The sequence below is a fragment of the Diospyros lotus genome, chromosome 9 (genome assembly GCF_014633365.1).
Source record: "Diospyros lotus cultivar Yz01 chromosome 9, ASM1463336v1, whole genome shotgun sequence".
NCBI classification, from domain to species: domain Eukaryota; kingdom Viridiplantae; phylum Streptophyta; class Magnoliopsida; order Ericales; family Ebenaceae; genus Diospyros; species Diospyros lotus.
Window position 1 is genome coordinate 32,142,966 of NC_068346.1, and position 72,089 is coordinate 32,215,054.

Below are 72,089 nucleotides of genomic sequence, written 5' to 3' on the forward strand. Positions count from 1 at the left end.
AATTAATTAATTATTTTAATTTCTTATTTCCTTAAAATCACATAAGTAAATTTTATTAAATCACAATAAATTATTTTAATATTTCTTTTAATTTAAATTACCCCAAAATTAAATTAAATTGGCATTTACGGGGCGTTACACTTACACCCCCAACCTGAATTGCAGTAATAAAATAGGGTTGTTAGAAATACCTGTAACTCCACAAGTCCATAAATTTACTGTGAACTGCTAAAACTCAAACAAACAAATGAGCATACCATATATATATATTTATATTTTCATACCAAAATAAAAATTGTATGCAAGTCATAAGATAAACAAAATGCGTCTCAAGAGTACAAAAAATACTCCTTACTTAGCCATCTTACCATAGATTTGCCTAACAACATTCCATAGTTTTTTTTTTCTTTTCTTTTTTCGGACCCCTTTAGTGCTTGTTATTGTTTGCCTTAGACCAGTGTATTCGAGACTCATAAGGATCGTGTTGCGGAACATAAGTGTATAATTTCTCTAGTAGCTCCTCAATGGTGGATGCTGAAATGAGAATCTTTCTTACTGAAAGAGAAATGAACTTCTGATCCACAGCGTGATCAAGAAAAGAGAGCAACCTATCGAAAAAATGGTTAACATTTAAAAGTTCAATGGGTTTGGTATGGAGATTACTCTTGGCCCAAGAGATTATACAAAATATTTTTTCAAGTGTTCCAAAACCTCCTGGTAAAGCAATGAAGGCGTCTGATTGATAAATCTTACAAGCCATGCGCTCAGACATAGAAGTCGTTTCTATAAGTTGACCGCGTGTAATCCCGAAAATATGTGGTTCAACCAAAGGGATTGGCATTACACCTACCACACATGATTTTCCAAGATGTGCAGCTTGTGACACACAATCATTCAATCCACGACTTCCCCCTCCATTTACCAAATTAATTTTTCGCTCTCCCAATTTTTGGCCAAGTTCGCTTGCTACAAGTGTAACACCCCGCCCAACACGGGCGCATCACTATAAGGGAATCCTAGAGAATCTTTTTTTTTTCAAGCCTGTCACACGCGGCGCCATGAGAACAATCTTCACTTGCAGATGAAACACTCATTGCATACAATGGCCGGCGCCCGCGGTGATTTCAAGAGCAATCTTCACGTGCAGGTAAAAATCCCAAGAACCCCAGTCTTACCCGTTTACTCAAGATCAATAGACTTAAGATTAAACGAAACATAATATAACACAGCGGAATAATTAACACCAAAATGTTGTGGCCTACCACAAGTTCCATTCGAGGTATTCCCAAACCGATATATGTATTACAAACTATCAAATGATACAGCGTTGCCATACAACCGTTCATACATATACCAAAATAAATACTTAACACTTCCAAAACGGTACAACGACTATCAACTAAACACCGTTGGCCCCACCGGCCATGTCCTCGATCTCGCAACTATCCCTGGCTGGAACGTTGAATGTTCCAGGGGCATAACCAAGGTTAGATGATAAAACATCTAAGTGATGGCATGAAACAGTTTACACAATGCATGAACAACATACGAGCATGACATATACAGACAAACAACAATATGCAACGTGTCTAACTTGAGAAATCTCCCTAACATACTCAACCTCCCATGGGAAACCATTTCACACACCGTTGGGGTTTACCTTACCGCGACATACATAATCCCTCGAGTGCCCTACCTTGTCACTCGTTCACCAGGATTAAACTTGTCCCATTCTCAAGAAGGCCCTATCTCATCCCATACGGACCCAACAACGACACAAAAATTGACACCCCGATGATATGAAAATACACGCCATGCACCGACTCGTTTTAAAAGTAAAAACAGTTGATGCAATATATCACATATTCAATAACGCCTTTGTAAACAACCCAAGTTCAGGGGGGTATAACCGCTCACTAGAACTGGTCCGATAATGTGTATCCTAAGCTCGGGAGGGTAAAATTGCTCACCAGAACCCACTACACACACTCCAAAACATAATCAAGACAAGATAAAGCTAGAATCAAACCATTCACCTTAATTCGAAAAAGTCTAGTTTTCGCTCCAAAAGCGTGCCACACCTCAAAAATCGTGTAATCCTTCTTCCAACAACTCAATTGACTCCTATTTCATCATTAAGACCTTAGGAATCAATATTTCTAATTTTTCTCAATTTTTCTTTATTTTTAAACCTTTCCTACCTTCGGAAATTCATAAAAAATAGCTAACATTAAGTTTCACAAAATATTTTTTATGATAATTCCTAAAATAATTTTACCAAAATAACAAAATTAAAATCAAGCAAAAATACTACCTCACGCGCCACCTAAGGGCTCGGCGAGTGAAGCCCACGCGCGGCCGGCCTGGTCGTCTTCTCCGACTCCGGCGAGCTCCGATGCTCCAAACAACTATGGGGCCTGAAAGGTATTGTCGAGGCAACCATCGTGGTGCCTTCAAACCATGAAAAAAGTGGCCAGAAAAGGCTTTAAAAGCCAGTTGCAGGTCGCGGTTCGGCCGAGCCCGATTTTCCGGCGAGCTTCGCAAAACCCCTCAAAACCTACACTAAACGACCCCAAATGCTCCAGAAACAATTCTCAACACCCAAGGAACAAAAACCCCTTATCTATGAGCCTTGATTCAAGCCAAACCAAAATGCCCTTAATTTCACTCGACTGCTTTGAAAAACCCTCGGCCTCGAGTGTCTATTTATACCCCATCTCGACCCAAATTTCCACCACCAATCGGTTGCTCTTATCCCCTTAACCCTAGATCTTGCCTCCAAACCAATTAAACAAGTCCAAATCACGAGCTACAACCCTCAAAAAATTCGTCCAAATCGAAAATCCCATCCACCATTAAACCCGATCACATCTCACCATTTTTTGGCCAATGGCAGCCCCTATCGTCCTCATCATCGCCTAGAGACTACCCTAGAGTCTCTGGGCGACCATCCCGATGCCTCAGAGGCGGTCGCCAGTGGCCCACAACGGCCGATCGGTTCCCCACTTTGCAAATTTTCAGAATTTGCAATTTTGCCCCTTTGTAAATTTTAATTTCATTTTCTCTCTATCCAAGGTACCCTTAGACTGCCCATAAGTTCTATATTTTCCATTTCCCCTAGATATTTCTAAACAATTCGTCGTTTTGACCTTCCTCAGGTATTTTTCGACATCTGCACTTTTGCCCGAATGCCCCTAATTGCGTGTTTTTTACTTCAAACCTTCAAAAATCTCCTGATTTTGTTGAATATCACTTATTTGGACAGTTTTACCTTCATTGGCTTGCTTAACATAGTCCCTCACCTTTCGTTTAAGTTTTGAGTATTGCACTTTGGCCCGAAACTATTGTAAATTCCATTTTGACCCCGTAATTTTTGAAAATGCTCTTAATATCAAATACTGGGTATTGCAGCAAGTGCGTAACAAATATCGCTCCCAAGTTGGGAGCCACAAAGTACACATATGGTTTTGATTCGACGAACTAATTGGCATTCCATTTTTATTCCTTTTGTATGCCCTGGAAAGAAGTTTGGTGATCAAAAGTAGCTATATAAGAATTCAATAAGAAATAAATACAAACAAAAATCATGCGTATGTACAAGTAGTTGTGATTGTGGCTCACATCTTCCTCTAGTTTTACGTCCAGAAACGGCTTAAACACTTTCTATGAAGTGGGGATAAGCTTCCCATCCAATTTTCTTATAGATTGGCAAACATGGTCGTTTTTAGTAAGATTCCCAAGACTATAGCGTTGGTGGTCACTTATGAACTGGATCCATAAAGCAAGAAGTTCTCTTTGCACTATTCCACATGGATGCGTCTCAAGAGTCAATCGGATATCATCTAAAAACTCCTTACTCCGTCCATCCTTTATGAAACTAATTTTATCTTCTCGATTTATGGACGTCAACCCCACAGATTTGCATCGTGTGTTACAAGTCCAACGAGCACACTTGTGACAACCATTCACTCTTTTCGCTCTTCGTTTCTTCGCAAAACTACTCTTTCCCAAACATGGAAAGTGCTTAAAACTAGGTGAAGTTTCGCTAACTAATCCAATTTTTGCTTCGATCAGTCAATGAATATCTTCAGGGATGTTATTACGCATCAACAGCTTAAGTCTTTCACACTTAGCAGCATAAATTTTTTTCAAATCATTCTATGGGAGAGATGGATAATACTTGTGAATTTTTGAGAGATAAAGATCCATTTTTTAAAAAAAAAAAAAAACTATAATAAGAATAAAGTAAAGAATTATAAACTTTACAAAAGTGATGAGAGTACTTGATCGGAGAATATCACAAAGGAGAGAAAACTGATCTTAAAGAAGTGTGGCTTGCCTCACACAAATATGGAGTCTCTTATAGAGCAATGACATCACTATTCTACACTCGACTCGAGGCATGCCATAATTGCACCGTCAGGTTTGGCATCGTTTAGCGTTTCATTTTTCAACATTTGGCAGTGTGCCTCTTTCTTTATAGGGCAGTATGATTACACTGCCCAAGAAAAATGGCTTCCACCAGCGTCAATTCTGTCTTCCTTTTTTCTCTATCTTTTTTTTTTATATATATTTATTTATTTAAAAAAACAATTATTTTATTTTATTATATATTTTAATTTTAATTTTTTTGAGTTTTTTTTTCTTTTCTTCCAGTTAAGGATCAAATGAGTGGTTGCCCACCTAATCATATAATAACTCCTATTCATTACACCGTTTTTAAAGTTATTTTCAAAATTATGTAAATTGATTTTTCTCATCAATACACATACATATTTTGAAAATATATCATCTGAAGGTGTTAGTTTTATTACATCAGAGTATGGCATATTAATTCGCACAAACACCTCACACATGTTTGGTTTAATTTGATCCCCAATAATATAGACTAGCCTAAAAGATAGAAATTTAGGTTTAAATGTGGATAGACCTGTGACATCTTCACATTTTGGCTCTCGAATTTTATCCTCTTCTTCCTCCCATGCTTCTTTTTTTCTCACATCATTTTGGTCCAATTTTTCTTCTATGATTACTTGTACCATCCTAGGTTCATCAAGTCTCTCAATTGGCTCATCATTTCTAGGGATGGATGTAAATTGGACCAACTCTTGACCTATGGACACATTGAATGACGATTTCCCTCATTCGGAATTTTGATTAGGTTGGTTTGGAAACTTGCTAGGCTCACTCACGCTCGAGGTTTGTGTAAGCTCAATCAACTGTTCTAAAATGTCACCTATGGCCCGAGTAGTTTGGTCTTGAAATTCAGCCACTTGTGTATTAAAACTCATTTGACCTTTCATAAACTCCTGAAGGGTGTCCTCTAAAAAATTTTCATCCTAAAATTGATAAGTATCAGATCTAACCCCTTGTTCTAACTCTAATTGGTGAGATATTGGAGAGAAAGGTTCATGAGATTGGAACAAAGAGTCATTGTTCCAAGGATAATTCCAATGGTCATAGGAACTGGGGTAATCAGTGTAAAGATCCGGGTCGTAACCCGATAGATAAGAATTCTCCCTCTGACTCTGGTTAAAAGAAGACCTCCCCTCACTGGGATTAGGATGGCCAAATGCATTAGAAGACACATAAATGCTAAAATACTGAGACATAAAGAATATGAAAATGATAATTCAACGATAGATAATGATGCTAATGAATCAATTAATGTTTCAATAATCATACCTGACCGTAGTCTCTTGCACTGTTTAGTAACTAATAGTTATCTAAATATATATATTTTTATTTTATTTTTTTTATTTTTTTGAAATTTTTTTTCTTTTTGTTTTTTGCCTCAATCTCCCCGGCAACGGCGCCAAAATTTGGCTGCACTCTCACCCTGCAATTAAAACACAAAACAAAACACAATAAAAAATTTATATTTTTTTTATTGAGGTGAGAGGTTTATACTCGTCAGTGTACGAATGTAGTTGTAGTCCAATTTTAAATTTATATTTTCTGGAAGAGTTCAGGTCGTCCACTAAGAAATTTATTTATGGCAAAAGAAAAAGAATGTCACACACACGCACACGCATTTGGATGAATTGGTAACAAGATTTTTTATGGGTTTTTAGATAACAGATACTAGGAAAATAAAGCATGGCAGAAGTTGAAATAAACGCTAAAGGTGTGAATATGAAATTGGATAGCACTTGAGTTAAGACAATTTCAGCGCCAACCCGTTGATTCCCAAATTTTAGCAGATAAGGTTAGTAACATTAATTTAATTTCAGATATGAAGGTTTATTATTAAATGCAATTAAAGATGATGATATTCTAGTTTAAGCAATCCCCATACATAATATGCGGGATTCTAATTTAAGAAACTACCATAAATTCAATTACAATTAATACACAAAATAACTAAATTAATCATCCGAATTTGGGTATGATAGCGTTTCCAGTTCTAGTAACTCCCATACATGGCATGAAAGCTCTAAATTAGGCTTACGCTCCAATGTAAACCTAGTAATTTTTTAATAATTAATACACACTCATACTGAAATTTAAATTAATGTAACTCATTTTAAGCGCAACTTTCTTTGAGAATCATTGGCGTTGGACACTGTCCTTGCCTTAACCCAAGATTGGATTTAGCTACTCATCTCAATTTAAAAGTTAATTAACAGGAATTTAAATGACGTAATTTAAATAACAGAATTTAAATGACAAGAATTAAAATAGCAGAAACTAACCGGCCATTTAGACGGTGAATAATAAAATGACAGGAATTAAAATTACAGAAATTAAAAGGTAGAAATTAATCGGCCATGTAGGCGGTGGATAATAAAGTAACAATAAAGGATATAAGAATTCAAGAGTAGAAAGAAAGAAAGTAAGATCACAAGAGAAAATAAAATAGAACAAAAGCAATTCTCAAAGAGAGAATTTTAAGAAAACAAATAAGTTTTGATTCAAGAATAATAATCACCCTTACAAATGTAATCAAGTGAACTTTAGAGCCCACAAGATGCAATACAAACCACACAATTTCAATTATTCAACTAGACATAATTATATCTAATGAGCACTCACACACTTAAAGTTAAATGGGTTTTAACTATAATACACACCTAATATTAAATGAATTTTAGCTAAAATACACACCTAATAAAGTACTCATAAAGTTAAATGAATTTTAGCTATAATACACACCTAATAGTTAAATAGAATTTAGATAAAAAAAACACACCTAATAAAGCACTCATAAAATAAATATTTAAAAATAAAAAATAAATAAATTTCTACAATTGGATTTTTGATCTTCATTAAGATTAAAAATAATGCTTGAGCCTTCTCCAAATGATATCTTCCATGGGTTGCTCAAGTTGGGGCTTAATTCTTCATGGGCTTTAATTCTTTGTAAGTTTTAATTCTTCATGGGTTTTAATTCTTCAATCTAATTTGAGTCTCCAAGTCCACCTTCTTCATGCCTACAAACAAGCAGTTGAGTGTTATTAAATTATATATTATGTATATATTTATATGATATATTATATAGTATATTGTATACTTATACATTATATAGATGCTTCATGCATGCACTCCATTGAGTATATGTATTATATTATAATATATATTATATTTACATGTTTATTATAATATATTATATTATATATATATTACACATAATTATTCAATTAAACCAATTTAAAATCAAAACGGGGGTTATAATTATAACAAAATTTTACAAAATTAACCACTAATCATGATGGTGGTTTTTTTTTTTCAAGCAAATATTAAATTCTAGGTAATGCAATTATACACACCCTAAATTTTGGTGTGTTTTTCATTTTAGTCACTAAATTTTAATTCTTTACAATGTGATCGTAATAAAAAATTTTGCAATGTGAACATATAAGATTTTTCGATCACTCTATAGCTGGAGTGGGTGATGTGACAAACAATAAAAATATTCTTTGACACTTGGCACATTCTGATTGGTTGTCATCGCACAATAATTTTTATTGTTTGTCACATCAGCGCCACGTCACTCACTCTGGTTATAGAGTGACCAAAAAATCTTATATGTAATTACATTGCAAAATTTTTTAAACGTCTATGATCACATTGTAAAGAATATACCAAAGTTTAAACATCTACTCATTTGGGTATATTTTTTAAGACTCGTAAACAAATTCAATTAGTATCTCGTAAATAGATTCATTTATTTATAATTTTGTAAATACACTATTTGTTGACGTTTGAAATTGGTTAACTGTGATCTGTTGGCCCGCACTAGTGTAATGAATCCGAGAGGGAGAGAGTGGATTATCTGGTTCGATTTGTTGACCCGTCGGCCGGTCCCTACAAAGTACTCCGACGCTCAAATGAGTAAATGAGTAAGTAAATGCAGAGTATCAGCAAGTTGGCAGAAAAAAAACATACCAGGGCTCTCGAAAGTGCTAGTTGATATATGGGAGGAGGAGATGTCCTCCTGCATGTACCGTACGTCTGCAGATGATGGGACAGAGTATCTAGAGCCGACGGGAACGCCCATACACTAGCAAGGTGCCGACGGGACCTTCATTAATGTGGATGAGATCCGTCATTAATGAAGATGAGGTCTATGGTGGATGCGAGAAAATTCAGACGCAGCTGTAATGATGTTGTTGCAAAGGGCCAGAATGGGACTGACATGGGCCGATCAAATGGGCCGAGAATCAAACACTTGCAGTATTATAAACAGAAGCAAAAACACAAGAGTATAAGATTATTTCAAGAATGAACAAAAGCAACAAATACAACACTTTAGCTTCTCAATACAAACCTCACACGCCTCAGGCGATTTCCAGAGATTCAAACACAATGCCTCACCTTGTTCTTCTTCGGTTTCTTGCTCCTCCTTAGTCCAATCTCTCTCACTATGTGCGCGTTCTTCTTACCCGATTAGGGCTTCTTAATTTGTGAATGTTACTATCTGATTTTCCCAAATCATTGCTTTATATACATGGGCCAAGGGATACGGCTGGAATTAACATAAAAGAGCAACAGACTCAGGCTTGGGCTTGTTGGGTTGCAGACACCAACAGTCCAACCCAACTTCTATAAACTTCTCACAATAAAATTGGCCCATTTTACATAATATAAAATGACATGCAAATGCCCATGAAATTCAAATGTATATGACATAAAAATATAAATGACAATATTAATACATTTTGATTCACAAATTCTAAAAAAATCCACCTTGATTGAAGAATGGATAGATAGTGGACTTGACAAGAGACCCTTGTAACTCTCCCAGCTACAACGGGAGCACATTGAGCAATGACAAAGCTTGCTCAAACTTTTTACTCAATACAGACTCATCTAATACATACCTCACTATGGGCAATAGAATCTTCTATCAAGACTCCTATGAACAAGGCACCAGGGCTAACACTGGGACTTTCATTAGACACAGAAATTTGCCAAGGTTCCAACTTAAGATTGACACATTTTCACCTCAAACTCTACATTATCAACTTCTAGACCTACATCAGTTCTTCAAACTTAATTCTCTTTTCTATTTGATATTCAACTAAGATTTTTCAACCCTTAAACTTCTCAAAAGATTCACTTTTGTGCCTAAGGAAGAATACCCAAATCTTTTCCAAAATATCCACCAGCAAAGGAAAGACACACATAAGGCCCTATAAAGAAAACAGAGACTTGGGGAAACCCCTACAACCAGAGAAAGAAACATACCAACAATGGGATCCACCCATACCACAGGCATCCATTGGATCCACCCATAACACAAAGCATCTATTGGGATTTACCCAACCCATTCACAAAAACTAGGTTACTTAACCTATTTGAATCCAACATGCCTAACTTGCTTAACTCTTACAAAACAATTACAATGATTTAAACACGAAGAACTAAAACAGAGTACACAATGCTCCAACCTGAGCAATCTCTTGTAACACCCCGTTCCAGCCCAGGGGCTTTATAAATGCAGAACAAATAAACCTCATCATGGATTTTGGGGATATATTTTTTTTCACAAATATACTAGAATAGCATATGTACGTGAATAATACACTAGGTAAGTTCCCAAGAAAGAGAGGTGGGTCACAAAGGGACGCACTTAAATACCAAGTCTTTCCTTAGCCAGAACTTTTCTAGACATGCACTTCCACTACACAACACTTAAATCCATCACTTCCCCGACAATCCCGATTACCTTCTCAGCACATCAAACTTAAAAACACCAAGCTAAGACAGGTAATATCATCATAAAACAAATGCGGAAGTTAGATCGAAACCTGAAATGATACATAACTGAAATCATCTTATACATAACATTAAAACTGTATCATCATCTAACATGACGTCATCAAAAGGAAATACATATAATCCAAAACATATACTACAATCCACCTACAAGTTGCCATCAGTCCTCGGCAATTCATTTCCCTTTGGAACTGCTGTTTCCACCTGGAACGTTAGAATATTCCAGGGACAAAAGTCCAACATAAGATGATAAATCATCTAAGTGAGAGTTTCAAAGCATTTTCATGATTGTATGCAAAACATGAAACAACAAAATATCATGACAGAACGTGGCCCAAGAGAAATCCACCCAGCACTTAACCTTAACCAGGGAAAAGACAATCTCTTTAAAGGCAACACAACTACATCGACACATTGGCACAACACAATCCTAGCTTAAGAGGGAGCAACGTCAATGCATGAACCCGGGAACCACCCCGCCGTCATTACGTTCCCACTTAGAAGCTTTTAGAGCATGTCAACATCAATTCTGGCCAAATGATGACCAACACTATCCACGTCCATATCAGAAACAATACTACAGTGCAAGACATCTGGGGTGGTGTCCACTCGCAGCCCCCATGTTGCCTGTCCAGGGTAGTGTACACTCTCAGCCCCCCCATGTTGCCTGTCCAGGGTGGTGTCCACTCTCAGACCTTGTCACAAGCGGGCATTTTCCCTTGGCACACTTCCCTAGTACTATCACTTTAAGTGCCACATCATAAGTTGACATCCCATCTCATCCCATAAAAATACGCCAATGCCACATACCATGATTTAATGCATCATATGAAACAACATTTCATGTACACAATTTTATCGTATAAAATTCAATGTACACGCATAAAACATTTCAGGAGATACTCGTATGAAACCAACAATCACAGGTAAAAATCATTCACATGCAATAAAACATTTGCATGGATCAAATCAAGTTTATAAAAGGAGAACAACTTTGAATAAACAAGTTTGGGGTTAGAACTTCTCACATTTGACAAAATCTAAAACTACCTCGAAAAACGCGTACTGCCTCAATTTGCGTGCTTGACCTCGATTTTTGTGCCAACCTCAAAAGTTGCACCCACACTCAATCCTAGGCCCCAAAGCACCCTAATTATCATTTAAACAACAAAAAATATGCTTTTTCTCCCAATTTCTTTATTTTCTCCCATTTTCTCTCTAAAAATTCTAAATAAATATCTATCAAACTATTTTCTCCAATATTTCTTCACAACAAGTCATATTAAGCTATGAATATCAAGAGAAAATTATTGGACTTACCCGAATGTTTTATTTTTACGTAAAACGAGACTCTTTAATGCTAAAACCAAGACAACAGAAAGCCCAACTTCAAAACTTTTTGCATAAACACTTAGAACACAATTTTCTAGGATTTTTAGAAAAAAATTCAAAATTTTCTGACCTCTCACGCACCCCACGCGCCTCGAGTGGGAAAGCAAGTGAAGTTTGGCACGTGTACCTCACGCGCTGTTCGTCTTTTTCGACGTTGGTTAGCCGACGATTCTGGATTTTGATGCCTCCTTCTTCCTTTTCTTCAGTCGATCTGAATGGTACCAAGTATGGCTTGAAAGGAGCTCCAAAAGGGGTCCAACTGAGGCTCAAAGCCTCGATCGACTCATCCGCCTAGGGCTCCGGCGACCTTCGAGATCTCACTCAATTCCACTCCTTTACTCACCAAAATCTCTAGATTTGCTCTACTACCTCTAAGGACCAAAACCCCCTTAATCACAGCTCTTGATTTAACCTCTAACCACCTCGATCTAAAGCTTTAATTTCTAAAAATTATCAGCCACTTCGTGCTCTATTTATAGGCACAACCGAGCTTTGAAACGACCTTGGCCTCTCAATCTAATGCCTTAAGCACCTCTATCTTCCTTTGATTGCCCTGGATGAAAACTTATCTGACCAAAAATGCAAGTTGCAGGTGTTCGACCATGCGACTAAACTTCCAGTCGCTTCTTCTTGAAATTCGGCCACCTTCGTGGCTTTTGTCGACTCATCCCTTTATCAAAAATGTTCCTCAACCACCCCTCATGCCATCCCCGTGGTCCAAATCACCGGTTGGCGACGACCAGTGGCCTGGTTGGTTTCCCATTGCCACAATTTTTAGATTTTACGCTTTTGCCCCTATTGACTTTTGTTTTCTCCTTTTAGCCTTCTTTCACCAAGCCCATCAACTTTTGATAATTGCCTATAAGTCCCTTAAGTCCTAAAAACTTCCATTCCTTCTTGGAAGATTCTGAAAACTCGCCATCTCGGCCTCTCTCCGACCAATTCAAAAAATTATACTTTGACCTGAATCTTTGTTTTGGCCTCAAACCCTTTTGTTTCTTCTAAAAACCACTAAAGGTTTGCTCTACACATCAAATATGAATACCCTCAGGGTTTCGTTGACTTTTCGGAAGCCCCCTACAATTATTCAGTTTTACAGCCTATCCCGTAGTTGTATTTTAGCTATACCAAAACTATTTCTGATCCATTTTCTTTCGATACCATAAATCATTCCTTGAAATACTCGACACTACCATATCATTTTCTTTAGACATCTCGACTCCAAGGTACTCCTTGTAACCGATTCGGTCAATTTTTCAGACTATTCTGATACTTATTTTCCTTAAATCTTATTTTTCTAATAAAATTCTTATTTCTAAATTACCCAAAGTTCTCGAGTATTACACTACCAGCACTCATAGTCTCTCCTTAAACAATCTCTCACGACCAAGTGAATTTACCTATAGATTAACGATACAAAGTTAAGGTTCTTACCGATCAAAACAAAGAGACAATCGCTTAGTCATGCTCTCCACATCAAATGATAGCACTCGATCATCTCTCCTCCTCAACTCACAGTGATTCACACAAACAGAGGGAAAAACACATAAAAACAACATGCATTCAAGGGGTTTCTATCAATCAGCCAAATTGCTTTAGTTTTCTCTCTTACAACCTTATTAACCCTATGTGCCATAATCTCTCATGCCTAGATTTCGAAAATGAATAGCCCTACTAATAAACAGAGACTCATCAAATACTCTAATTTATTCCATACCTTTTCCTCGTTGCTTACCTACCTTTTTTTGCTTTTGTTTTGTCAAGGCCTTCATCATTTCTCTACCACATGCTGTAGTCCCCTCTGGCCATTGAACTCTTCAAGTTCCACCTTCATAGGTGCCATGTTTGGTTCTGTTCTTGCAAGGAAAACAAAAAATCCAATAGCAACAAAGAATCCAAAACAAAAGACCAGCAACACAGAAAACATACAGCAAACGAAAAAAAAAACAACAAAAATTTTGGATAGGTAATGAGTAAAATGTTTACTGAAATCCTTATAACCCTAACTAGGTTTCACATAAAAAATTTCAAGAACATTACAAGTAGATTACTATTCTCTAAATACACCGAGCAATAACAAGCAATCTATCTTACGAATCTTTCCGACAGAATCAAGTAATATATACTTACAACAGGAAGTAAACAGTTTTCTATCCCCAATGAATCTTGCAATTAAAATAAGAGACGATAACAGTAAGGGAAGACCAACAGAGAATATACAACTGAAATGGATTGGGAAAAAATTCCAGCCATAACAGTAACAATAAACAGATGAGAGAGTGAGAGATAAACCAAAACTAGACACTAAGGAATAATGGCTATCTCTCCAAGCTTATCTTGATTTCGATTTTAAACAACTTAAGAACAATGAGGATTAGGGAAAAACAAATATACTCACTATAACCCTAACTTGAATTCAAGAATAACAAGAAATCGTATTTGGCCAATAGGGAAAAAAATCCAAAAAATGTATAGAACGTCCGATACACATATACCAAATCAACCTTACCTCTCGGATACAAATCAGTCCTCAAAACAACTCAAGTCACAACACTCTTCACAAAGATCATAAAAGAGTAAACAGGGGTTCGCAAGAGGCGAGCCTTTTGCACAAATCAGAGAAACGAACAGAAACGAATATATGCATCACTGAACATAAACGAATTAGGGCAAAAGAAAACAAAGAGAATACAATCAATCCTACTGAGTCGGAAGCCTATTGCGGCTTCCAATCTTCCATCTTTCTGTTCAATGAAGATCAATCAAACTTCGCCCTTCCGTTATTCCGATCACTTCCGTCCTCGAGTTCTTGGATCTGATCACCAGTGGACCCGGTTGGCCCTCGAATGGCTTTGATACCACTTGTTGATATTACATGTGAACCAATTACACAGCCACACGACCAAAACCAAGAGAAGTACCAAGATCCACAAGTCGAAACATAAAATAAAGAACATCCAACATCACAACACACACACAACGTACACTGCGTATACGTGTTCAGTTCAAAAGATCCTACTCACGGTAGAGGCTTCACCTCTAGTCAATCCACTATAGATTTTGGTGATTACAACAACAAGATTACAACTAAACCCACAAGAATCAAACACTTGCAGTATTATAAACAAAAGCAAAAACACAAGAGTGCAAGATTATTCCAAGAACGAACAAAAGCAATAAATACAGTATTCTAGCTTCTCAATATAAACCTCACACGCCTCAAGCGATTTCTAGAGATTCAAACACAATACCTCGCCTTGTTCTTCTTCGATTTCTTGCTCATTCTCAGTCCAATCTCTCTCGCTCTGTGTGCATTCTTCTTGCCCGATTAGGGCTTCTTAATTTGTGAATGTTGCTCTATGATTTTCCCAAACCATTACTTTATATACATGGGCTAAGAGATATGGTTGGAATTAACATAAAAAAGCAACAGACTCGGGCTTGGGCTTGTTGGCCTACATACACCAATAACCCAATTGTTGGGTTTCTTGGATCCAAACGCAACGGAAATTTTAAAATTATTTGGATCAACCAAACTCTTTGGCTAATCTTGAAACCCAAAATGAAAGGATCTAGTTTGTAAATATATAATTACTTCAAGAATATAAACATATAACGAAAATCGAACCTTTTGATTGTCTGATGAAGGATGGATGAATCTTTGTGCCACAAGGTGTTACCCACCCTCTATAAGTAATCCACACCAAAGAGAAGCTTCAATTGATGTCTATGAGCATACCCCTTCGATCTCCTTGCATCAAGTATGCAAGATCTAATCCAACACTTATAGATATTGTTGGTTTTTCTCAAAAACCAACTTTCTCTCTCTAGAATACCAAAGGGGTTATGAGACAAAATGGAGAGCCATTTTCAAACCCTAGTCAAACTAGGTATTTATAGTTGGTCCAACATATTATAAACATGTTGGGCCAAGGCCCAACCCAAAACCTAGTCAAACTAGGAATTTAAAGAAAACCCAAACATGTTATAAACATGTTGGACCAAGGCCCAAACCCAATTGTGGGTTTTTACCTTATTTTACTTTTTTCTCATTTTGTCGACATCTCATGGACTTTTCTGTGAGTGCTAGCTTGCCCCAAAAATCCACGAATTCTTATGGGCCCCAAAAACATTTTTCGGTCCCACTAAAATTTTTATGAAACTCCTATTTGTTTGTGTGTGACCTTATAGGTTCACTATGAAAATGGTAAAGGGCAATTTATAGAATCCTACCCCTAATAAAACTCTTTCATTTTGATCCTTAATTTATTTCATCACATGAGTAAAATTATTATCTTGCCCTTAAACCAAGATTGATATCTAGTAACGTATCATGGCCCCCATATCATAATGAAATGCAAATGACACTTCTAATGAACCTTTCCGTGACAAGTTTCAGTGCTATTCGATCCTTCTATCATAATGCCCTGGTATAGTCTAGAAGTATAGTAAAATGTCAAACTTCTAATAACCAGCACTATGTATACGAATGTTAAGTCCACAACTGATATAGTCAAATTAGTAACTCTTATTAATTCTCAACCATCTGCGTTGGCTAACGACTCTTCGAGTTGTGACTTCAACATTCACATAGGGCATATACCTTTTAAATCTTACTAAGGTCGATAGATTCCATCTTGCGTACTCACTTACCTTTGTATGATTCAGATCATATTCAATAACCACCCTATTAGGGACCCATCTTACTGGACCCCATACAGTGGCATCAAAATTTGACACTCCTCATACAAGATAACTGTGGTACCTCAGGAAAAGAGATTACTAGCACATGTCGCCACATAGAACTCCCAATTGACATTTAGTAAGAGTTACCATTTGGGTGTTGTCAAGTTAGGTCATTCAGTAAACTCATTCACTAATGAGCACCTACACACTTGCATTAGTGTCACCACACAAATAGTCAATGAGATCAACTACCCTCCTCACAAGCATGCATAGTGTGTACTGGTCTTGACGATACTATAGAGGCCCCACTCTATAGTCCTATGACCAGAAATAGTTAAAGAATGAAGTATCAGTCATTCGATCTCATTAGTATGATCTCATCATAACTCGATTGACATTGCTACACTCTTTGGAACTCATTTAAATAGTAAAATATAAAGATGAACATATTGCCACATATTATAAGAGAAATACAAATATTAATCAAAATATGTCCAAAATTAATTAGAAATGCAACCAGCTCACAACTCTTATGATTGGCTTCTAGGTTACAACTCTATCACCAACCCAGCTTCTTTATACTTTTCATAATAAAACTAGCCCATTTTACATAATATGAAATGATATGCAAATGCCCATGCAATTCAAATGTATTTGACACGGAAATATAAATGACAATATTAATACATCTTGAATCACAAATCCTAACATATATATATATGTGTGTGTGTGTGTGTTAAAGTATTAAACTCTAATTCTAATTTCTAAGGAAACACACATCCCTTTTACAATTAGCTCTCCTAGTTTCTTCAATTTTTTAACAATCAACCTTTGCCCTATATTTTTTTTTTTTTTTTGTGAGATTGCAACTTGCCAATCACCATATATCGACTTAAACTCTATCTTTTTTCTCTTCTCTTGTCTCTTTGACCATTCATCATCTTCGAATCTTTGTCCATTCTCATGAGCTTGACTCAACAAAAGTTTTTCATGAGTTCAAGTTTGTTCATTCATATAAAAAGGTTCCTTGTGAGTTGAACTCGAGCCCAAGTAAAACTAAGTCCAAGCTCAATAAAGTTGACTTACTCATCTCGACTCAATTACATCAATACTAGTAACACATTATTTATATTTGTGCAGTCATTTTTAAAAAAAGTTGACATGAATAATTCAATTAAAAAGTTATTTTAAATTAATAAAAATGATAAAAGGTTAATTTTTTACGAGAGAATTTAATTACTAAATGAGGAAATTTATTTATTTTATAAATTAAATGTAATAATAAAAGGTGGATAAAATAATTAAATAAAGATAAAATTTTATTTATTTATTTTATTTTATTTTCATTTAGTATAGTGAAAATAGTCAAACAGAAAAGAAGAGTAGAGATGGAGAGCCGGATCCACTAACCCGGATCTGACTTTGATGGGTAACCCAGCGGGTCAGCTATAAAATGGAAGAAAACCCTGGGGTTTCCTCTCTTTCGGCCGCATATATATATCTCTCTTTTTCAACCCGAAGAACCCCTACCCTCTGCCGTCTCCTCCCATCTCGGCAAGCAGACAGCGACCGGCATTTTTCCGGCTACGGACGGGGACTCTATTTCAACCCCACCGGTAAGTCCTTCCAACGACCCTCTCCGTTTTCTGATACATACGTATGTATATATATCCATTTCAACCCCACCGGTAAGTCCTTCCAAAGACTCTCTCCGTTTTCTGATATAAAGTATATATATACATGCGTTTGCGGGCTTTTTCGAAAAATGACGGCTGGATCTATAACAAAGGAACCGTTGGATCGTCTTGCTTTTCGGGTGTGCGAGTCACCGTGACCGGGGTTGGCCGATGATCGGATCTGATGACCGGAAACCACTGGCCACGGCGGCCGGCGGTGTTTTTTTAGCGAAGTTGTACATGTTTTGGCCGAAAATTAAAACCTAAACCTACTAAAATCCAACCGTTAGATTCTTTCGATTTCCCGCACTAAGACAAGGCGAGTTAAACGGTCAGCTCCGATCGTGGGAATCCGCCATGTCATATGAGCTCGAGCTCAGCAAAGCTCGGTCGGGTCGGGTCGATTACATTACTAACCCTAGGTCTCCTTAAAGCTCACTAGAAACCCCAGCTCTTCCCTTCTTTCGCTCGCCACAGCTTCGGAGCTGTTTCTCAAGTAAGCCTCAAGCCATTCGGTTTCTCGCTCTTCTGTCCAACTATCTCTAGGGTTTTCTCTCTGCTTGGTTTGCTCTATTTGAATTGAATCTGTTTTCGGTGTTATCTGTGCCGAAAGGACCATGACTTGTACATACTCGCAGAGTGTACCTAAAAAGTGCAAAGGATCTATGCGCCGATATGTTTTGTGTCTGAATTTTACTCAGCGTTGCGATTTTATAGTTTGATATCCATATGCGGTTTCCACTTTTATTTATTTATTTTTTTCTGTAAATTTTTCCAGTTTTATTTATGTTTGTGATTTGATGTTTCATTTGAGATTGTTGTGTTTTGTTGTTCTCCATGGTTGATTGTTAGTTGATGTTTAAGATTGTTTATGTGATGAACTCTCGAAGATTTTAACTGGCCTGAGACAATAGAGGGAGAGGGGGGGGGGGGGGGCTTTTGTGCTCAATTTTTATGTTTATGCTAGTTCACTGTTTCAATTAGGTGTCAATAATTGGAGAGGTGGGAAAGAAATATCACTTTACAACATTTTAGTGAATTCTAATTGGTTCAAGTTAGACCCTGAGGTGCTGTTGCATTTCATCTTTCCTGTTGTTTTTGTGTTAGTTGTATCAAACTACTCTATATTTCATTGATATTATGACAATTAGATTTGTTATTAGGTTGGTGGTTGTTGGGTGTTCAAAAGCCACTGCTAAGGTAGCTGAATTGACTGCAAATAGGCAGTTTCAGCTAGTCATAAACAGTTGGCACTGGGCGGGGTCAGCTACATGAGTTCTATACTTCCACGTATCTCTTTCCATGATTATATCCTACTAAGTTTATAGAATATTGTGGGGTAAAAAACTCATACATGTGAGTGTGAGCTTCGTAGAGAAAAAAGTGTTGTTCATATTGCATACAGAGTAAACATCAGCTTTTATTTTGTTGGATCTAGTAAAGTGGTGACATTTTTCAACAAGCATGGACAACAATGAATCGTGGTTTCTAGCTTAGGTTGTTTGTTCTAGCTATTTTCTTGTCTTGGGTTGTAAGTTGGTAATTCTAGTGGCCATAATTTTTTAGTGCTTATTTTATCTGAGGTGGAGGTCATCTATGGATGTTCTCTTCATGGTCGGGTTTTAGCATAAATCTGACTGCTTAATCATTTCCAGTTTGTTGGTGGCATGCACATTAGGTTAATTATTTCCAGTTTCATAACCAAGCATTGATTGCCAACACCCATCAACATCTAGATTCAGTTTAATCATCAATAAAAAATGATACAATGGTTTGCACTTATTTGTTGATTGCACTCCTAACTTAAATTTATCATCCTTATGAAAATGGTATGCCAAAAAGGAGTGGATGGAATATAATAAGTACATTTTTTGACATGAAGAGGTTTATTTTAAATTAAACTAACCTGCTTAATTATGATGATGGGTATACCTTGATGTCTGACAAGGTGTATATTTTCCTTTTTTCTTTTTTCATGCTAGTTTTGCATGATAATATAATCCAGTTTTACTTTTGTTGGCTTATGCTGCAGTTCTTTTAATCAGAGATGGTGAGAATTAGTGTTCTGAATGATGCTCTCAAGTGCATGTATAATGCGGAGAAGCGGGGAAAGCGCCAAGTGATGATCAGGCCATCCTCAAAGGTCATCATTAAGTTCCTACTTGTGATGCAGAAGCATGGTATACTGTGGCTAACGTGCATACAAATTCCTCTTGCTATTTCCAGTTTGTTGTTAAGTCTCATGTATTTTACTTGTCTGGAAACTCATGGTTGTCTTGTAATAGGATACATTGGGGAGTTCGAGTATGTTGATGATCACAGGTCTGGTAAAATTGTGGTGGAACTGAATGGCAGGCTAAACAAGTGTGGGGTCATCAGTCCTAGGTTCGATGTGGGTGTGAAAGAGATTGAAGGGTGGACAGCTAGGTTGCTTCCTTCAAGACAGGTTAGCACGGGAATTCTTCAAACTTACTACACTTCAGGAAACTTACTAACTTAGTTACTAATAATAATAATAACTGAAACCTCTTCTAACGAGATGTGTATGGGCTAATAATGTTCAGTTTGGGTACATTGTGCTGACCACATCTGCGGGTATCATGGACCATGAGGAGGCACGGAGAAAGAACGTTGGTGGCAAGGTGCTTGGCTTTTTCTACTAGGATATGTTGTAATGCAGCGATATTTGCTTGTGATGAGGTTTTAGGGGATACTCCTCAGGAAGAGGTTTACAAACTGGGCTAGAATAGTTTGATGTTGGGTTATTTTCTTGTGTTTTGCTCCAAATGCGAGTATAATGTCATTTACCCGCAATTGATAAACTTCATTGTTTTGAATTTTGATTTTGTTCGACTTTTGATTAAAGAGATTGATGATGTTCGGAAAACTTGACATCGTTGTTCATTCTCTCTCGTGTCCTCTTAAATTCGAAAAATAGATATTAAAACTAGCCAGCCATTCCCACGTTAGCAAAATAGTCAAACTTGTGTTTAGGAATCAAACTTGGTTCTAGAGCTATGCTTAACAACAAAATTATCTTTATCTTTCGAGTCATCTTCATCAGAGGAACTCCCTAGATTATCACTTCCAAGATAGTTGGAGTGATTGCTGTCTGAATCTTTTTCAGAATCTTTTACAACTTCAAATGATGGATCTACATCATTCAGGCCATTTGCTTCTTGTTGTGCATTGTCCTCAGCTGCTTGTTCTTTTATTGTCTCAACATTTGCATTTAGATTAGCGGTATCATGTTGTCCTTCATTATCTCCCTCTCTTCTTACTTTTCGCTTACTTCTTTCTTTACTCTTCTTAATATGTTGCCTTGTAACTTGCAACTCTTCTTCCTCATCATTTGATAGATTAGTAGTAGGCCAAACATATATTTTTATTCTTGTACTTTTATATATTTTTTGTGTGTGGTCATTTGAACTTTTTGTTATTCCGATTTCACTCATAGACTATACATTTTCAAGCTAATTACACACTTTAGTGAAAGCCACACACACTCAAATGCCTAAATTACCCTTCATGCACATGTAAGAGGTAGGTTGACAAAAGAAGACCAATAGTCGGTCGATGGTGCCTCTGACCGTCTGCCTTTGCCATGGCCTTTCTTTTCAAATAGCGAGTAGAAGAAGCCTTCGGCTTGTAGCTAGCATGGAGGTATGACTTGCGACGGGCAAGTTGAGTAACCGATAGAGGCAAAGCTTCTTATCATGTGTAACCGATAGATAACTAGCAACCAAGGCCGTCTACAACCATGAAGTTGTAAAGATGGAAATGATGTGAAAGGACAGTGGCGGCACTTGGTGTTTCAAAAAACCTAGGCTTATTTTAAAGAAATCAAACGATCGAAGGCACCATTGACTGGGAAGATGAAGTAAGAGGTCGGTCGACAAAAGAAGACCAACAGTCGATTGACAATTCCTCCAACTGTCAGTCTTCTTCTTTAGTTGCGACAACCAATCGTTTGTTCAATCAGTTCGTCTTTTCTAATCGAGGACCCATTTGCCTCTTTGCCTTCCACCTCCATCGATGCTTTTTTACCTTGATTATTTTCAATCATAGTCGATAATCATCTTCATCTTTTGCCATAACTGTCGACTTGCGCCTTCTTCTCCATCCTCTGTACTTGTTACTAGGCACCTCCATTGCCTCATTATCGGCCATTGAAGGAAGAAGTTGTGGCAGGGATAATGGCCAAGTATTGGGGGGTAATTCGAGCACTTCAACGCTCGTGTGTTGTACGCTCTAATTGAAGTGTGCAAATGATTTGAAAATGTATACTCTAGGGATGTAATCAAAATAATAAAAAGTTTGGATTGATACAGAAAAAAAAATGTGAAAGTACAGGGCAAAAATATGTATTTGGCCCTTCCACCAGTTCATCAAAATCTATTCCAAGCCTTCTAAATCTTCAGTTTTTTCTACCCCATCAACATTAGGTAAAGAATTAATATCTTCACATTCTCTTTACCAAATAGTCATTGCCCAAACCACCTTCATTTATTGAAACAAGATATATGAGAACACGTGGTTGATTAGAGTTGTCAAGAGAAATTTTATCTACTTTGCCCTCATTCTCTTAGTAATTATTAATTGTGTCCCCATCTACCAACCCTTCGCACAATGTAAAAACACTCTCATCGCAAAATATTTCACCAAACACATCATTTCATTTCAAATAAATTGCACTAACCTTATTAAGATTTAACACATTAGCAATAATCCAATGAATAAAATTTCTTCCAAGTCAATAAACTTAGGGTGCTCAGTGATTTTTCCATCCAAATATTGACATTCTTTTTTTACCACAGTTCCACTAAGAAAAAATCTCGAAATTAATGTCACGTCACTCATCCTATAATTAAAAAATATACATAAAATTAAATAAAGTGTTGATTGCATTAAAACCCTAACAAAAACAAACACATAAACCCAAATGGCCTCCATTTAACTAGATTCTTTGCATCGATTTAGTTAAAATGAATAAGCAAAATCAATATTCTACGCGAGATCGTTGAACATATGTTGTCATGCATTCAAACAAGAGTGTGGTATGTGACATGCCCTCGAAGATTTAAGACAATGAAAAAGGAGGCCATGGGTCATCAAAAGATTACATCATACAAGGGTCCACACAAGTGTTTGATTACGATAATAAGAAGTCATCGTTAGTTGGATATTAGTTACCTTGATCATGTAGTAGAAGATTTGGTGTTCGAGCAAATAGAGGCTTGTTAAGAAATCTGTGTAAATCAACACAACCAAAGCCTTTACAGTACCAACGATCCAAGAATATCCAAACAAATTAAAAAAAAAATGAAATACGAACGCATACATACAGATTCAGCAGAAAAATAGAAAATGGACAAGGCATGTACGTGTTTGTATTTGAAAGAATTCTACTTGTAGCAGGGGTTTCGTCTCTAGTCAATCCACTAGAAATATGTACACAAGAGATTTACAACGATTATACAAGCCAATACGAAATCAACAACAGGATCAAGAAGATAATACAAATCGAGAATACAACGCTAAACCAAATCGACGATTACAACACTCTCACAACCAATCTTCTAAACCTATCTCTCACACTCAAATCCCATGAGTTAACAGCAAAAGATATATACCAAATTTCAAATTGCTTCCGCTCTTCCTCTTGTGCGTGATTCTTCTGTGTGCACTATTCTTCTTCTTTCTTTCAAGATTAAGGCAACTGTTTATGCCTTCTCTTGTGCAATTTTAATCTGCTCATATGTAGCAGATGCTCCCAATTCCTCTCTATATGTGTGTGTGGACCAAGGGACACGGCTGGGATTAAAACAAAAGAACAATAAAGCAGATTTAGGCTTGGGCTTTTAACACCAATTGCCCAACCCAATATATTTATTTATTTATTTAACTAGCCAAATACATTTTGAGTCACATATCAACAAATTTCACCTTGATTCAAGAATGGATTGGTAATGGATTTGACTAAATATCCCTGCAACTCTCCCAGCTACAACGGGAGCACATTGAGCAATGACAAAGCTTGCTCAAACTTTTGACTCGAGACAGACTCGACTAATACATGCCTTATTATGGGCAACAAAAACCTCTATCAAGACTTTTATAAACAGCACATCAGGGCTAACTCTAGGACTTTCATTAGATACGAAAATTTTCTAAAGTTCCACCTCAAGACTGACAAATTTTCACCTCAAACTCTACATTATCAATTTGTTCAGATTCTTATAATTCTACAATACTAGGCACACATCTACTTCTAGACCTACATCAGTTCATCAAACTTAATTTTTTTTCCTGTTCAATATTCAAAGACTTTCCATTCTTTAAACTTCTCAAAAGCTTCATTTTTATGACTAAGAAAGAATACCTAAAATCTTTTACAAAATATTTATCAACAAAAGAAAGAAAAATATCAGGCCCTAGTCAGAAAACAGGGACACGAGAACAAATCCCAAAAGACAGATAAAGCAACCTATAACCCATTGAAATCAACTATAACACAAGCATCTATGAGAACCTACACCCCATAACACAAGATTCATAAAACTCTCTAGGTTACTAACCTAATCGAATCCAATCATGCCTAACATGCTTAACTCTAACAAACCTCTTATGACCAATGTGTCCTAGCCATTTCATGCCTAGACTCCAAAGATAAACAGCCCTTCCACACTCTCATATCCCTCTGATAGATTTGTATTTTCTTTCTTATACTTTTTTTGCCTCGAATGACAGTTTCTCCTAAGATGACCTTCTTGTGAGATTAAGATAATTTTTGATTTTCAGCATATCAAGCATATCAAGGGCATCTAAAGTGGTTTCTAAAAGCATTTAAATATAAAGCATTTAATGTATTAAGAAAGGCTTTATAGTAGAGTCTTTCTGTTTTCCAATATAGTATTTATAGCATTAATTCTCTAGGAATCTTCTTGTATTCCTAAACTTCTGTAAATGCCTTGATTAGCCTTTATGGTTGTTTGGCTCTATATAAAGAGAAAATAAATGAGAAGCCTATGGGAGATTTTGATAAAAAAAAAAAAAGACTATAGCTCTCCAATATCATCCAACGTTTGTGACTCTCTCAAAAGTTTTATTTTCTAAAACCACTATACTTCTACATGCACCAACACTTCTTTCTTACAAAACCAACAAGTCACCGGTTTTGAATTCTTTTTACCCTTAGATTTAGACTCACCCTTACCTCTAGAATAAGATTTCTTATTCGACTTATTTTTAACATATAGACCTTCAACAAAACTAGAATTTTGTTTTTTCTTAGTTTCAAGGTCTCTTGATCTTATGGTTGATAAAACATCTTCTAGGGTTAGAAAAGTTCTACCATATTCTATTGCAGTTCTTAAATCTCTATAGGATTCTGGAAAAGAATTCAACAGAATAATTGCTTGATTTTCATATGATATTACCTCATTATGTTAGCCAGACCTATGGTAATTACATTGAAGTCGTCTAAATTTTCTTCTAAAGACTTTAAGTAGTCCATTTTAAAACTAAACAATTTTCTTTTCAGGTGAATTTTGTTAGTCAAAGATTTTACCATGTAAAGGGACTCAAGTTTTGACCATACCTTTGCAGCAATGTTCAAACCATTTACCTGTCGTAATACATTTTTAGCTAGGCTTAGGATATGATAAGGCTATACGCCAACTCATCCATTTCCTAGCTTTCCACGGAGGACGTAGCCTCTTTCTTATCATTTTCATCCTTTGGCACAACTAGTGCCTTTGAGCACTGGTTTTGTACCAAGATGGCCTTCATTTTCTACTACCACATCCCAAAATCACTGTGACCATTGAACCAAACTTTTCAAGTTTCATCTTCATAGGTGCCATCTTTGATTCTATTCTTGCATGGAAAACAAAAGACCAACAGCAACACAGAAACCAAAGCCAAAAATAGCAACACAGAATTTAAAATAGAATAAGAATGGAACAAGAATAACACAGAATGAACAATGTACACATAACACAGATAACAAGGAGAAAATTACAACCACAAGAACAATACAAGGATCAGATTGCAAAGTTCCAAGAACACTAAGCAATACAATCAACTTAACTAATTTCTTAGAAAGAATCAAGTGATATACACTTGTAACATGAAGTAAAACACACTCCTATCAGCAATAAATCTTGCAATAAAAAAACGATAACAGTAAGAAATCAACATCAACAATGAACAAATGAGAGACATAATCCAATCCAGTAAACTATAAATCAATGACTATCTCTTCAAACCTATCTTGATTTCGATTTAAAATACTCAAGAACACGGTGAGAATTAGGGCAAAATAAATATGTTCTCTATAACCCTAACTTAGGTTTAAGAACAACACGAAATCAAAAACAAGAAACTACATCCATCGCAAATACCATAAACAAAAAGAACAAGAACCACAAGCAGAACAGGATATCAAAAATCAATCCAATATGTCTCACCGGACATAAAAGACTTAGGGCAAAGAAAAAGGATATTTACTTACTGAATCAAAAAATCGATCGCAGCCTCCGATCTTCCTCGAACGTCGCGGCCTTCTATTCTTTCGATAGACTTCGATCCGTTTTCACGCGTTCTTGACCCTCCGATCCCGGCTCTTTTGATCTTGAAGCCAACTCCGACTCTGATACCACTTGTTAAGAAATCTGTGTAAACCAACACACAACCAAAGCCTCGGCAGTACCAACGATCGAAGAATATCTGAACAAATTAAAAGAAAATGAAGTACGAACGCGCGCACGCAGATTCAGTAGAAAAACAGAAAATGGACAAGGCATGTACGTGTTCGGATTCGAAAGAATCCTACTCACAGCAAGGGTTTCGCTCCTAGTCAATCCACTAAAAATGTATACACAAGAGATTTACAATGATTATACAAGCCAATCTGAAATCAACAATAGGATCAAGAAGATAATACAAACCGAGAATACAACGCTAAACAAAATCAGCGATTACAACACTCTCACAACCAATCTTCTAAACCTATCTTTCACACTCAAATCCCATGAGTTAACAGCAAAAGATACATACCAAATTTCATATTGCTTCGGCTCTTCCTCTCATGCGTGATTCTTTTGCGTGTGCATTGTTTTTCTTTCTTTCAAGATTAGGGCAATTGTCCATGCCTTCTCTTGTGCAATTTTAATTTGCTCGTATGTAGCAGATGCTCCCAATTCCTCTATATATATGTGTGTGGACCAAGGGACACGACTGAGATTAAAACAAAAGAACAATAATGTAGACTTAGGCTTGAGCTTTTAACACCAATGGCCCAACCTAATATATTTATTTATTTATTTAACTGGCCGAATACATATTGAGTCACATATCAACAAGGTTTTTATCAATGACACATTATTGAAAGATTTAGTACCAAGTGAGCTACCAAAAGGCATGATGGGATGCAAAATAAAGGATAATTGCATTGATATTTGATAATTTGGAGAAATCTTACAACAATCTGCATCCAATAATGAATTGATTTTTGGATCTCCAATCATTTTCAAATGAATAAGTTATGTTCAAGATATTTCTCATTTATTTTTTTTTTCTAAAAAGGCAAGTTTTTTAAAGAAATAAATAATTAAGTTTTATTTTATTTTTAAAAATAGGCTCAATTTTTAATTTTATCAATTAAAATACTCTACTTTCAGTTTGCTTTTAATTATGGATCATTATTTAACACGAGTCGTTCTACAGGGCCTGACGGGCCTACCGAGCGGCTCATAGAAAGGGGGCAAAAAGACGATTTTGCCCCCGCCCACTTTGCAAATTTGCAAAGCGGGCCACTGCCCCCTCGCTCTACGCGTCTCCCATGCTTGCCATGGCCGCCACTCACCTCTCTGTCGCGCCTCCCTGCAGTCGCCCGGCCTCACCTCCGTCACCTCACCGCCTCACCTCGCCAATAGTCGATGCAGCGACTGTCGACGAGGCGACAAAGACGAGGTCGGGCGATTGTAGCGAGGCGCGGCGGCCATGGCAGGCAAGGGAGACGTGCAAAGTAGGGGGGAATCCATTGGAGGGAGAGAGAGAGAGAGTTGGGCATGGGGGCAAAATGGTCTTTTTACCCCTTTTCAATAAACTCATCGGACTCTCTAGCATTTTCCATTTAACACTATTAATACCTGTTATTACCTAATGATGAGGCCACTGCATCCCATCTCTCACTCTCTCTCTCAAGGACGTCGTGGAATATTAGGGGGAAGTGTCCGTGACATGGCTAGAAACCATTGATTTGCTGGGTAAAAATTGGTAGGACTCTTAGTGCTTGACATGTTTGAGTTTGATTGATGGTATTCATATTTTTAATATTGAAATTAAACATTTGAAATGATATGTAAAACCCAACTCAATTGAGGTTCAATGTCTTCATGCCATAAAAAATTGAGCCTACTTTTAAAAATAAAGTAAAACTTTTAAGTATTTTTTCAAAAAAAAATTAGAATCTGTTCTCTTTATTGTTTTCAGGACGTTTTTTCAATTTTTTAAAATAGCAAAAACGTGTTTACTTTCATATTTTTAAAAATACATTTTCAAAGATAATTTTTTTTTTTTATAAAGAAAACTTAAAATAACAAGTGTTTTTAGTCTAAACACTCTCAAAAATCCAAAACACAAAAAATGCTGATTGCTGAGTGTCATTTTCTCTTTCTTCTTTCTTTTTTTACTTTTCTTCCCGTGCTCGCCATCTCTATCACTGCTGCGAGCCGTTGTCGATCACCCCCTATTGTCTGACCACCCACGCCTTCCGTTGTTGACGTCATTCGCTCCCCTTGCGTCGCAACCAACAACTCAGATTTGTCGCCTCTAATCGCCGAACAACAATCGTCAATTTCCAATCATCGCCATCGTTTGAATCGCAGTGTTGCCTCACCTTCGCCGTCTGCCTACACCTTCCATCCCTTCCTCTTGTGACTCTTCATTTCTCGCCTTCTATCCATCTCTTCTTTTTGAAACTAGGGGTACCGTCTCAACTTGTGGAATCAAAACATAACTTTTGGGTTCAATATCATGTATTTCGAACATAATTTTGAAAAATAATTATTTAGGAAAATGGATTTGAAGCCTGGTTATGGAATACATTTCTTTTGTAGTTAATTTGAGAGCACTCTAAATTTGCTTGTTGATGTCATATTGGATCTGTATACACTAATCCATTTTCTCCTAGATAAGATTTATGATTTTGAAAGTGCAAGAATGCTAGCTTGGGGGATTATTCCTCAAGTGTGTTATGGGGTGTATTTGGAATGAAAGAAATATGAAAGATTTTAAGAATGTGTTTTTTAATTTTTTATTTTGAGAAACAATTTTTTAAAATGACAAACAAAATGTGTTTTCAGTTTTCTTTAAACAGGTTATTAAAATAAAAAATTAAAAATAAATTTAAAATTAAAACGTAAAGAGAAAGAAACTTAAGTAGTGTTCTTTTTGTGTTTCAGTTTTAAGTTTTGGGTTTTGAATTTATTTTTAGTTTTATGTTTTAAGTGTTTGTTTTAAGATTTTTAAAAACGCGTTCTTTTTGTCATTCTGAAAAATTGTTTCTCAAAACAGAAAATTGAAAAATGCATTTGTTTTTAAATTTTGTAAAATGTTATTTTATGATATTTTATTTAAGAAATTTGATTCGAAATAAATTTTAAATATTTATTAATAAATTATAAATTTAATTTAAAAAATTTCAAATATAATATAAGTTATATAATTTAATCATATATAATATGTTAAAATTACAAAATACATTCTAAGTCATTTTTAATTTCACTTAACTATTAATTTCATAATAATATTATTTTTACCTATAAATATAAATTTGATATTAATTTTGTGATTTAAATTATCCACAACATAAATATTTAAAAAATTATAAATTATAAAATAACAAAATATTAATTTATTCAAAATTTTAAAAATATCATTAAAAAAAACTATATTATTACATTAGGCGTGGAGGTGGTGGCGGTGGGGAGAAATGGCAGAGGGCGGTGGCAGGCGATCGGATTTGGGCGTGGCGGGCGGTACTAGTGGCCGATCTGGGAGTGAAGGGCAATGGCGGGGGAGGAAGGTGGTAGTGGCAGGCGATGGCTGTGGCGGATCTGGGCATAGAAGGCAATGGCGGATCTGGGCGTGGAAGGCAGTGGCGAGCGGTGTTGAGCGGATCTGGGCTTGGAGCGCAATGGCAAGGCGAGGGTAATGGCGGTGACGGCGAATTTGGGCATGGTAGGTAGTGGTAGTGATGGCGGTGGCGAGCGTGGATGAGAGTGATGGTAGTGGTGTGGATGGTGGTGGTGGCGATCGACCTTGAAAATAAAAGAAAAGAAACAAAAGAAAGAAAAGAGGTGAAAGAAAAGAAGTGAAAAGTGTTGTTTTATGTGTTTTCGATTAAAGGGGTGGTTTTGGCTGAAAATAGCCAAAATGTGTTTTTGTCGTTTTGAGTTTTTTGTGTGTTTTGCAAAATGTGTTTTTGAAAATGGGCAAAAAAACGCGTTCTGAGTATTTTAAAAAATTAAAAATGAAAAGCAGACTAAAAACACCAAAGCCATCTTTTCAAAAATAAATAAGCCCTCAAACATAATTTATTCTATTGAAAATGATTAGAGATCCAATATTAAAATTACGGGCTTAAAGCTTAGCCTAAGTCCAAGTCCAATGCCCCTCACTGCTCCAAATGGCTTAGCAAACAGAAAACTTTGGTGAGGGCAATTTCGTTCTTTAATTCACTAAACCAATGTTCCATATAAATATGGCATTACCCTATAAATAAGCTAACTCATTCTGGCTGAAAAAAAAAAAAAAAAAAAAAACTTATTTGAATTTATTTGTTAAGATAAATGAACTAAATTTAAATATAACTTTGAATATTAATTTATAAATAAATTGAGTTTAATCTCAATAAAGTTCGACTCGTTAAAACTCGTAAATAAATTTAATTAGCAACTCATGAACAGATTCATTTATTTATAATTTTATAAATATATTATTTAATATAAAATTACTAAATTTTAAATTATTGTAATATTTATTTCATTTTAAAGATAATATAATATGTGTGTGTGTGTTTTAAAGTATTAAACCCTAATTCTAATTTCTAAGAAAGCACATGTCCCTTTTACTTAACTCTCCTAATTTCTTTAATTTTTCAACAATTGACTTTCATCGTATTTTTCTTCTTTTTGTGAGATTGCAACTCATTAATTAGTGTCGACTCAAACTCTGTCTTTATTCTTTTTCTAGTCTCTTCAAATGTTTATTCTCTTTGTCCATTCTCATAAGTTTAAATTTGAACTTAACTCAATAAAAAAATTTCATAAGATCGAGTTCATTCATTCATATAAAAAAGTTTTTTGTGAGTTGAGCTTGAACCCGAGCCAAGTTGAACTAAATTTAAGCTCAACAAAGTTGACTTGACTCGTCTCGACTCAATTACATCAATATTAATAACTCATTATTTACATTTGTACAATAAATTTTAAAAAAGTTGACATGAATAATTCAATTAAAAAGTTGTTTTAAATTAATAAATATGATAAAAGGTTAATTTTTTGTGAGGGAATTTAATTACTAAATGAGGAAATTTAATTTTTTTTAAATTAAATGTAATAATGAAAGGTGGATAAAATAAGTAAATAAAGATAAAATTTTATTTATTTATTTTATGTAGTTTTCAATTAGTATAGTGAAAATAGTCAAAAAGGAAAGAAAAGCAGAGTGGGAGCCGGATCCACTAACCCGGATCTGACTTTGATGGGTGACCCAGCGGGTCAGCTATAAAACGAAAGAAAACCCTGGGGTTTCCTCTCTTTCGGCCGCATATATATATATATCTCTTTTACAGCTCGAAGAAACCCTACCCTCTGCAGTCTCTCCTCCCATCTCGGCAAGCAGACAGCGACCGGCATTTTTCCGGCGACGGACGGGGACTCTATTTCAACCCCACCGGTAAGTCCTTCCAACGACCCTCTCGTTTTCTCATACATAAGTATGTATATACATCCGTTTCAACCCCACCGGTAAGTCCTTCTAACGACTCTCTCCGTTTTCTGATATAAAGTATATATATACATGCGTTTGCGGGCTTTTTCGAAAAATGAAGGCTGGATCTACAACAAAGGAGCCGTTGGATCGTCTTGCTTTTCGGGTGTGCGAGTCACCGTACCGGGGTTGGCTGATGATCGGCTCTGATGACCGGAAACCACTGGCCACGGCGGCCGGCGGTGTTTTTTTAGCGAAGTTGTACATGTTTTGGCCGAAAATTAAAACCTAAATCTACTAAAATCCAACCGTTAGATTCTTTTGATTTCCTGCACTAAGACAAGGCGAGTTTAACGGTCAGCTCCGATCGTCGGAATCCGCCATGTCAAATGAGCTAGAGCTCGAGCTTTTTCAGCCAAGCCGAGCATGAGCTCAGCAAAGCTCGGTCGGGTCGATTAAATTACTAGCCCTAGGTCTCCTTAAAGCTCACTAGAAACCCTAGCTCTTCCCTTCTTTCGCTCGCCACAGCTTCGGAGCCGTTTCTCAAGTAAGCCTCAAGCCATTCGGTTTCTCGCTCTTCTGTCCAACTATCTCTAGGGTTTTCTCTCTGCTTGGTTTGCTCTATTTGAATTGAATCTGTTTTCGGTGTTATCTGTGCCGAAAGGACCATGACTTGTAGATACTCGCATAGTGTACCTAAAAAGTGCAAAGGATCTATGCGCCGATATGTTTTTGTTTCTGATTTTACTCAGCGTTGCGATTTTATAGTTTGATATCCATATGCGGTTTCCAGTTTTATTTATTTTTTTATTTTTTTCTGTAAATTTTTCCAGTTTTATTTATGTTTGTGATTTGATGTTTCATTTGAGATTGTTGTGTTTTGTTGTTCTCCATGGTTGATTGTTAGTTGATATTTAAGATTGTTTATGTGATGAACTCTTGAAGATTTTAACTGGCCCGCGATAATAGAGGGAGGGAGAGAGGGTGGGGGGGGGGGGGTTGTGCTCAATTTTTATGTTTATGCTAGTTCACTGTTTCAATTAGGTGTCAATAATTGGAGAGGTGGGAAAGAAATATCACTTTACAACGTTTTAGTGAATTATAATTTGTTCAAGTTAGACCTTGAAGTGCTGTTGCATTTATCTTTCCTGTTGTTTTTGTGTTAGTTGCATCAAACTAAAGAAATATCACTTTACAACATTTTAGTGAATTATAATTTTTTCAAGTTGGGCCCTGAAGTGCTGTTGCATTTCATCTTTCCTGTTGTTTTTGTGTTAGTTGTATCAAACTACCCTAGATTTCATCGATATTATGACAATTAGATTTGTTTTTAGGTTGGTGGTTGTTGGGTGTCCAAAGGCCACTGCTAAGGTAGCTGAATTGACTGCAAATAGGCAGTTTCAGCTAGTCATAAACAGTTGGCACTGGGTGGGGTCAGCTACATGAGTTCTATACTTCCACTTATCTCTTTCCATGATTATATCCTACTAAGTTTATAGAATATTGTGGGGAAAAAACTCATACATGTGAGTGTGAGCTTTGTAGATAAAAAAGTGTTGTTCATATTGCATACGTAGTAAACATCGGCTTTTATCTTGTTGGATCTAGTAAAATAGTAACATTTTTCAACAAGCATGGACAACAATGAATCGTGGTTTCTAGCTTAGGTAGTTTGTTCTAGCAATTTTCTTGTCTTGGGTTGTAAGTTGGTAATTCTAGTGGCCATAATTTTGTAGTGCTTATTTTATCTGAGGTGGAGGTCATCTATGGATGTTCTCTTCATTGTCGGGTTTTAGCATAAATCTGACTGCTTAATCATTTCCAGTTTGTTGGTGGCATACATTAGGTTAATTATTTCCAGTTTCATAACTAGGCATTGATTGCCAACACCCGTCAACATCTAGATTCAGTTTAATCATCAATAAAAAATGATACAATGGTTTGCACATATTCCGTGCTAGTTGATTGCACTCCTAACTTAAATTTATCATCCTTACGAAAATAGTATGCCAAAAAGGAGTGGATGGAATATAATAAGTACATTTTTTAACATGAAGAGGTTTAGCTTAAATTAAAGTAACCTGCTTAACTATGATGATGGGTATACGTTGATGTCTGACAAGGTGTATATTTTCCTTTTTCCTTTTTTTCTTTTTTCATGCTAGTTTTGCATGCTAATATAATCCAGTTTTACTTTTGTTGGCTTATGCTGCAGTTCTTTTAGTCAGAGATGGTGAGAATTAGTGTTCTTAATGATGCTCTCAAGTGCATGTATAATGCGGAGAAGCGGGGAAAGCGCCAAGTGATGATCAGGCCATCCTCAAAGGTCATCATTAAGTTCCTACTTGTGATGCAAAAGCATGGTATACTATGGCTAACGTGCATACAAATTCCTCTTGCTATTTCCAGTTTGTTGTTAAAGTCTCATGTATTTTACTTGTCTGGAAACTCATGATTGTCTTCTTATAGGATACATTGGGGAGTTCGAGTATGTTGATGATCACAGGTCTGGTAAAATTGTGGTGGAACTGAATGGCAGGCTAAACAAGTGTGGGGTCATCAGTCCTAGGTTCGATGTGGGTGTGAAAGAGATTGAAGGGTGGACAGCTAGGTTGCTTCCTTCAAGACAGGTTAGCACGGGAATTCTTCAAACTTACTACTACACTTCAGGAAACTTACTGGCTTAGTTACTAATAATAATAATAACTGAAACCTCTTCTAACGAGATGTGTATGGGCTAATAATGTTCAGTTTGGGTACATTGTGCTGACCACATCTGCGGGTATCATGGACCATGAGGAGGCACGGAGAAAGAACGTTGGTGGCAAGGTGCTTGGCTTTTTCTACTAGGATATGTAGTAATGCAGCGATATTTGCTTGTGATACTCCTCAGGAAGAGGTTTACAAACTGTGCTAGAATAGTTTGATGTTGGGTTCTTTTCTTGTGTTTTGCTCCAAATGCGAGTATAATGTCATTTACCCGCATTTGATGAACTTCATTGTTTTGAATTTTGATTTTGTTCGACTTTTGATTGAAGAGATTGATGATGTTTGGAAAACTTGCCATCGTTGTTTGTTCTCTCTCGTGTCCCCTTAAATTCACAAAATAGATATTAAAACTAGCCAGCCGTTCCCATTCATCTGTATTCCCCCTCTCCTGAAAGTTGTGTGTGTTTGAGGCACCCACATTAGCAAAATCGTCGAAAACTATCGCTTAAACCAATTATATATTTGGTTTTTTTGTCTTCATCCTTCTTAAACTTCATATTAGATGTGTTAAGAGGGTTTTAAGTTAATTAAAATATTTTGATACGTTAAACAAATTTAATGGTTAAACGATTAGACTCTGTAGGTGCGTGGTAAGGTTAAGGCTTGTATAAAATGTACATACATATATATACATATATAAGATTAAAGGTTTCTAACCAAGATTATTGTTTAAATTCACTTTTGTGCCCTTCATACTCAAATTCGTTGTCAGAAACCATCAGAATCAGAATCATCAGATTCTGTTAAAAATTGGTCAACTCTTTGAGCAAAAACTTTACCAAATCAAACAGAGTTATCAAACAGAGTTCCCATCTTCTACGTCAATCCAAAAGGGGGAATGTTCTGTGTCTGAATCAACTCCTCCTTACCATTTACATTTACATTATGATATTCTTTTTTGAAAAAGCATATAAAATGTGTGGTAAAATATACAAATATAACGTGACAATTAATTAACAATACCTCACTTTTCAAACATACACACACAAAGTAGTTCAGAATCACATTTATTCTTCAAACTTGTAAGATGTATTCATATTCCTCAAGAAGAAACATGCAGAACCCATCAACACTGGGTACAATTACAGACACAAGAAGAAGAAGAAGAAGAAGAAGAAGAAGAAGCAGCAGCAATAACAATGAAAGAAAGACACTCACATCCTTTGCTACCTAAGATACAATGCCAAAGCTTCTCGGTTGCCCTAATGGTAAAAAAAATTCACCATCACGACTCAAAAAACCTCACCAATTAACCCACACCTCTTCCACGGCAGCGGCGGCCGCCGCCGAGCGAAACCCACCCCCATCAGGCCGGGCGAAGCGAAGGGGCGGTGGTCTTGCACCATGGATTAATAATGCTCGTGTAAGAGGGAGGTGTTGGAATCCATCCAGGAAGAGGGAAGAGGAAAGAGGGGTCGGGTGGGTTATGTAAGGAAATAAGGATGGTGGGGAGAGTATCTTCCCAGCATATGCTTTGGTTCACAAAACTTTTGTTTGCTCACTCCTCTCTTTTATGCTTTCACTTTCTGCTGAATTATTTGATAATATGTCAAAGATGTGGCATTTGGGCCATTACCTACCTGCTTCCGGTGGAATCTGTCATCATATTCAAGTTTCTCAGTTTCATGCTTAATAAAATATGTATTTTGAATATTAAAATAATTAGTTTTATTATTCAAAAATTACATCAGTTAGGTCCTTGTCATTAGATTTATAATATATGAGTCATCTTTACCTTTTATATATTTAACATGAATTTTTATACATCATTTTAATGGGAGGTCAATATAATTTTTAAAATATGACGATGCACGTTGACTAATCAAATCTTGAGGATTCTAAGTATAATATACTTGTCGTTTAGAATTAGAATTCATAAATGTAATTAGAAATAATAAGATGTTACTTTGTGCACTTTGGTTAATTAGAGCATTCAAAAAATTATTTATTAAATACTATCTCCGAGACTACGACAATACGATTAACTTTGTCGCATTTAGAACTTGTGATTGACAACCACTAAAACAATCGACAAAGACTTCATACTCAAACTTGATAGTTCAATCTAGAAATATGTTTGGTGCACCTTCCTTTTAATGAAATGGAATAGTAAAAATAATTAGTTGTAAATATCCTTTTTATATTATATAAATTAATAAATCTTATAAAAATTATATTTAAATTAACAAATTATATAATTACTAAATATATGTTAAAAAATTATTTCCCTTTCTGGGTAAAAGTATTAAATAAAATTTTATTTAATTTTCAAATAAAATTAATTTTAAGCTGCAACAATAACAAACAAACAACGACAGACAGTGAATGAAGACAAACATATATGTGATATTATGTAATTTGAATAAAAAAAGAGGATAAAAATATCATAATATTCTATGAAATGAAAAGGCTTTCCATCTATTTTGTGACGAAAAACATTTTCATCATTTTGAGGGAATGGGTTATTTCATTCGTTCATAGCAATCAAATAGCCTTTTGTGGGAATCACATTCCCATTCGCTTGCCCTCAATTCTGCCCAACCAAATGTAACCTATATATATGTTTTTGCCTTTGGCTTCGTTTCACCAGCAATCAAAGTATAATTCAAAGCTCTTGTTGATTTGGAGGTCAATTCCCTCGAGAAGATCAAACCCCTTTCTATTCTCCTTATTCTCTTTTTAATGTTTCCCCCAATTTGTGAAGAAAAGAATATTGTCAAGATCCAGTGAAGTACCCTTACATTTAATGCGACTGTTTTTCATTTTCAAATAATCAAAACTTCATTAAAATATTGTCTAAACATTCTTTCATTAAAATTATTCATGATTGAGCTTCAAAATGTAATTCTAACCATTATTATGGACAAGAAAAGGGATGTTCTCTTCAAGTTTTCAAGTTCAATGTTTTATCCATTGATCAATTTGTCAAGTGTATTAAAGAAGAAAAGCTATAAATATAGGAATAAGAAAATTATGCTGAACTAAAAGAAATATTCAAGTGTTGATCAAAAGCTCAAAACTCTTTCAAGTTATATTCTTTTTTGTTTTAGAAAGTTGGAACTTCAAGTGATATACTCTTATTTTATAAACCTAAGTGAGAAGCCTACTTGATACTGCGTATAATATGTGAAAGCTTCTCTGAGTATTTTCTTTGAAAACCTTTATCAATCTTTTTGTTAAGGGTTAAGTGTTTGATCCAACAAAAACACAAATTTTAAATGTTCCAGTTTTAGCCTGTTAAAAATTTGTGTAAAGATTATAGCTTAACCTGCAAAAACTACCAATAATAAGTTGGTTAAAATCTTTAACAAGATGTTAAGATAGTGGAGTAGGTAGTTAGGGCCCAACCACTCTAAATATTTTGTTCTACATTATTACTTTCTTTACATTTTAGAAAATTTACTTTTGGGTAAGCTTAGTCCACCCCCCTCCTAAGCTAGTCAATTGGGCGTGATTCTTGACACATTAGAAAGCTAAGACACAAGGCTACAAATCTTATGAAAACACCTCAACCTAATTCTTAGCGCAGCTAGGTCAAAAGTTAATCACAAGTCACACATACAACGATTAATAGAAGGTAGTCTCCTAGTCCAACAAGGATTTCAACTCCAATGGATTTTGGAATACTTAGGTCGGTTTGGGACTTATATAAACACATTCTAAGGGTAGCTAGGGTTTTGAATTGGGAGAGAACACACATACCTTCTTTTTCCTTCTCTTGGTAAGTCGAATTCTCTTCTATCCTCTTTCATATTTTTCCTTTTATTTTAACTCTTGTTTTGATTTTGAGAGGAAAAATTCTAGCAAAGAAGCAAGAATTACATTTGGCAATTTAAGAATCTCTTCAAGATTGGCGATGGCGACTACAAGAAATTCAAGATTGTGTTTGTTGATCTTTTCTTTAAGTTTTTTTATGTTTTCTTGTAGCCTTGTTTGCTTAATTCTTATGCCTTATTTGAATTTAAACACGTCTAGCTAAATTCTTTTAGTTAGTTTGAAAAACTAACTAAAAGAATTTGTCGACAAGTTCTTTGAATTTGTCAACAATTTCTGTTTTGGCAGTATTAAAATGACTAATTTTTCAAACATTTAATTGGGGGCAATGGTCATTAAATCAAATTTTCATGCTTGGCTGACTAGAAAGCTAAAAATAGAGCATGAAGGAGATTGTGGGAGAGCAAATGAAGAAGTGTAAATGCTTAAGCTAATCATTCATCTTACAATCTTTCTAACCTTTCCAATTTTTCATTCAAAGGCAAAGTGTATTTTTTGTATAATTTGTTTTAGCCTTTGATTTCAATACTGGTGCTTCATTGTAACTAAGAGAGGTATTTATTAGATTCTCATTCATTGTAATACCTAACTTGTTCTTAGAGAGCCCACTTGAGTTTAAGTAAGAGTTTTTAGTGGATTTGAAAATCTTTAGTTGGGTTTAACTGAACTACCATAAATCTCTTATGTTATTTTTTATTCTTGCTTTATATCCTTCTAGTATTGCATTTCACATTTTACATTTTCTGTTTTAATTTATTAAAACCTCATTTCAAGCAAATTTTAAGAAAACACCCAAATTATCCCATTTCTTGGGTGTGTGGTGCCATACTTGAGCTAACCCAACAGAAATGCCTTGTGATGCGAGCTCGTCATTGCCTATGCAATGACAAGGTAGTAAGTTTTCAAGGTATCCTTTGTTGTTCCTCAGGCAAGTGACTAGATCGGGTTAATACTTGTCATGCGAAGAAGACTTCTTCTGGGAGAACATCATTCTGTTGAGAGAACATTCTTTATCCACATGTGAATACCTTGTTTGAGAGAACATTTATTCTCCAGGAGAGTTGACTGTAAATGAGAAATAAGTCCTCTCGAGGATTAAGGTGCTTTATCTTGAGAACCACACTACTATTCGAGAGGAAGAAGTCCTCTGGAGAATAAGGCGCTTTATCCAGGGGAACAACACGTGTTCTCCAGAGATTAGTGTTACAACAACTATAAATATAGTAATCATTATTAATCATTTTACAATCATATTAATGAAATTGTCACATACATGGATGGATTTTTGAAGCACTAGTTTATCAATGTTTTGATTGATATTGGTAGCATTAATAATTTCATGGATGGTAAGGTTGCTAAGTGGTTGGAGCTGTTTGGCTTATCATTTTTTTTAAGGGCTTATAAGCCTTTCTATTTATAAATTGTGTACAATTTAAAAGTTAACTAACGTTTAAAATGATAACGTGTTTGAATAAATTTGCTTTAAGTTGTCATTTATATAATTATGTATTTGATTTGAAAAATATTATAAACTATCAGAACTTAACAAAAATATTAAAATTGACATGTTACTGAATAATATAAATAAAATTCATAAACATACTATTTTTAATAAAAATAAATTATAAATTGATATTCAACAAATAAAATTATTATAATTACATGTTAAAAATTATATATAATTATTAAAAAATATATTAATACAATACATATGTTAAATATATATAAAGATAGAGGAAGCGTGAGTAGCAGATGATGGAGGCACGGGCGGCAAACAAAGGTGAATGACGAAGGAGAAGGCCACGATTAAGGCTGGAGGTGGCTACTGATGGGGATGGGGATGGAGACGGTCGCCAGCCATAGAGAAGATGGGGGCGGTGATAGTAATGAAGGAGTTAGAAGAAGACGATGACAAATAAAATACAGAAGAATGAGATGAGTAGAGATTTAAAACATGGTAGCTGTTTGAGGACAAATTTATTATTTACTTGGTTAACGAAATAAACTACTAAGAGTTTATTTGAAAAAATTAGGGTTAGCTTATTGAAAATGCTGTTAAAATAGTTTATAAGCTCGGTGGTGTTTAAGTTTATAGAATTTTAACAAACATGTAATTAAATAAATTTGATAACTTATAAGTTGAAGAAAAAGCTTATAAGTTGTCAAAAAGAAACGCCAGAGTAATGTGAGACATTTGCAGTAAAGGTTGCTAATTAAAGGACAAAGTTTATATATCGGGGTGTTTATGTATACTATTATTATATAAGTAAAAATCATATTTTGGTGTTATATATATATTTTTTAAAATACTTTATGTTTATTTCTTAAAAAGTAAAATTAATTATTTTACTTTTTAAATAATTTCACCATTATACCAAAAATTATTTTATTTAAAAAAATTAAAAAATAAATTATAACTTTTAAATGCCATCTAATGGCGGCTTTCTGATATGTTTTATTTATTATTTGTGTTATAAAGAATGTCTTATCCCGGATGGTAATTTAAACATTGTTATTTTTTGTTTTATTCAGTTTTTATTATAATGATCGAAATATATCCTAACTAAAGATATACGCTCTTTAAATATTTTTTTAATGAGATTTTATTTTAAAAAAATTATTTAAAATTTTTATACGTCTTGGATATATTATATTAAAATAGATATTATAAGGTTTTCTTTATATTTTAAATTTATCATTATCTCAGGCATACCTCTCTCTATTTAAATAATCTTGTACATTTGTAATATATAATTCAATTAAAGTAATATAATATTTTTAAAATTTTTATTTTAAAAATAATTAAAACTTTGAAATTTCAAAATTCTATTGGGCTCTCGTCAGCAATCACTTGGTCATTCTTATTTACTATTGTTTTTGTTTTTTCTCCATTTAATTTTCTTATTTCCCATATTCGTTAAAGAAAACATTAAGGAAATGTTCTTTTTGCTGTTTTCAACCCGTTTTGAGTTTTTAATTTTTCAAAATACTGAAAATGCGTTCTTTTTTCTATTTTCAAAAACGCATTTTCGAAAACAAGAAAAAAATTTGTAAAAAAAAACCCAAAATAATAAAATATTATTTTGGGAGTTCTCGGTGAAAACACACTGAAAATGCCAAAACATGGAAAACGAATCCAACCCCCCCACCCCCCACCAACTGCAGAGACCCACCTCTCATCTCTTCTCCACTTTTTCCTCTCATCTTCTGATCGTCGATCGCCATCACTGAGCTTTTGACCCGCCGTCTCCTTTCTCCTCTCTGAGCTTCTGGCCCGCCGCCACAATCGCCATCAATGTCGCTGGTCGCTGATCGCTTCCACTGCCACCACTACGACCACCGCTGTCGATCGCCCCCCATCACAAACCCTCACATCACGACCGACGCCACTACCTACCGCCATTGATCCCCTTGTCTTCTTTCTCCTTTCTTCTCTTCTGGCCCGCCACCACCCATCGTCGTTGACTGAAATCCCAGCATTGCGCCCGCCACCATTGAACGACCAAGCATCTCCTCCCCTTCACCATGGTTTCTTCCTGTTTGCTGTTGTGACTCTTTTCCCTTCTCTTTTGCGATTTGATTTGTTGGTTGTTTTGTTTTGTTTTATTTAAATATTAAATTAAACATGTAATATATTTTTTTTGTATTATTTTTTTAAAAATATTTTTAAATTTTTGGATTATACCTCAGATAATGATATGTTATTTTGTAATTTATAATTACTTTCTTTCATTTTTAAAATTAAATTATCAATTATCTCTTGAATTATAATTTAAATCTTTGAATCAAATTAATAATGTATTAATAAATATTTATAATTTATTTGAAATCAAATTTATTTAACAAAATATTATAAAATAAATTTTCTCAAAATTTTAAAGTAAACGTGTTTTTCAGTTTTCTATTTTAAGAAACAATTTTTCAGAATAACAAAAAGAATGCGTTTTTAAAATTTTCAAAACAGACACTCAAAACACAAAAGTAAAAATGAATTCAAAACTTAAAATTAAAACACAAAGAGAATACCATCTAAAATTTTCAAACTCGGCCAGTCAAGCGGAAGCCATTTTCTAGAAGGTTCCAAATTCCATCCGTCACCTGTCGCAATACTTGCTGGCGCAAATGATTAAGTCAGTCTCAATTGAAAAATAAAAAAAATATTCAAGTAACTTATGTAAGAGTTCTTGCGTACCTCAATCAAAATGATAATTTTCTATTTACAGAGATAAAGACTAACAAATAGAGAAGTGTATGTTTTTTTTTGAGTTGTTCGTTCATAATCTCTATGCAATGATCTCATAAGCAAGTTGATGCATTCTTACATGCTATAATTCAAAGGGTTTCCAAAAACTATATCTCTATCACTCAAGACAGTCTCCCAATAAGGTCTCTAGGGCTTCCTCTTTGGCCTTCTTCTTCTTCTTGAACCTATTTTGAGTTTGGACTCACTTTCTTGGACATAACATCTTAGTTAAATTAAAAGTATAAGATAATAATAAAATTCCTTCAAATTACACACATATAAATATATATATTCAAATTAAACACTATTAGTTGAAAATGAAAACGAAATATAAGGTTTTTTTTTTTTAAGTAAAAATGAAATATAAGGTTTGAGTGCTACAAAAAGTAAATTAAATTGAATAAGAAATAAAAACAAAAATTGGAAACTGTTTTAGCATTTAACATTCATAACTACCAAATGTAAACTAGTTAATTAAGGGCATTTTTTAGCATTTAACATTCACTAAGAATTTTCCCCCATCATTGCAACCTTAATCGAGTAAGATCTCCATAAGTAAATATATTTAATATTTGGAGACTTAGATACTATTTAATTCACTTCTTTATCGGGTATTAACTTGATTATTGAAGATCATATCAAATGACGAAACCACACAATTATGAGAGAGTTTAGACTCAAACGTATTTGATAATCTCATAATATCATCTAATCCGTATACTAGGACATTAATAATTATAACCAAGAGCCAACACAATATTAGAGACGAGCAAAAGTTTGATTTGCCCAAAATAACCAAATCGAACCGATCAAATTTGTCGATTCAGTTCAATTTTTTTCTTACATTAGTTTGGTTCAATTAATTTTTTTCAAAAATTTGATTTTTGGTTCGATTTTTTAGTTGGAAGAACCAAACTAATCAAACCAACCAAACTTTAAAATGATATTATTTTGACATTTATAAAATAAAGTCATTTTTTTTTCTGTTTTATATGTTTTCTATCGATTACTTCATTTTTCTTTATTTTTTTACTTTTTTTTATTTAATCGGTTCGATTCGATTTATATGATTTGTTTTCAATTTTTTTGGTTATCAATTAATTTGATTTTTTTGATTAATCGATCAATTTGATTCGATTTTACTCATTAATTTAATTTAATTTATTAAAATTAAATTAACCGTTTGCACACTCTACACAATATATCATGATTATGTGATATTTTCCAGCGGATATGTTGGTCTATGATCAAATAGAAAATATTTTTATGTAACTTTGTTACCATGTCGTCTTGTGAATGGGATATTATTATAAGTCAATCATATCTATTGTGATGTATCTATATAGAAAATACAGACAATGGATAGTGTCACGATCTAAATATAAAACATAAAATTATGTTGTGACATTAGATTAGTATCAAATAGTTGTAAAAACTAGATTCCTTTTAGGTGTAACTTTGTACATACCTAACAAATGACAGAAATATATATTAAGACTTCTTTTATTTAGGTGTAAAATATTTTATTATTTTTTAGTGCATCGTTGATAAGAAAAATAAAAAAATATTTTATATTTTTTTTATAACAAATGACATAACCCTTGTACTCTTGTTAGCCAAACCCATATATAATTTAACTTACTATTCTTTGAAAAAAAATTTCATGTCACAATTTAAATTTTTTATTATTTTAATTATACTTTTAAACCATACATTTTTTAGTTAATTACATGTTTCACTAGTGTGGCAACTGATGCTTAAATAACACAAGCTTGTTGAGAGAGTGATATGAATAAAAACTTACTTATTAGACTAATAAGAGAGCGCTATGTCACATGTGATAAAAGGGTATAAAATTTTAAAAGAAAATTTTCTCAATGACATCTCCTTAGCTCCATCTCTCTCTTTAGGAATGTCTTCTCTAGCTTTCTTTTTTTCTTTAGTAGTGTCTCCTTAACTCTCTCTCTCTTTTTTCGACAAAGCTACAAAACTCTTACTCAAGCAAATGGAACAACTAAGAGCATGCACTACAACAAAAATAATTTGTTGAGACATCTTTTTTAAGGCATTTTTTAGAAAGTGTCATCTAAAATACCATTTTAAGGCACAATATAAAAAAGTGCCCCAATACAATAACTTTAATGAGGCACAACAATTAAGTGCCTTATAAAATATCATTTTAAGGTACAATTTAAAGAAGTGCCCTAATAAAACAACTCTAATGAGGCACGACAATGAAATGCCTTAATAGAAAAATATAAGTGTCTTAATAGATAAATCTAATAGGGTATAATTCTTGAAATGCCCCATTAAAATAATTCTAACAAGACACTCTAATGAAGTGTCCTAATAGACAAATCTTAAATGCCCCAATAGAATAATGCTAATGAAACTTAGATATACTATAAAATAAATATAGACACATATATTAATAAGATAATGTGTAGATCAGGTAGTCATGCGTGTGCAAGAAGAAGGAAATGTTCAGGGTTCGAGCTGAGGGAAGTAAATTAGAGTTAAGAAATGGCCTTGTGGGGGATATGAAAAATAAATTTATAACGATTTTTGAGGCATTTTTAAGTGTCGCAACAAACTTAAATTTATAGTTATTTTTTAAGCATTTGTAAGTGTCTTAATACATTTTTGGGGCACAGTTACATGTGCCATAATAGTTAAAATGCCCCAATAAACTATCTATTAAGACATTTTTAAATGTCTCTCAATTTAAAATTTGTTGTAGTGATGTGAAAAAGATTTGAAAAGAAAGAGGAAAGAGGAGAAAGGCAAAGTCAGGATTGCTCAAACTTTACGCATGGCTATTGTAAAGAATCATCTTCTTCTCCGTCGTCAGAATCAAGCAAAAGTGTCGCCCACCTCCCATGCCTTGTCACTAGCTACTTCTATACCACCCCGCCCACCTAGCTTCATTGCCAGCCATCATCTTTGCCAATCTCTCACCCTTTTACGAACCCATCTGATGTGCGTGTTTGCTCAGTCTTCTTCAATTCTCATTAAGTCCGTGCGTTGCCCAGTCTTCAAGTTCCGCCGCATCCAAGTCTCCAATGCTCTGTGCGTCGCCGCCCAATTCCGAATCCTTCACCATTTCATCATATTATTATATATATATATATATATGCATGTGCAACTCCGCCCTAACCCACATTCACGCCACTTTTATTCATAAACTCCGCCCTAACCCACATTCACGCCACTTTTATTCATAAATTAGTATAATATATATATATATATATATATCACACAAAGCCTATGTTCACGTTACTTTATATAATATATATATATATAAATAATATAATATATAATATTTAATGTACTACTAATTAGATTAACTTTATTTATATTATAATAATAATTATTTATAATATTTATTTTTTATTTAAATTATAATATTAATTTATAGTATTAATTTTAAAATTAACTTTATAATTTTTTTCTTTATTTTATTTTAAGCTAAATACCAAACAATATTTTGATAAAATAACAAGAAATACTAAAAATTAAATATATGTAAAGGAAACTCGAAACACTAAATAATTTTAGATAAGACACATATAAAATATTAAAAATATTACTCAGTTATGATCAATATTTTCTCACATCACCATCTCTACCAATCCCTCACTCCCCTACAAATCCTTTTTGTCCTAATCCATTTGTTTTCTCCAATTTTAACAACTTAATACACTCAAAACTCAAAGTCAAACGAACACTACTCAATACCCCCAAAACTCAAAGTCAAACGAACACAACTCAATACCCCCAAACTTAGAGTCAAACAAAGCTTAAATAGAATCTTTAGATTTTATTGAATGAATTTTTATCTAAAAGCATTGTAATTAACACGTCTTAAAACTTTTTAAACTTTTTGTTCCCTATTGATTATTTCAATAATTAGCACAACACAATAATATCATAGCTACATTAAATTTTTTCTTCTTATCAAAATAACGGCCAATAGACCTCACTATTTGTTCACCTTCATATATAAAAGCAAAGGCACAAAGCCTGAAAGAGATATATCTTTTACCATCATTTCAATGGGTTTTGGTATTTTAATTTTTTTATGTTTGGCTAAGCTTGTATAATTCTAAACTTAAATATCGAATAACAATTTTAAGCACACAAGAGAACTTTGTTATTATAATTGCAAGTAACTCAAGACGACACAACTTGAAGCATTTCAGTCACTTTTTAGGTGAATAAGAGCATTTCCAAGGGAGAGTGCTATTTTGAAGTGTTAAATTACATATTTATAACTTTAAATAGTTTTATAGCACTTCTAAAAAATAAATATGCTTCAATGGAAAGTGCCAAAATAAAGGTATAATTAATATTTTAATATTTTTTTATTAAATTTTAAATTTAAATAATTAATATTTTATAATAAAAGTTAAAATAGACTAATTAGAAATGACAGTTGAAGTTTGTATCTCTTTCTTTCTCTCTCCAAAAGTTGCAAAAATGGCACCCCAAAAGGGTTGTTGCCATTTTACAACCCCATATTCCACTCCCATTGGAGTGGTTAATTTTTAATTCGGGATGTTATTTTGGCGATTATGGAAATAACACCCCAGATACCACTCCCTCTTGGAGATGCTCTAACTCATTAATATTTGATATTATCAATTCAATTAAAATAATTTTTTTAATATTAAAAAAATAAAAAATTAAAAAATGACTTTTTAATTTATAATAAAAAGTTAAAAATATTTTCTAGTAATAGATTTAATTATTTAATAAAAAACCAGAGTAAAAAAAATAAAAATTATTTTGTACGACTAAATTTCCCATTAAAAACTCATTTTAAAAATTTTTTGAGTTCAGTTTAATATTAAAAAAATTAATTTCCACTTCCATTTAGAAAATTTTAAAGTATAAATGAATTTTTTAATTTTCATAAATTAATTTCTAAGATATTTTTTTTTCCTTAAAACAAAGATCTTACCAAAATGTATTTTCTGGTATTTTTGTTTTTGTTTTTTTAGTTTTTCATTAAAAGAAAAGAGCAAAATGTATCGCTTTTAGTTTAGTTTCCAAATAGCTTTTAGTTTAGTTTCCAAATATTGGGGGGAGAGAGAGCGAGAGAGTGCGCGTATAAGAGCCGCTGTGTGCCTTCGAGAAAAGTCATCTCTTCAATTCTAGCGATTTGCCTCATTTCGGGAATGCGAGGGCTAGGGCTCCTCTGAATCTACTCCGTCGTTCTTCCTTTCTCCATTTCAGGTATGGATTTCTATTCCATCGCATCCCACAAATCAAGCAACTTTTTTCCATCTTACAGAAATCGAGCAGTTTTCCATCTCTTTGTATGTAATTTATTGTATATACGCTTAGATGAAGAAAATTGCATATTCATCAGGTATTACTCTAGTTTTTTCGTTTCATTATTTGTTTTAAGTCAATTTCATTATCCGCTTGATGTTCAGCTGCTTTTGTTTTTTTTTTTTTTTAATTTATTTATTCTCCGTTTCTTTGCGTTATGATGTTGACTAGTGGTTTTAGATCTTAATTGTTTTGCAACTTTTGAACTATTGGGTTAAACGTTGTTTTTCCTTGGTTTTGGTTGGGTATAACCGGCCCTGGCTTGGACGGATAGCATACATATGATTGATGCTCGAACTTGGATTCTACTTTTCTGTTGCCGATTTAAAGTTTTTACTATTGGCTTTGATGATGTTCTTTCTAATCTTGATGCTTGCTGGGTAAAGTGTTTGATGCTCTTGTAGGGAATTGAAAAATGATCGTGACTGGAGTTTGAATTTGATTGAGGAAGCGTGCAATTTTGAGCAAGTCTTTGTTTCTTTTGTAAGGATTCGTGTAAAGGTAGCAATGGCATGGTTCAGAGCTGGGTCTAGTATTGCAAAGCTTGCAATTAGGAGAACTCTGTCAAGGGGCGGATCTTATGCTGCTAGAACACGGGTTCTCCCTGCACAGAACCAATATTTTCATACTACTATTTTCAAACCCAAGGCACAATCTGCACCTGTTCCTCGGCCTGTACCGCTCTCTAGGCTGACTGATAGCTTTTTGGATGGAACAAGCAGTGTCTATTTAGAGGAGCTCCAAAGGGCTTGGGAGGAGGACCCCAATAGTGTTGATGAATCATGGGACAATTTCTTTAGAAACTTTGTTGGCCAGGCAGCTACATCGCCTGGAATATCTGGCCAAACCATTCAAGAGAGCATGAGATTGTTGTTGCTCGTGAGGGCTTACCAGGTTAACGGTCACATGAAAGCCAAGTTGGATCCCTTGGGTTTGGAACAGCGTGAAATTCCTGATGACTTGGATCCAGCTCTTTATGGGTTCTCAGAAGCTGATCTTGATCGGGAATTTTTCCTAGGTGTATGGAGGATGTCTGGATTTTTGTCTGAAAATCGTCCTGTTCAAACTTTGAGGGCGATATTGACCCGGCTTGAGCAGGCTTACTGTGGGACCATTGGTTATGAATACATGCACATTGCTGACCGTGATAAATGTAACTGGTTGAGAGAAAAAATTGAGACCCCGACACCAATGCAGTACAATAGACAGCGTCGTGAAGTTATGCTTGATCGGCTCATGTGGAGTACTCAGTTTGAGAACTTCTTGGCCACTAAGTGGACAGCAGCAAAGAGGTTTGGTCTTGAAGGTGCTGAGACTTTAATTCCCGGCATGAAGGAGATGTTTGACAGGGCAGCTGATCTTGGAGTTGGAAGTATTGTCATCGGAATGTCACATAGAGGAAGATTGAATGTTTTGGGTAATGTTGTTCGGAAGCCCTTACGACAGATTTTTAGTGAATTCAGTGGTGGAACGAGGCCTGTGGATGAGGTTGGCCTTTACACAGGAACTGGTGATGTCAAATATCACCTGGGAACTTCTTATGATCGACCAACTAGGGGTGGGAAGAGAATTCACTTGTCTTTGGTTGCAAATCCTAGTCACTTGGAAGCAGTAGACCCAGTTGTTGTTGGGAAAACTAGAGCAAAACAATATTACTCACATGATGTTGATAGGACAAAGAATATGGGGGTCTTAATTCATGGCGATGGTAGCTTTGCAGGACAAGGTGTAGTATATGAGACACTTCATCTTAGTGCACTTCCAAATTACACTACCGGGGGTACCATACACATTGTGGTGAACAATCAAGTTGCCTTCACTACGGATCCAATGTCTGGAAGGTCTTCTCAGTACTGTACAGATGTTGCCAAAGCCTTGAGTGCTCCTATCTTTCACGTCAATGGTGATGATTTAGAGGCTGTTGTTCATGTTTGTGAACTTGCAGCAGAGTGGCGCCAGACTTTCCATTCAGATGTTGTGGTAGACATAGTGTGCTACCGTAGATTTGGGCATAATGAGATTGATGAGCCGTCTTTCACACAGCCAAAGATGTACCAGGTTGGGAATACTCTATTCTCTGGTTCTCTAGACCTCATCTTTTCCCTTAGACTGGTGTGCAAGCTTGTTTTTGTTCCTTTTTTGTATATGTTTCTGGCTATGGCACTGCATTTTTGCATTCTTCAAAAGGCTTTCTCTGCAGTTTGATTGATATTGCTTGTTTCGACTGTGTACAACTACTTATATTTGTGATGTGGAATGGGTTTTAACAGATTATACGAAATCACCCCTCGGCAGTTGAGATTTACCAAAAAAAGCTTTTAGAATCTGGTCAGGTGACTAAAGAAGACATTGATAAGATACATACCAAGGTCAATTCAATCCTCAATGAGGAATTTTTGGCCAGCAAAGATTATGTGCCAAAAAGGAGAGACTGGCTTTCAGCTTATTGGTCTGGGTACAAGTCCCCAGAACAGATTTCACGTATTCGAAACACTGGGTATGTTGTCTCTGTTTCTTGGTGTCTGCTATCCACATTAAGTTTTTAATGTCAAAGTTTTTGATCCGTATATATATATATATATATATATTTTCTATAGGGTAAAGCCAGAGATTTTGAAGAATGTTGGGAAAGCAATCACAACTTTTCCAGATGGTTTTAAGCCTCATAGAGCAGTGAAGAAGGTTTTTACAGACCGGGCTCGAATGATTGAAACTGGGGAAGGCATTGATTGGGCCGTTGGTGAAGCTCTTGCCTTCGCTACATTGGTTGTAGAAGGAAATCATGTCAGGTTGAGTGGTCAAGATGTTGAGAGAGGTACTTTTAGTCACAGGCATGCTATAGTTCACGATCAGGAAACTGGGGAGAAGTATTGCCCCTTGGATCATCTCATCATGAACCAAGATGAGGAGATGTTTACTGTTAGCAACAGGTAAGTTTTGATGTCACCTATACTTGTTCAGTTTTCAAATTTTACTCTGTTATAATATCTTGTTCTTTACTTGGTTATTGTGATTATTATTTTTTATAGTTGGTCACTTGGTTGAGATTTACTAGGCATGTCTGTTGGATATAAATATCACTATTAGTGAGTCAACATCTCATTTCATCATGTACCATTAGGCCTGTCTTTATTATCGTCTTTATTATCATGATTTAGGTGAATAGAGCATAAACAAAAAATAGTAAGCTTCATGCCCTTATGTTTGTATCTGGAATTTCATTTGTATCTTTATTTTAGCCCATCCATGGGAATTTGTTGCTTGTGTGCCCCCCTCTTGACTCTTAATTTTTCTTACTTTACTATGAATATCTTCAGTGTGATTGGACAGTCCCAAAGTGAAAGCTGGTCATAAATACCTATCTGACTAGTCAATGTGATTTTTTTTCTTCTGAATTCCACTTCTCTTTGATTTCCAAATTGGCAGCTAATACTGCACCATCACCAAGCTAGTTGGAGATAAATTTTGTATGGTTTTATTAAGTTCCATTGATTTTCCTGTCAAAGTTCCAATATTCCATGACCAAATTCTTACTCTATGATTCCGAACTAACTTCTTTACTCTTATTCTTCCATGACAATATGAGGATGACCTTTTCCGATTTGGCACTACATTTGGGCGCTGATGTAGTCCCTAGCTGATTTTCCATTGCACTTAGGCAATGCAGCATGTTGCTAAGTTGGTTACTTACCAACTATTTTCTCATTTGTCTAGAATTCATTATGCTTTGAGCCAACGAGGTTTTTTGGGCTGTTGTTGGCTACCTGACACAATTCTCCTCTACTTGGTTTGGTACCAACTGTAAATAAGAGGAACACCTTCAACGTTAAAGTATTGAAGGAATTACTCAATCATTAGGAAGAGTTAAATAAAAGTAATTAAATATAAATTCCAAAATTTAAACGTAACTGAAACACTATTATCATATATTAAAAATTTAATAGTTTAAATTTCTCACTAGGGGTAATTTTCTCCTTCATTGGTGTTGTGCCCAATGATGAGCTCAAGTCCAAGGAAAGAGGCCCATAGCCCATCATAAGACCTAGGTGAATGACTTGGACGAGTGACCTGCTCGAGAGGTTAGTCGAGTAACTTGAGAGAATAGTCAAGGGACCTGAGAAGATAGTCGAGTAAGACTGAGAGACTATTGAGAGATGACCAAAAGACTTGAGAGACATTAGTCGAGTGACCAAGACTGAGACCGAACAATTGAGACCGAGAGACCGAACCTGAGAGCCTCCCTCGAGGCCTTCGAGAGACCCTCTTAGGAATTTGTGTGTCACTTGGCCACTACTATTTGGGAGACTCTCGGGGGCTACTCAGACTTGGAAGCCTCTCTCCCAACCGCGCAAGAGACCTTTCTGGGAGTCTACGAACGCTGAGAGACTTGATCTTCATACACTACTCACGCAAGACTGAAGGATGGAATCAATCATACCTTCGAGATGCTCACTTACAAATTCAGGAAAGAGCTCAGGATGCCCACTGAAGATTGTGGATCTTCCTCTACCTGTTAGTCTCCGTCCCCTCTATAAATAAGAGATTCCTCCTTTAGCAAAGGTCAGAATTCTAAGTCTATTACAATTCTACTTTCTTTGCATTCTACACGCGTATCCGGAGATTGAATTAAGTATCTGAGGACTTGTGCGGGAGATTGAATTAATATAACTGATTTTTTCCCTTACAGGTCACTCGTAGACCTAGATTGAGACATTCTCTCGCACAGAGAAATTTATTGTTATATTTGAGTAACAACAACTAAGATATTCACCACCATTATCTTAATCCACCTACATAAATTCTGTTCACTCTTTTCATGATGTTTATTAGCTTTCTTTCCACGTATCTAAGCCATCCTAATTGCGTTTGACACATCTTATTTTCAATAAATACCCCTCCACCTTATTATGCATAATTTTCATTGCTTACTGTCTCTTCTTGTATAGCATTACATTCACCCTAATATTTTTGGTTCAATTACATTTGTATCTTACATATATTGGTACTTAAGTGTCCAATTTTTCAAGTCATACAATAAATCTAGTCTTATAGTCATTTGATAACATGTATCTTTTAGTTTAAAGAGGTTTTACAATTGCATAAAATGTTGGAAGGGCTTCGCCTTTTCAACTTCCATGTCTTATTTCCATGATTCCTGTTGAATCAAAGAACTTGATTGAGGTCTAGTCTCTTCATTTAGATTTTATAGTAGGAATGTACAATAATTTACTCTTAAAAATAAGGCCTAATTGACAACTCATTGACATCTATGACAGTTAATTACATTTATTCCAACACTCTCCCTCAAGTTGGAGCGTATAGGTCATATGCACCAAGTTTATTACAAATAAAACCAATACGAGGACCCCAAAGAGATTTAGTGAAGATGTTTGCCAGTTGATCGATTGAATTGACAAAGTTAGTGGCAATAGATCTGGATAAAACCTTTTCTTTGATGAAATGACAATCAATTTCTATGTGTTTGGTCCTCTCAAGAAAAACAGGATTAGAGGCTATATGCAAGGCGACTTGATTATCATAGATTAATTTCTTTTGCGTCACCTCTCCATATTTTAATTCTTGAAATAATTGTTTCAACCATATAAGTTCACTTGTTGCTAAGGCCATAGCATGGTATTCTGCTTCGGCACTAGACCTAGCAACCGCATCCTGCTTTTTACTCTTTTAGGATATCAAGGTGCCACCAATTAGAACACAGTACCCGAAAGTAGAGCGTCTGTTTGAAGGAGATCTTGCTCGATTAGCATCAGAATATCCAATCACCTAGGTATGACCCTTATCTTCATAAAACAATCTCTAATCTGGTGCGCCTTTGATATGCGAATGACAGCATTCCAATGACTATGACATGGAGACTGCAGAAATTGACTACCTACGCTCACAACAAAAGAGATGTCTGGCTGAGTGATAGTGAGGTATTTAGCTTTCCAACAAGTCGGCGATATCTACTAGGGTCATATAATAGCTCCCCTTGTCTTGGTAAGAGCTTGATATTTGGGTCCATGGGAGTATCAACTAGTCTACAGTCAAGCAGACCATCCTCCTCAAGAATGTCTAAGACATATTTCCTTTGTGAAATAACTATGCCGCTTTTGGATTGGGCTATTTCAATGCCAATAAAATATTTCAACTTACTAAAATCTTTAGTCTGAAAATGGTTGAAGAGATGTGTCTTCAGTTGAAGAATACCATCTTGATCACTTCCAGTGATGACAATATTGTCCATATAAACCACTAGATAAATGCATTGACCATTTGATGAGTGGCGATAAAAAACATAGTGGTTAGCCTCATTGCGATTCATACCAAATTCCTGAAGAATTGTACTAAACCGTGTTAAAGTGTTGTCTCGAGTATATGATAAGAAGATCAGTTATATCAATGTATTTGAGGGTCAATGAAGTATTAAATAGAAGTTTATTTTTCAATATGTAATTAGTGATAGGTTGGGGGGGTTAAACTGTAAATATCTAATAGTCTTCATTGGGATATTCGCCCACTATTATAAATAGAGGGCGAGGGGAAGCAAGTGAAGCAGTGTTCTCATTTTCTGTTTGTAATGAGAAATTAGTCGAGTGCATGTGTATTCTCTGAGAGAAAAGGCTGTGTGATTAGAATATAACTTTGTAATCTTAGGAGAGAATAATGTGGGTGTACTTAGCCAAGGAAGGACTGTTGTTCTGATCAGTTTCTAAATAAATCAAGATTGCTCTCGGGGTGATTTCAAGATTGGATGTAGGGTTGCTTTCCAGCAATCCGAACCAGGATATATCTTGCGCCTATTGTTTGGTTTGTGGTTTGATTGTTTATGGTTTTCATTCATTTAAATTCTGTTCTTGTTTTCTGTTTATTATTTCTGTTGTTTGGTTTTGATTTTGGGTTGAAGAGTGGTTGAATTCTTGCATAAGAAAATTGATCCAGTGATCCTAGGATTAACAAATTGGTATTAGAGCCAAGAACCCTTTCAAGAACCGCCAAGAACTCTAGAAATCTATAGTTTTAATCCCTATCATGGCTTCCACACCCTTTTCCGCTAGATATGACATAGAGAAATTTGATGGGTCAAATGATTTCGATCTATGGAAAATTAAGATGAGGGCGCTGTTGGGAAACTTGGGATTAGAAGAAGCCTTAGAGGCAGAAAATAAAATGCTCGAGAATGCCACTGAAGAACAAAAAAAGGATTTCAGTGAGCGTAGAAAAGAAATCAACAAGAGGGCCTATAATACTCTAGTTCTAAGTTTAGGAGATAAAGTTCTAAGGGAAGTTTCAAGGATGAAAACAGCTGAGACTTTATGGTCTAAATTAGAGTCTTTACATAACAAAAAGCTTGTCAAATAGGCTGTATTTAAAGGCAAAATTTTTTACATTTAAAATGCAAGAAGGGCATAAACTAAATAATCACATAGATGAGTTTAATAAACTATGTCTTAACTTAGAAAACATAGATATTAACTATGATGAGGAAGATAAAGCCCTTGTATTATTGCATTCTTTGTCAAGAATATATGAAACCTCTGTTGATATATTAAAACATGGTAGGGAAAAATTATCCCTAGAAGATGTTTTCGGGGCATTGAACTCTAAGGAGTTGCAGCAGAAATTAGAAGGAACAGGTTCAGCCGGGGATGTCCTAACTGCTAGAAGTAGGACTGAAAAGAGAGAATTTAGATCTAAGGGGAAGTCTAGGTCCAAGTCTAGGAATGATAGGAAACCAATGAAGTGTTTTCACTGTCATGAGGAGGGCCACTTCAAGAGAAATTGTCCAAATAGAAAAAAGGAATCCCAAGAAAGAACCAACCCCGAATGCTCAAGCACTATGTGTGGTTTTGGCTATGAGAGTGCGGATGTCCTATAGTTTTTCTAGGTATGCAGAAAAAGTAGCATAGGTCCTAGGTTTAGGGTGTACTTCTCATAGGAGATGGGTATTTATCCATAGAGACATGGTGGAGGGGGAAATGGTTTGTCTAGGCAACAAATTAAGGTCAAGGGAATTGGAGATGGGAGAAATTAGGAAGCATGGTGGAGCTATTCCAAAATTTCTTAGAAGCTGTAAAATCATAAACCTAATTTCCCTAGGAGAATTAGATAGAAAGGGTTTCTCCTATAGAGGAGAATTGGAGTCCTAAGAAGTTGCATAAGGATCTCTTATAGAGATGGAAGCAACCCTCAAGAATGGAAGTTATATGGTGCATGCTTGCATTTATATGTGGATAAGCTGCAACCACTAAAGGATAGCCTATGATAAGGTTAGGGTATGTCATTTGTTGAGGATGGCTCACAATGGTGAGCAAGGACTAAGAAAGGTATTTAAGGCTAGGGATATTAGGGGGAGGGAAAAGTTTACAGGCATAAGGGAATAGAAACCATGTAGTTTGGTAAGGTTACCAAATGTAGAAGTCTCCAAAACAGACCTTGTATATGTCAAAAGCCCATTAGAGATCAGTTTCTAGGATCTAGGGGGAACCTATCTAGGCCTTGTCTCATGATGGAGCTAGGTGAAGTGAACCTAGTGGAGATGGTGTGTCCCTAAGGAATTCCCAAGCGTATATGAGCTTGCTGGAATTGAGTATGAGCTTGCTGGAAAGTGCTTCTGGTGTGAAGGGTTAGGTGTTGTGGAGTTGTAAAATAGGTATGCCCAGGACTTCTAAAGCTAGGGTTCTTACCTATGTGGGAAAACTCTATCAAATAGGACATAAAATTAGCTGATGCTAAGGGCAAGGGATGGAATCTGGGATGCTGGAAAAATAAAACAGCATGTATAATCATTTGGAAATGTCTGAAACTAGCTTATAACCAGGGTATAGCAATAGGGAAATCTGAAAATATTTTTGGTCATATTCATTGTGTAAGCTTGGGCTGAATTGTGAGAGGGAGGAAATTAGTGTTCAAGATAGCTTTGGCTCTTGTAGTGACGGTCCTTGTGAACAATGAGGGGGAAATGGCATCTGCAAGTGCTATCTTGTATGGTGTAGCCATTGTTGATCAAAGTCCAGACTAAACAAGGAAAAGGAAATAGAATCATCAAGCTGATAATGAGCATGGGAGTAGAAGGTTTAGAGTGTTGCCTAGGATGAGGAATAGATAGAACCACAAGAAAGTATCAGTGAGGTATGGAATGTTGAGTTTGAAGGATGCTTAGGCTCTGGCTTGAGTGCTAAGGAATAGGCAGAAAAATGGAACCTCTTGTATAAGAAGAGGTGATGCACTCTTGTCCAAATGAATGGCATGGAGCCATGTAAAGTTGGGGAGAATCTTGGACTTAGGTGGAAGATCCCTTAGGTTAAATGGGTGGAGTGCTGTGTAAGTGTCTATTTGTAAGTTTAGGAAATGCTGGAGATGGGAAAGCCTAGGGAGAAAGACTAGGCGAATGACCGTCAGGTATGACAGCTCATAAAGGCTAAACTTTGGATCAAATAGGTATCAATAACAACTAATTATCCATGTGGAAACTAAGGGAAAAATGATCTTATAGTGTAGCCAAGGGATAAGAGGCTAGAGGGAAAGGTAAGCAAGGATTGGTTGCTTAGAAGGTCTCTCTAGGTATGATAGTAATTCCTTAGGTAAGATATAAGATTGGAAGAGTCCAAAAGGGTTAAAATTGAGTGCATGTGGAAGCTGTGAGTATTCCAGTAGTATACCTAGTATATTGAGAGGCAGCTTCATTGGTATTTTCTCCAAATAGAACTCTCAAGGTGTAGCTGAGTGTTTAGATCAGTGTTTGAGAGTGTGGGAGGAAGGATAAGTTGGGAAATACTAAGGCATAGAGATTGGAATAGGGTTTGGACAGCTTAAGGCAGCTTAGGTTACCCTAATCTTAAGCATATCTTGGTAGACTGGTAGGTAGGTAGTGGAGAGTTAAAAGAAAAAGATTAGCAGCCTTTAAGTTTGAAGCAAACATAAGGAGGAAGGACAGTGGTAAAGCCCAAAGACCAGTTTTGGGAGCTAGGAGTAAGTTTAGCAATGTTAAGGCCGATCCGGGTATGGTGCACTATTGTTGTGATGCTGTGTAAAAGTTTGGACCCTTTGGGATAGAGAAATAACATTAAGTATGGATTTGGTTTATGGTGGAGTGTACTTAGACGGGAAGTTATGTATTTTAGGTTACATGTTATACAGCTGGAACCCTAAAGGAATGTCTAAGTAGAGAAAATTGAAATAGCCAATGGGCAGTCCACTTGGCTTAGATTCAGTCCCATCATGGAAATGACCAATCATATTGATGTTAGGAAAGATATTCATTAGGGAAATCCTTGAGAAGGAGGAATCAATCCTAATTAAAGTTGCACGTATAGGTTATGTAGCTGGAAATATGATCCAAGGTGTCCCATTGTTGAAATTTACAACATTGATTTGATATTCTTAATGTTTGTTTTGTGTTTGAGTGATTAGTTGAAGCAGGAAGAACCTATGAGAGCAGGTCAAATTCATCTATTGGAAGGCCAAGGCTTGAATGGATGAAGGTTGAAGTATACTCAAGATAATGGTGGAGAATTGTTAAAGTGTTTTCTCGAGTATAGGATAAGAAGATCAGTTATATCAATGTATTTGAGAGCCAATGAAGTATTAAATATAAGTTTATTTCCTAATATGTAATTAGTGATAGGTTGGGGGGTTAAACTATAAATATCTAATAGTCTTTATTGGGATATTTGCCCACTATTATAAATAGAGGGCAAGGGGTAGCAAGTGAGGCAGTGTTCTCATTTCTGTTTGTAATGAGAAAATTAGTCGAGTGGATGTGTATTCTCTGAGAGAAAAGGTTGTGTGATTAGAATATAACTTTGTAATCTTGGGAGAGAATAATGTGGGTGTACTCGGCCAAGGAATGACTGTTGTTCTGATCGGTTTCTGAATAAATCAAGATTGCTCTCGAGGTGATTTCAAGACTAGATGTAGGGTTGCTTTCAAGCAATCCGAACCAAGATATATCTTGCGCCTATTGTTTGGTTTGTGGTTTGATTGTTTCTGGTTTTCATTCATTTAAATTCTGTTCTTGTTTTCTGTTTATTATTTCTGTTGTTTGGTTTTGATTTTGGGTTGAAGAATGGCTGAATTCTTGCATAAGAAAACTGATCCAGTGACCCTAGGATTAACAAATCGTTCAAACCAAGCTCGAGGAGATTGTTTCAACCCATAAAGAGAGCGGCGAAGTTTGCAGACTAATCCAGACTCCCCTTGAGCAACAAAGCTAGGCGGTTGCTTCATATAGACTTTCTCTTGAAGATCTCCATGAAAAAAAACATTCTTAATATCTAGCTAATAGAGATGCAATGATTCATCGCAGTAATGGATAAAAACAAGTGTACGGAGGCAATCTTAGCCACCAAAGAAAAAATGTCACCGTAATTCAGTGCAAAAATTTGAGTGTAGCTTTTGACAACCAAACATGCCTTAAGGCAATCAACCTTCCCATTTGGACCAACCTTCATGGTATAGACCCAGTGACAACCAACAATAGATTTACCAGGAGGAAGAGAAATCAATTCCCAAGTGCCACTAGAATGTAAAGCATCCATCTTATCAAGCATGGCCTGGCGTCACCCTGGATCTAAAAGTGCCTCACTGGCAGTTTTAGGGACATTAATAGAAGATAAAGTGGACACAAAAGCATAATAGGGTGAAGCCAAGCAATGATAGCTAAGGAAGGTGTAGATGGGGTGAGGGTTATGAGTAAAGCATATACCTTTTGGAGTGGCAATGGGCTTAGGAGAAGGTTTAACAACTGGCTTAGAAGGAACTGGCTGGTCCTAGGTAGGTGAGGATGTCGGAGCACGAGGTGAGTTAGCATGTTCTTTGTCAGGAGTCGCAAGAGGATGTGGACGACGATGATAAACCTGAAGGGGACGTTCATGGACAGTAGGAGCAGTATCAAAGGAGGGAGAACAAAGGTAAGGAGTAGGAAGAATCTCAGAAACTGGACGACTCTCGACAGGGGAGGAAAGAAAGAAAGGAGATGCCTCAAAGAAGGTAACATTAGTAGAGATGAAATAACGGTATTGATTAGGAGAGTAACACTGATAACCTTTCTGAAGTCATGAGTAACCAAGGAAGATGCACTTGATAGCCTTGGCTGAAAGTTTGGGACGACCAGGGGTCATGTCATGGACAAAACAAGTGCACCCAAAAACATGAAGTGGAAGGAGATAAAGACCCTGAGCAGGAAAAAGGATGGAGTGAGGGATCTCATGCTGTAAGATAGAGGAAGGTATCTAGTTAATGAGATAACATGCAGTGAGAACAACATCAACCCAAAAATGGGAAGGAGATGACTATGTAGTAAAAGAGTGCTAGTGGTTTCAATCAAATGACGATTTTTGCGCTCATCAACTCCATTCTATTGGGGTGTATAGGCACAGGAGGATTAATGTAAAATACCCTCAGGAGCCATGAAAGTAGTGAAGGGAGCTAAGAAATATTCTTTAGTATTGTCATTGCGGAAGGCATGGATAGAAACATTAAATTGAGTTTGAATTTTAGCACAGAAGTCCATAAAGATAGTTGTTATCCTAGGACTATGCGGAATTACCCTTAGATGATATATGCCTCTCTCAACACTCTCAAATCCACCCAGCGATAATAGGAATTGAAACAGAAAACTTAAGCAATCAAACAGAAAGAAAATAAGAACAAGAAATAGAAAACAAACTACACAAACGCCAAGATTTATCCTGGTTTAGTTTCCTTTGAGGAAACCTACATCCAACCTTCAAAGAGCCCTCCAAGAACAGTCTTATTAGGGAGAAGAACGATTAGTACAGCAGTAGAATCCCTCCTTCTATCTATCTCAAGTACACCTTAATAGCTTCCCAAGCTTACAAAGCTTTAACAGTAGGAAACACTCGGCTTTTCTCTCAGAACAGTGCACTCGTTACATAGAAACAGAAGAATAGCAATCTGACTTAACCGGCTACCCCTTGCCCTATTTATAGAATCATAGGGCGGACATGTCTATGACAAGTGTTGGATAATTACATTTCACCCCACAACTATTACTAATTACACATGGGATACAACTATCCAATAGCTGATTATATCACTGATCTTCTAGATATACTCGAGACAACATTTCAACAATAGTAAATAACTTTGAACAATTTTTCAGTAAGAACATCCAAGTACAACGAAAGCAATCGTCGATGAAAGTGATGAAGTATCGAAAACCTAGAACAAAGAGAACATGACAAGGACCCCAAACATCACTATGGATAAGTTCAAAAGGGGATGTAGCCCAATTATTGACACGCTTTGGAAACGAAGTGTGAGATTGTTTTCCAAGCTGACACGACTCACAATTTAAAGTGGAAACATTAGAAAGATGCAGTACCATCTTTTGTAACTTGGATAGACTTGGATGTCCCAAACGATTATGAAGAAGAGTTGGAGATTTAGTAGAAATGAAGGCTGTTGGGGAAGATGGTTTGTCGAGATAATAAAGTCCTTGTGACTCATGCTCAATGCCAATCATCTGTCCCCTATGCCGGTCTTGCACGACAACAGAATCGACAAAGAAGGTTATGGAACAATGAAGAGCACGTGTTAGTTTACTAACAAAAACAAGATTAAAAGGGTTGCTGGGAACATATAAAACAAAATCTAAGGGTAATGAAGGGAGCAGTTGTGCTTGACCAGTGCTTGTAGCGTATGTTTTGGAACCATTGGTAAGAGTAACAAAGGCAAACAAGAAGAAATAGAGAGAGAGGAAAAGAGACTTTGGTTACCAGAGAGATGATCAGTTGCACTAGAATCGAGAACCCATGGTCCAGGAGTGGTAGACCGAGTAACACTAGCAATAGAATTACCAGTGTGCACCACATAAGCAATGGATGACGACACAGTCTGTTTAAAAGCTTGATACCGAAGGTAGTCCTCATAATCACATCTAGTCAAAACAAGGGATGAAGATGAATGATTCTCAAATGTTTTTATTGAGGAATTGGCTGGGATAGATTGAGCTACATTAGCAGCACGTGGTGGTCGATCATGTAGTTTGTGGCATCGTTCTAGAAGATGGCCCCACCTATGGCAGTAGTTACATTTAGGATGATTACCTCGTTGTGAGTTACTGCCTCGGTTATTCCCTTGTTCTTCTCTGCCAAAGGTTTGTGACGCTAAGACGGAGGAATCAACCTGAGAACCATCGATGGCTGAAGATGAGGAAGAAACCTGAAGAAGGTCTAGCAAAGGCATCTTCTAGCGTCGGAACAATGGGACTGGATAATATTTGATCCTAGACCAGAGCAAGGCCAGATTGAATGGTAGTCAATTCCAGAACTATAAAGAATTTATCTCGCTGCTTCAATTTTTCTTCTGCAGTATTACCAATTAGTAATAGAGAGTTGAACTCTTCCCTTAGGGATTCTAGGCGGCCAAGGAATTCAGACATATCCATATCTTGTTGCTTCAAGTGAACAACAGTGGAAACAACAGAGTAAAGACGTTGGATATCATTTGTATAAAGAGATTTGGCCTTTGTCCATACCTGAACACAAGTCTTGTATGCTTTGTAAATAACATATAGTTTGGGAGTAATGGTCTGCCATAACATATTGCAAAGAAGAGCATCGATTTTCTTCCATGTTGCTCTCTCAGCAGCGGGAATTGCATCGGCTTTCGTACTTAGGTGATCTTCTATTCCTTGACCCATGAATCATAACTCAACATAGGCAGCCCAAAACATGTAATTGGTACTTCCAACCAGTTTTTTAGAAGTAATGATAGGTGAAGAAGAAAAAGGCAAAGAGAAACCTACAAATTTAGATCCGGAGGTGACTAAAGATGCTGGACTCTCCATGATTTGGATGGAAGGCAGTTTTGAAGCGTCTTGAATGGCAGATCTCTATTGGGAGGACACTCCATATTTTGGATGGAAGTCACTTTTGAAGTGTCTTTAATGATAGATTTGTCGGATGTGGAGTGGATTTGGTTCAAGTAGGTTTGGACAAATCTGATAGCTTAGATCTGGGCTAAACAGATTTGAAACGGATCGGCGGGTTGGGTTAGACCAGATTTGGTTTAAGATTTGGGTTTTAAGCTTAGAAACCGATTGAAAAGTAGACCAGATTGAAAAATCACAACTGTATGGCAGATCTAAAGAAGGAGAACAACAAGGAAGTGGTCAGATCTGTGTGAGTTGGTGGAAGCGACTACAACACGGTGGATTAGAGAGGCAGAGGTGAGGAGGCTGCAATCTGGAGGAAGTTGCAGAGGTGGAGGCGAGGCCGCGATTTGGAAGGCTATCGTTGGAAGCGACGACGATGGCAGATCAGATGCGAGGAAGGAAGCAATGACGACCAGAGGAAGCTGCGAGTAGCGACATCGATGTTGGGCGGTAGCAATAGCGACGGTGAGCGCAGATTTGGGCGGCAATAGGCACGGATCTGGACAGGACAACCATGGACCGTGGCGGCACAAGGCTGATCTGTAGATCAACAGTCGCGATGGCAGTCGGAAGTAGCATATCTGAGTCGCTTTGGGTTGGTTGACGATTGGAAGCGGCGGAGGTGACGATGGGAGTTGTAGATCTTGGCGACGGTGACATTAGATTTGTAAGCAGGCAGCGGCAATTTCGCGGACATTGCTGACATTGGAGCAACGATTGTTGAGAAGAAAGGCACCGCTAGAAGGATAGCACAATGAGAAAGAAAAGAAAGGCACCACTAGAGGGATAACACAGCGGGAAAGTATTTTCTTATAGGTCCTGATACCATGTTGAATCATATAACTTGATTGAGGTCTAGTCTCTTCATTTAGATTTTATAGTAGGAATGCACAATAATTTACTCCTAAAAAAAAGGTCTAATTGACAACTCATTGACAGCTAATTACATTTATTCCAACAATTCCCACCAGCGATAATCTTTTGTTCTTTTTAAACAACTGATCTCAGATATTTGAACTGATCTGTTTTACTTATAATTTGGTCTACAAGTTTTAGCACAATCTTATTCCCACTTTTATGTTTACTAAACTTACATTCCATGTAATTGGTTTTTGATTCACTCAACTTGCTAAGGTATCTTTTCATAATTCCAGCTTATTAGTTATGCATTTTTTGTCTCATCTACCAAGACAATATCATTTGTTAAAAATATACACCAAAACACTTTTTCTTGAATGTGGTTTGTGAGTTTTTCTCTCACTAAAGAAAAAAGGTTAGATTTGGTGAAGATCCTTGGATCCTTCATGAGGAGTTGTTCATGTTGTATAATCTTTGTCCATAAATTTTATGAAAGTAGGACATGAAAAAAGGGTGTCCCAGTGAGGCTCCCCACTTTTGGTTATCAATATTAAGAAAGGATGTTGCTGTTTATCAATATTTATTGTTTGTTCTTTGGCAAAGGATGTCATGTTGCTTTATTACATTGTCCATTTTGGTAAAAAAGACAGCTCTATATTTTTGCGGATTCTGCATGATGTAGTAATAACAAGAAGTATGGAACTGGTTAGTCTTGTTTATCATTGCTATTAAATGTCCAGGTGGAAGCTGTCTACTAGAATTCTAGTCATATTATACTTGACATGTTAATTTTAGAAATGTTTTATTGTTAATCCTTTTCTTTCCATTCAGCTACCAAGCCATAATTTTAGCTATTTTGTATTTTAACACATAGCTTAGACGGTTAGTAAAAGATGGTGCATGATGAAATTGACTGGTGTCACTGCAACAAAACTGAAACATCATTTGGTGAGGCATTTGTTAGGATTAGGAGCGCTTTAGGCAACTCAATCAATGCTTACAAATGCCAATCTCTCACACTCCTCACCCGAAATCAACCCAATCGACAGAAATAAGAAACTGAAATTGAAAGAATAGAATTAAAGGAATGAAAAACAGAGAAAGAAACAACCAAACCAATCAAGAAGACAGACGATATATCCTGGTTCTGGCCGTGGAAACGACCCTACATCCAGCCGCCAAAACGAGAGTAATTCCACTAGAAACCAACTTCAAACAGTACAAGATATCCCTCTCTTCTTCCCTAACTTTCACACGAATTCACTGCTCATAGAGATTACAAATGACTTTCTCTCTCACAAGCCTTTTTTCTCTTCTTACAGCAATATCACTCGTATACAGAAAGGATAGAATGATCAATTGTATCTGACTGCCTCGCCCTAAGCTTTCTATTTATGGAGGGTTGGAGGCAGTAATTACAAGGCTTTATATTTTGCCTACACAAAGACTAAAATACCCCTTATAATAAAACACCTAAGCTTGTCTCTTCCTAACTTAGAATATTCAGCCGCTTCCATTCACTAGAGGGATCTCCTGTTCTTTTAAACCTTCTAGACAGATTTCTCAATGCAAAACCCAACAAATCTCTACCATTTTGCTTGAGTGACTTCTAGAATCTGACTCCATCAATTGCTCTTCGTTAAGGACTTGCAAAATAAATTGATCATTCACAAATACAAATATGTAAGAGCCCCAAACAATGATGTAACTTAGACATAGGTACTGCTTTAGTGAACATATCCGCAACATTTTCTTCTCCTGCTACCTTTATCAAATCTATTTCATTTCTTTCAAGTACTTCTTTGATAAAGTGATACCTAACATCAATGTGCTTAGTTCTCTCATGGTGTGCTTGGTTTTTAGCTAAGTGCATAACACTTTGGCTATCACACTTTAAGATTGCCTTAATATATCTCCCTAGGAGTTCACTTACTAAACCTCTCAACCATAGACCCTCCTTTATAGCTTCTGTAACAGCTATATACTCAGCCTTAGTGGTTGAAAGAGCCACTACTGATTGCAAATTAGTTTTCCAGCTTATGGTTGCATTCTATAGCTTAAATACATACCCGGTAGATGATCTCCTTTTGTCCAAATTTGTTGCATAATCAGCATCAGTGAACTCTAATATATTAGGCTCATCTTCTACGCTAGCTCTACCATAAACTAAAGCCATATTCATTGATCCTTAAAGGTATCTAAAAATTCACTTAACAGCAGCCCAATGTTCCTTACCCAGATTAGCCATAAATTTGCTAGCAACACTCATAGCATGTGCTAAATCCGGCCTAGTACACACTGTACAATACATGAGGCTACCTACACCACTAGAGTAGGGAATCTTGCTCATTTCTCTTATGCTCTCTTCATCACTAGGTGATTGGTTGTGGGATCGTTTAAAATACTGGGCAAAAGGAACATTTACCTCCTTTGCATCATGCATTTGAAATCTCTTAATCAATTTCTCTAGGTATGCCTTTTGGGATAGCTAGATTAACCTCTCCTGTCTATTTTTTACTATTTCAATCCCTAAAATTTTCCTTGCTTCTCCTAACTCCTCCATCTCAAAAGCTGATTTTAATTTCAGTTTTAACCTATGGATTTCTTCATCCGATTGACTAGCAATTAGTATGTCATCCACATACAGGAGGAGATATATCAAGATTTTAGATGAAATATGCTTAACATAGACACAACAATCAAAAGACACTTCTCTTGAAACCTTGATTGATCATGAATGTATCAAATTTTCTATACCATTGCCTAGGGGATTGCTTAAGTCCATATAAGGACTTCTTTAGCAAACATACTTGCTCCTTCTTACCCCTAACCTCAAATTCCTTAGGTTGTTCCATTAGAATGTCCTCCTCTAATTCACTATGAAGGAATGCAGTGGTCACATCCATTTGTTCTAGGTTTAAGTTTAAATGGGCAGTCATAGCAAGCAAGATTCTAATCAAGGTATGTCTCACTACCGGTGAGAAAACCTCATTATAATCCACCCCAGCAACTTGGGTGAATCCCCTTGCTACCAACCTAGCTTTATACCTAGGTTTTTTGCTCCTTATCTGCCTCTTCTTTAATCTTAAAGAGCCACTTACAGCCTACCACCCTTTTATTTAAGGGCCTATCAACCAAAACCCAAGTCTTATTCTTATTCAAAGATTCCATTTCAGATTCCATGGCTGCCAGCCATTTCTTGGAGTCTTTTGACTTCACAGCCTCTTCAAATGAAAGAGGTTCATCTCCAGCTGTCTCTTCAGCACTTAACAATGCATAGGAGACTAAATTAGAATACCCATACCTTATAGGAGGTCTAACCTCCCTCCTTTGTCTATCCCTTGCCACATTGTACCTATCTACCCTAGGAGAACTACCCGAACTGGAAGGACCAGCACTATTAGTGGGCTGGAACCTTTCAGAACTTGAGGGATCAAGGCTTCCACTTTACTGGAAGCTATCTAAGGTAGGGGAATCATCCCCAGCACTATGCTGGTCCATATCCATAGGAGAACCAGCACTCTAGAAGGCTGGTCAGCTGCCAAATCTATGGGTCTCTGCATGGCAGCTTCATGGATTTGATCATGCTGTTCAATTGCAACAGCTTTTCCCTTTTCTCTCCCATCCTTTGGGTGATCTACCTTATCATCTTTCAAGAAAGAATCTTCTTTAAAAGTCACATCCCTACTTATCAATGTTCTCGGCAATCCTTCTTCTAGGGCCCATAACTTCCCTTTACCCCGGTTGGATATCCTATAAACAGACACCTCTTGGCTCTAGGCTCCAATTTCCCTTGCTTAACATGAGTATAAGCAATGCAGCCAAATACCCTTAGATGCTCTAAGCTTGGCTTGTGGCCATTCCACATTTCATAGGGTGTTTTAAACCCTATTGCAGTCGAGGGTGATCTATTAATCACATAGACAGCTATTGTAACAGCTTCTCCCCAAAATAATTTAGATAACCTAGCATGGATTAACATGCATCTCACTTTTTCTAAAAAGGGTCCTATTCATTCTCTCAGCTAGGTCATTTTGCTTAGGGTTACTAGGGACAATTAAATGCCTAAGGATGCCATCTTCTTTACACATTTGTGCAAATTCTTTATTGCAAAACTCAAGTCCATTATCTGTTCTAATGACCTTGATTTTCATACCTTTTTGATTATTTATTAAGGTTTTCCAGGCTCTAAAAGCTTCAAAAGTACCATCTTTTGATTTTAATACTTATACCCAAACCATCCTAGAGAAGTCATCTATGATAGACAAAAAAAAATACCTTGCCCCACCATGTGTTAAAGATTGACTAGGACCTCACAAATCCGAATGGATATATTCTAAAGGGGCTTTAGATATGTGGTTTGCTTTCTTTGGGAATTTTACCTTAGAAGACTTACCAAAAATACATGTCTCATATTGGTCCAAATCTGTTACATTTTCAGCCCCTAGGATACCTTGTTTGGACAATTCTCTAAGGCCTTGCTCACTTATGTGAGCCATCCTATAGTGCCACAATTTTGTTTGATCATAGGTTCTATTTTCATCTATAGCTGCCTCACCACTTAAAGTGGTTGCTTGCAGCACATATATCCCATTGTGAAGGTCAGCTTTTATGCATATAAGGGCTCCCTTTGATACCCTTAATACTCCACCATGCCCTTTATAGGAATGTCCACTCTTATCCAACTCTCCTAGGCATATTAAGTTCCTTTTTAAATCTGGAACATACCTAACAGATTTTAAGGTCTTTACCAATCCAACATGCATCCTCAATTTTATGTCTCCTATCCCTTTTATAATACACTCATGGTTGTCCCTTAAGATCACCTTTCCACCACCTATATCTTTATAGTTTAGAAATCATTCTCTATGGGATTTCATGTGAAAAGAACAACCCGAGTCTAAAACCCACACATCCTTATCTTATAGGCAAGATGCAACCAATGCATCCGCACTATCATAGTCATACTCACATAGGGAGGATGAAATTTCAGAATTAGATCTTTCTTGGGATTCTCTCTTTCTCCTAGGGCAATTTTTCTTGATATGACCCTCTTCATGACAGTGGACACATTTAATTGGTTTCCTACCATTCCTAGACTTGGACCTAGACTCTCCCCTAGGCCTAAAGTCTCTTCTTTCCGCCCTGCTTCTAACAGCAAGCACATCTCCAGCAGCTTTTCCCTCTAATTTCTGCTGTAACTCCTTAGAGTTCAATGCCCCCAAAACATCTTCTAGGGTTAATTTATCCCTACCATGTTTTAATATATCAACAAAGGTTTCATATGACCTAGGCAAAGAATGCTATAATACAAGGGCTTTGTCTTCATCATCATAGATTATATCTATGTTTTCTAAGTCAAGACATAGTTTATTAAAATCATCTATATGACTTTTAAGTTTCTGCCCTCCTTGCATTTTAAATGTAAAAAACTTTGCCTTCAATTACAGCCTATTTGAAAGGGTTTTTGTCATACAAAGACTCTAATTTAGACCATAAAGCCTCTGCTGTTTCCATCTTAGAAACTTCCCTAAGGACTTTCTCCTAAACTCAAAATTAGAGTATTATAAGCCTTCTTATTGATTTCCTTTCTCCGTTCACTGATTTCCTTTTTCTGTTCATCAGTGAAGGTTACTCAACAAGGCTTTCATTTTCATTTGCCAAAGCCCAAAGTCATTTGTTCCATCAAATTTCTCTATATCATAACGGGCAGAAGAGGCTGCAGAAGCCATGGAAGGGGGTAAAACCTATTGATTTCTAGGGTTCTTGAATGAGTTCTTGGCTTTGATACCAATTTATTAAGATTAGGAGCGCTCTAGACAACTCAATCAATGCTTACAAATGCCAATCTCTCACACTCCTCATCGAAAATCAACCCAATCGACAAAAATAAGAAACTGAAATTGAAAGAATAGAATTAAAGGAATGAAAAACAGAGAAAGAAACAATCAAACCAATCAAGAAGAGAGGCGATATATCCTGGTTCAGGCCACGAAAACGACTCTACATCCAGTCACCAAAACAAGAGCAATTCCACTAGAAACCAACTTCGAACAGTACAAGATATCCCTCTCTTCTTCCCTAACTTTCACATGAATTCACTGCTCACATAGATTACAAATGACTCTCTCTCTCACAAGCCTTTTCTCTCTTCTTACAACAATATCTCTCGTATATAGAAAGGATAGAATGATCAATTGTATCCGACTGCCTCACCCTAAGCTTTCTATTTATGGAGGGTTGGAGGCGGTAATTACAAGGCTTTATATTTTGCCTACACAAAGACTAAAATACCCCTTACAATAAAACGCCTAAGCTGGCCTCTTCCTAACTTAGAATATTCAGCCGCTTACATTCACTCGAGGGATCTCCTATTCTTTTAAACCTTCTAGACAGATTTCTCAATGCAAAACCCAACACCATTAATTATAAACTTGAGAAGGTTCCATCCTAGGAAACATGGGCAGTTCATTTTGGAGCCATACCCAGTTCCAACACATTTTATATGGATACTGGTTGTACATCCTGAGATATGTGTTGGACTTTCCAAATGATGTGCTCTAATTCTTTTCTTATCATTTTCAGTTTTGAACACATGTAGAATGTGTCCATGGGTTGGACAAGGAGTTTTAATAGAGTTTTTTCTCCCAGGAATAAGAAACACAAAATTGAGCCTAGTTATAACTTGTAACTTAGGAAAAAATATTTCCTTGTATGTTGATATGTTGAATGATGTTTATGGGAACTTATTATGGATTTAATACTACCATTACGTTGGATTAATGACACTTTTCAATTTTATAGACAATATCATCATGTTTGACTTGTATCTTCATATTGGATTTGTAAAAGATATCATTTTGTTTCATATCCCCATTGTACTCATATGTGGAGTTTTTGTTGTTTTTGTGTTTTCCTTATCTTGTTCTCGTTTCTGTATTTGTATTCTTTTTGATGCTTAATAGGAAAAGCAAGAGTAATAGAGATTCGAAAAATGAAAAGGCTCCATAGTCAATGGTTTAGAGTTGATCTGGGTTCAATTATCATGTATGTTGTTAATGTTATTGTAGCTACGACAAGCATTTTAACCTTCCTGCTTGAAGAGCTGCTTATTTTTGTGGGGGCCATTTGAACTGATGTACCAGAATTGATCATTGATAAACAATTATATATGCTTTCTCAATCAGAAGATATGGTCTTCTTTTAGATAAATTGCTATATTCCAAATTGTTATCTTACTTTCGCTCCCATCTGCATCTCAATGCTAGAAAAGTTGCCTAATAGTTTTAAATGTCGCATCTGCTTTGGTACTCATGCAGACTGGTCCTCGATTTTCTACACTACCTCTTGCCTGTGCTTAGACACAAGATTGTATAGTTGTATGATGATCCAAATTATGGATATGCCCCAGCTCTTCCCTTTTATGCTGATTCAAAGGTGTCATTTGTCCATGAGATGTTTGAACCCCAGCCCTGCTTCCTATCTGTCATGTGCCTTTGACATCCTTTGTATTATTTACAATATTTTGTTCTGCTATTTATTGGATACTGATTTCAACCCCTTTTTGTACGCTGGTATTCTCTTATCCTAGTTAACTACAGCCAGTCTGCTACTTTTATATGAGTGCTTGAACTTAACATGGTGCAGTCTTGTAATATTGGTTAAAATTGAAACCTGCTGTTATTAAGAGCCTCTTTTTTAATTCTTCTTTTTTGTTTTTATTTTTTTCAGCTCTCTTTCTGAGTTTGGTGTTCTGGGATTTGAATTGGGTTATTCAATGGAAAATCCAAATGCATTGGTATTGTGGGAAGCTCAATTTGGTGATTTTGCTAATGGAGCTCAGGTAATTTTCGATCAGTTTTTGAGCAGTGGGGAGGCAAAGTGGTTGCGTCAGACTGGACTTGTTGTCTTGCTACCTCATGGTTATGATGGACAAGGTCCTGAGCATTCAAGTGCACGGTTGGAGCGCTTCCTTCAGGTAGTGCTTCTCTTAAGTCTGGATCCATATTTAGCATAAACCAGTGTAATAGTGTCCCTAACACCACCCAACTTGTATTTCTTTGTTTGCTAGATGGATTTGGAAAGGGAGTTCAGGAGAGAGGACTGCAGTTGAGGGGTGGGTGGGATTATTGTGTTGTTAGATAAACCTATTAAAGTGAGCTTTTAGAAGGTGCCATCTCAGAGCTGAAATCTCACTGCAGTCACTGCATTTTATTTATTATTATTACTTTTT

At 35.9% G+C, this 72,089-nt stretch overlaps 3 protein-coding genes across 8 annotated transcripts in view; all 3 read left to right on the plus strand.

Moving 5' to 3' along the window:
• The first annotated feature begins 17,777 nt into the window (after window positions 1-17,777).
• Window positions 17,778-20,879, plus strand: LOC127810164 (40S ribosomal protein S15a-1). Of its 2 annotated transcripts, none has more exons than XM_052349466.1 (4): window positions 17,778-17,915; window positions 20,008-20,155; window positions 20,261-20,421; window positions 20,540-20,879. In XM_052349466.1, the coding sequence occupies exons 2-4, from the start codon at window positions 20,023-20,025 to the stop codon at window positions 20,636-20,638; spliced, it is 393 nt and encodes a 130-aa protein (XP_052205426.1). In that variant the 5' UTR covers window positions 17,778-17,915; window positions 20,008-20,022; the 3' UTR covers window positions 20,639-20,879. The 2 variants fall into 2 exon arrangements, with proteins under 2 accessions (XP_052205426.1, XP_052205425.1); XM_052349465.1 differs by having other exon boundaries at window positions 17,852-17,987.
• LOC127810163 (40S ribosomal protein S15a-1) lies at window positions 17,803-35,032 on the plus strand. Of its 4 annotated transcripts, none has more exons than XM_052349460.1 (4): window positions 17,803-17,915; window positions 34,189-34,336; window positions 34,443-34,603; window positions 34,725-35,032. In XM_052349460.1, the coding sequence occupies exons 2-4, from the start codon at window positions 34,204-34,206 to the stop codon at window positions 34,821-34,823; spliced, it is 393 nt and encodes a 130-aa protein (XP_052205420.1). In that variant the 5' UTR covers window positions 17,803-17,915; window positions 34,189-34,203; the 3' UTR covers window positions 34,824-35,032. The 4 variants fall into 4 exon arrangements, with proteins under 4 accessions (XP_052205420.1, XP_052205423.1, XP_052205421.1 ...); XM_052349463.1 differs by lacking the exon at window positions 17,803-17,915 and adding an exon at window positions 17,973-17,987; XM_052349461.1 differs by lacking the exon at window positions 17,803-17,915 and adding an exon at window positions 31,803-31,940.
• A 12,797-nt stretch (window positions 35,033-47,829) lies between these two features.
• Window positions 47,830-72,089, plus strand: part of LOC127809764 (uncharacterized) — a 26,946-nt gene continuing 2,686 nt past the window's right edge. Inside the window, exons 1-5 of one of the 2 annotated variants that reach the window (XM_052348816.1) lie at window positions 47,830-47,997; window positions 48,483-50,154; window positions 50,367-50,593; window positions 50,694-51,026; window positions 71,588-71,834. In XM_052348816.1, coding sequence (XP_052204776.1) covers window positions 48,604-50,154; window positions 50,367-50,593; window positions 50,694-51,026; window positions 71,588-71,834 — 2,358 coding nt within the window. In that variant the 5' untranslated portion in view covers window positions 47,830-47,997; window positions 48,483-48,603. The remainder of the gene's footprint in view (window positions 47,998-48,482; window positions 50,155-50,366; window positions 50,594-50,693; window positions 51,027-71,587; window positions 71,835-72,089) is intronic. The other variant, XM_052348817.1, reaches the window with a different exon arrangement.

What these genes read in the sequence shown, in the direction of transcription:
- LOC127810163 (XM_052349460.1), top strand. Translation starts at nt 34,204, where the DNA reads ATGGTGAGAATTAGTGTTCTTAATGATGCTCTCAAGTGCATGTATAAT. An exon ending in ACTTGTGATGCAAAAGCATG is followed by an intron (nt 34,337 to 34,442) that starts GTATACTATGGC and finishes GTCTTCTTATAG; the next exon opens with GATACATTGGGGAGTTCGAG. An exon ending in GGTTGCTTCCTTCAAGACAG is followed by an intron (nt 34,604 to 34,724) that starts GTTAGCACGGGA and finishes AATAATGTTCAG; the next exon opens with TTTGGGTACATTGTGCTGAC.
- LOC127810164 (XM_052349466.1), top strand. Translation starts at nt 20,023, where the DNA reads ATGGTGAGAATTAGTGTTCTGAATGATGCTCTCAAGTGCATGTATAAT. An exon ending in ACTTGTGATGCAGAAGCATG is followed by an intron (nt 20,156 to 20,260) that starts GTATACTGTGGC and finishes GTCTTGTAATAG; the next exon opens with GATACATTGGGGAGTTCGAG. An exon ending in GGTTGCTTCCTTCAAGACAG is followed by an intron (nt 20,422 to 20,539) that starts GTTAGCACGGGA and finishes AATAATGTTCAG; the next exon opens with TTTGGGTACATTGTGCTGAC.